The following is a 72,089-nucleotide window of genomic DNA, read 5'->3' on the forward strand; positions in this document are numbered from 1 at the left end:
TTCACTAACCTTCAAATGTGAGACAAGCAAGTTTTCTCCATTGTGACTTTTTCATGGGCTATGGAATTTGGTAGGTTAGCTCACTTCCAACTGTTGTCCACAAAGGAGAAAATGTAATGTTTCTTCTTGTAGCCCCTTCAAGATAGTATATATAGAATACCCTCTTTTAGATAGTATAATACAATTAAAATGAAACCAATTTTTTTTTTTTTTTAAATATCCCTTTAGGAAAAAAAAAGTTAGATTTTTTGTTGACATCCTTAGATATATTGGTTTATTTAATGATTTTAAATTTGAAATCACATGGAATACCATAGCAATCACAAATGGGGAACTAATGTTTCCCTCCCTTAGTCTTTTGCTGTTTACTATATTGGGCCATGTGACATGAGTGTTTTTCTTTTACTACAAAAATATTGCATAAATGGTAAAATTTTATTTTAATTGTTAATATGGCAGAATAAAAAAAAAAAAAATAAAATGAATCACACATAATTGAATCACACATCCCGAATCAAATGCCAAAACACTAACCATCCCTAGTTCCCAGCTCTCAATTCCCAAAATTCCCAGCCAAAGCTCATCTTCTTCTTCTCAAACTTAGCTCATCTTCTTCATCTCAAACTTTCCATCTCAATAAAATACATTGGCAGATGACGGATTCCTCACAATACCAACGACCCACGACATAGATCACAAAACATCCAGAATAGTACCTTTACCTCAACAAGCTGCACTTATCATCCATCGACTTCTGCCTAATTGTAAAGTGAGAGTACTCTAGAGAGAATCTAAAGCTGAATAGATTTTATGGGGCTCTTTGGCAACATGAGATGAACTCGTCAATATCGAACAACATTCACGATGCAAATAGTATATTCATTCGAGGCTGTGATAGTATCAATAGGATTTCTCCTCCTTTGAAACTAGCAATATATTTTTTTAAAAAATTAAAAATGTCAATAAAATATATTTAGTAAAAAAAATCAAATTATTAGAAAATGAAAATACCATGACAACAAAAGGACTAAAATTAGAAAAATCTCAAATTAAAAAAAAAAACAATTATTAATATAAATCTTAAGAAATTTCAATAATATAACCAACAAAAAAAATTATTATTAATATAAAACACAAAAAAAATACCAAACTTCAAATTAAATATAAATTATTAATAAAAAACAATATTTTCTGATATAAATTATTAATAAGTAAATAATAAATTAGGATTTGATTAACAAAAATCTCAAATTTAAAAAATACACACCAAATTTCAGATATCAACAACTTGAACTGGACAACAAACAATCTTTAAATTTATAAGATAATTTTATTTCTACAAACTCAATAACATGATCTTTTTTATAGAAAAAATATGATTTTACTCTACATTTAAAAAAACACACAAATACCTAGCATTTAACAAAAAAATTCGAAAAAACAATATCTAAAAATTAAATCATCTTCTAAGTTGGTTTCCAATTCTAATATAATTAAATAAATACTCTGTACCGTAGAATTTGAAAAACAAATTTCAATATGCAAGATAGAAGGAAAAAGTTAGTATATTAACAAAAGTGAAATAAACTAAACCATCGTAAATTGGTTTGCAATTATAATATATAATTAAATAAATACATAAATACTTTATATTTGTTGAAATTGAAAAAAAAAATCGATAATAGTGTATAACAAAAGTGAAAAATTTAAGCATACTTATATTTTAAAGAATTTAAGAAAATTTTACCATTCAAAAAATAAAAAATGTCAATACAAAATACTATGTATTTGCTATTTAATTCATTCAGTTGAATCATTAAATACTAGGTAGTTCACTACTAAAAAAGCGTTTACTTCCAGCAGCACCAGAGAGTCAACAACCATGAAAATGAGACACAGATAGATTGGAGGACCAACGAAATTTACCTTGAATACATTTTCTTATGAAAATTCAAATTTGCTCTGTATTTTCAAAATCTAATTAAAAATTGATATTATGTATTAATTAATTATATAATTTCGAAATCTTATTAAAAATATATAGTATGTATTAATTAACTATTTAGTGTTAAACGAATAAGATATAGTCCACAAATTAGTTTAAAACAATAATAAAGTAATAAAAGAATAACATAAATAATAATATTTTAAAATCTTCACTACAAGAAATTGGGTCTACTATGACAGTTCATTTATCCAAAATTAAAAGGAAATTAGAAAAAACTGTCATAAAAGGTTAAAATGCGCGTTTTTGGCGGGAAAAAGCGGAATTTTTCGGATTTGAAGAATTTATGACAGTTAAAAATTGTCATAAATCTATGACAAATTTTAACTGTCATTAAATATAAATCATAAAATATATTATTAATTATATATTTTCTTATCTCCTTTCTCTCTGCATCTCCACGAAAGGGCTCCAAAAACCCAATCTCAATCCTCTTCATCTCCACCTCTTCCGACTGGCCACACTTCTCATCGACAACTCGTCCTAGCTTCCCCCAAATGCCTCTTTTCATTTTTATCACATTTTGTTTTTACGTTCACGCCCCCCACCCTCCATTCGTGCATCTTGAGTTTTGGGAGATCGGCTTGCGGAAGACGCACTGTTTGAACGGTGTTTAATTGGCAAGTGCTTGAACGAGCTCGCAGTCGCTTTCACTTCTTGAGGTACTATTCTAACTTTTCTCCCAATTTTTCGCTTTCTTTTTTGGTTCCATCGCCTGAAGTTCACTACTGATCTCCTCTTTCCTCACCGACGACTCTCAGGTTTGTATTTCCTTGCCGATGATCCAAATTCATCTTTGATCTCAATTGATTTCACATTTCTTTTCTTCTTATCCAACTGACGATTCGCTAATTGACTAAATTTGTGGATTATTGCCTTGTTCGATTACTTTTTGGAGATATCTTGACGTAGAGGAGATTGTGGCCGCGACTACTATTCCGATAACTTATTGATTGAGGTATATACTTTCTGCATGACTAATGTTGATTCTTCTTCTTCTTTTCTTTTTCTTCTTCTTTTTATTTTATTTTACTATGTGTTATGAAACAGATCAATTTTCTAACTTTCTTTTTTATGGAACTTCTTCGGTCTCCCCCTCTTCTTCTTCCCTACTTCCGCTGCAGAACCCGTCATACCACCCGCTTCCAGTGATAGAGATGCCATCTCTTGTCTTGGATTATTTGATCCAGCCACCGCCTCAATCCCATTTCTGGTATCCCCTTGTCCTCCTGTTATGAATATTTGTGTACTTGTCTGTAATTAAAACAAAACCCAATTTGTTTTTCCAATCTCAATTCACCAAAGAATAAGAGGGGAGAAAATTTTGACAAATAAATAAATAAGCAATTTAAAAAGAGAAGAAATTAAGAGGTTCCATTCCATCGATGGGGGATTTAGATTTGACCTCCAAAGTGAAAATACAAATATCGAAATTGTTCTACTAAGCTCTGGTTTGTGGTTTGATGGCAGAGATATCAGAATTTAAGACCAAAAAACAGATTTTTTTTTCTTTTTCTTGTTTATTTTCTACAATTTTGTATATAACTTTCTTTTTCTTTACTTATTCTTGGAAAATCTTTTTTGCTAAGCTAATTCTGACTCTCCAAATTCCAATTTAAGATATATAAAATAATTTTTTTCAGTTTTTAATTAGACTGTTAATAATGGTTCAACTATGCTTACATAGGGCATTAAAGAGCATTTTCAGTTGTATGCCTACACATGTTATTTTAAGTTTCATCAGTTGTATCTTTATTACTTCAAAATGGTCAATTGATCACTCTTTCATAAATTCAGTTCTTAAAGTGGCATCATTGGTTTGTATCTTGTATAACTTTGTTTATTATTCATTTGATGGTAGATGATAGGAGGGATGATCCTTTGGGTCTCCTATCAAATTAATGGACCTACGAGAGGGTTGGTTTATGAAGTTACTGTTGATTATTCGTAACTATGTTTCCTATGCAATGGTTCATCATGAAGTGCTAAGAATTCAAGAAAACAAAGTGGAGTCGTTGACTTGGGAGGATTGGGAAGTTTTTAAAGGATTACCAGGTATAAAGTTTTTGTTCAATAATTAAAACTTTTTTTCACAATTATCTATCAAAATTATAGAGCAACCTGCTTAATTAAGAAATAGGAAATGACTTTGTTGATGAGTATTACTGATATACTTCCTGTGTATGAACCTTTGCTTGTGTGCTTTCTGAATAGTTGCAATCAAGTACAATTAAATTTGTTGTTATTGGCTTCTGTTGATGAAACAATATGAATAGAACCCCCATCCTCTCGAAGTGTTTTCCTCTTTTCTCCTACCCTCGAACCTTAACCTTCATCTGATTGGTTTCTTATGCGATTTTTGTTTAGAATTAAGCATCATCATCTGGTTTCATCTTTCTCAAATTTTTTTTCTTTGGGTAAAAGATCAACTTTCATTGAAAAAAAAAGGAATTTTTCCATGTCTTGGCAAAAAAGACTACAATGGGTTTAGCTTTCCCCTTGGTCTTACAGCTTCTTTAGAACAGCTAATCTCATGGAATATTATGCCCAACTTTACAACGTTTGAATGTTTACAAAACTCGTAGAATCAATTCTTTGTCCGTAGAAATATGAAAATGGAATGTATGTCCTCCAATTGTCTGATCTTTCTGATGGCATTACTAGATGATTTGTGTTATGGGTTTTATTCAATTCATGGGAAAAAACTCAGAGATCTAACCCCTTTATTAGGATGGGGGAAAACTCACTTTCTTGGGGTTAAAATAAGCAGAAAGGAGGTTAAGGGGAAACTCAATAATTTGCTGGCAAGAGGGTGTTTGATAGAATGCTACAATGATATATGAATATGTAATGTCTTCAAAACTCATTTGTTTACTTCAAGGATCTCTGTTTCTTTTAACAATTTTAGTGAAGAATCTAATAATGGAGGTAACTTATTGGTTGGGGTATGTATTTGATGTCTCTAGTAAGATCAAACTCAAACCATATGCAAGCTATTTTTCAATGCTAGATGATGAGCCTTTTGTTGTTGTTTGATGTGTTACAGTTTCAACTTGAAGTGGCTAGTAATGAATGAATGTTTCATCGATACTTTTTGTGCAAAGAAAGTTGATTTGACTCTCAAGGTTAACGATCTCTTATTTATTTTCTATCTATTGCTGTTTTGGTTTAATGCTAATCATACAATTGTTGGTTCAGTATAGTGGGCCATCAAAACATGTTCTTGCTTATGCTAACTAGTTAAGAGAAGATCCCTGATTTTTGGATATCCTAGTTCAAGTTTCTCCAACAATAGATGGCCATGCATTTTGAAAATTGATGTTGGGTTATAAGCCCTCACTTGTACAAGTAAGCAAAATAAATTTCTTTATGGTTGAGCCATTTGGAAATTATCAAGATCAAAGCTTCTTGTTGGTGCTCATTTTCAAAATCATTTTTACGACCCTTTTTAAGTTATTTGTAGCAATTTGAGGTCTTTATTGTAGCTTCTTGGACTATTTTCCCATATTTCTGTTCTTTTCTTCTGCTTTGTTCCTTTGTTAGGTTCTGTTTTCATTGTTTCTTTTTTCTTTTTATCTCTTCTTTCTTCAGATAAAACATGAAAAGTTGATACAGTACGCACTTGCCTTCGTAGTTTTTGCTTGATAATTGAGAAACAACTTCAATTGCTGTAGAAGTTAGGTTATAAGATTCATTTCTCTTCTACTTTCATTGGAGAAGTCTTTTGTTTCTTTTTCTATCTTCTAGCTCTACACATACTTTAGTACTCCAAGTAGTAATTTTTAATTTATGCTCCAGGTTGAACTCAACCAAGTGATGAGTATATTTATAATTTATTTTGTAGGTTGAACTCAACCAAACGTGCCATTTGTAGTTTCCAAGGTTGCGAGTCGTTTTTTTAAGTAAGATTAATTGTTATGTAAGTGACGTCTGTGAGTTTGCCAATTTTATTTTGAATTCTTGAATTGTTTACTTATTTTTTAGGAGAATTCTTGAATTGGTTCTCTAGTAGTTTCTCAGGATAGAAATGGTTTATTTGAGAATTCAAATCATACACTTTAGGTCGGGTATCGACTTTTCAAATGGATTTAGGTTCTTGGGAAATAACTAATGAAAGATTAACATGACTATAACAGCTTCTCTTTTGTAATAGGACTGAAAATTTGGTTTCGAGCTAGTTCTTCCTGCTCCACTGTTGCCAAATGTGGGGATGATGAAGAGAATCAAGTGGTTCCAATGTCGCCACCACCTCCAGTTTCGAGCTAGTTCTTCCTGCTCTCCATTGTTTCTTCTTCTTTGAATGATTTTAACTAGATCTTAAGAAATCTGAGGTAATGAGTAAATGTTTTCGCATTAATTATTATATTTAACTTGTCTTTAAATCTTATGAATGATAGTATACCTTTCTATGTTAATTTGTTTATGATGTATGGGGTTATAGAGATTATGATGATGAAGGAAAAATTTTCAAAATGGTTGCTTGTTGAAGATATGTCAAGCCATGGAAATAGTATTAACTTTTTAACTTTAAGATAGTCATAATTATTCTTGCAATAAGGAGTGATGTTAAATAAAATATGAGTTGCTAAATTTCAACACCTATTATAGAAAAGAATAATTTATTGCCAAGCTTAGAAGTTACTATTGTTGAAGTGTGTATGTGCTATGTTGTTGAAATGAATGTGTATTGTGTTGTTGAAGTGAATGTGCTATATTGTTGAATTGATTTTGTTTTCTTTTATTTTTTTACTAGGTTTTGCCCGAATCCATTGGAGCAGCGAAACCATATTTGTGGCAATTCATTGATGTATAGGCATTTTTGTAGGTTTGGTAGGAAAATTTCCGGTTTAAATGTACTTATTTAAATAGCTAGCTTGTTCGTAACAAACCATATATGTATCAACACTTAAAGTGATATTATAAAGTGTATGTTTCTTTATATCAAAGCGTTCACTGTTTCTTTCCATATGTGATTGTATTGGTCTGTGTAATGGTAGGGCAACATGAAAAACAGGATTCAATAAAAATATAGTGCAAGCAAAACAGTGACTAAAAACAAAATTAAGACATTTAAATGTAAAAAAAAATTGTCATAAAAAAAGTTTTAATGACAGTTAATTAATGTCATGGAAACTGAAATGATGACAGTTAATAAGTGTCATAAAAGATAAATAATGACATTTAATATCTGTCATACAATATTAACAATGATAGTTATTCGTTGTCATAAAATGTAAACAATGACAATTATCCGATGTCATAAAATATAAACAATGATAGTTATTAACTGTAATCGAAAATAAATAATGACAGTTATAATCTGTCATAAGATATTGAATTCATGACATTTATTCTATGTCATAAAAAACCACATTTGGTGACAGTTTTGGGAACTGTCATAAAATACTTTCTATGACTGCCGCATCAATGACTGCAAAAAACTGTCACGAAAGCTTTAAATGACAGCATTTAACTGTCATCGTAGGCCCTTTTTCTACTAGTGCTTATACAAAATACATATTTCCGAAACATTTTTAAAGATCGATTCGAAAACTAACAGTAAAAATATGTTAACAATTTCATGTAGAAAATAAACCTATAAAAATAATTTTTAAAACTTATTAGAAATACTTATTTCGGAAATTCAAATTTGCCCTATATTTTTTGAATCTAAACATATAACAATATTTCAAATTTGTCCTATTAATGATATAGTTTAAAATAACAACATATATCCATGGTTTAGATATGGATGTAACGCCCAACAAATTCGATATTTCTTTTTGTTTTGGCCATTGTCATCAATATTAAGTGTGGTTATGGGAATTTTTAAATTTATTGGAAGAACCTTACCATTTTGATTTTCTCGAGTAATTAAGGTTGGGAATCCTTATTTGTTTAGGATAATAAGTATTACTTTTTATTTTATTATTTTATTTTTATTGGAAATAATTAGGGAAGCCTTATTAAACTAAAGTTGGTTGTTTTTGGTGAGATTTGGGGAGAGAGAGGAGGGGTTGTTTTGGGCTTTTAAAAGGAAAAGAAAAGAGTCATTTTTCTTATAAAAAGGCCTTGGGACTCGTGCGTAAAGAGGAAGAAAAAAAAATCAAAGAAAGAAAGAGGGGAAAAGAAAAAGAAAAAGGAAAAAAATTTTTTTATTGAAACCCTAGCCGCCGCACGCCGCCGCGAACCCGAGCCGCCAAGCATCCCCCCTCTCTGTTCAGCAGCGCAGCCGAGCCTGCAGTCGAAACCGAGCCGTCGCCGAGCTTCCAGCCGCGTCGGAAGAATCGTCCAAGCCGGTCCGCGCAGCCGAGCGCCGTGTCTGCAGCCGAAACTCGCCGCGCCGCGTCGATCTGAGGAAGAGCAGCCAGCCGCGTCGCGTCGCTCCGATCCAGCGCTGAAGAGCCGCAGCCGATTCGTCAGCCAGCCGTGTCCGCAACGCCATCGCTCACACGCCCAGCCACGCCGCGCCGCTTAGATCCGATGCAGCGCAGCCGGAACGTTCGTCAGCCAGCCGTCGCGCCGACTGAAATCCAGCAGCTAAGCCTCGCGCGCCTCCAGCCGTCGAACCCGAACCCCGAACCGCTCAACGCCCGCTCGCCCGAACCCGAAACCGAACCCGCGTCCGTGCCCACACGTGCCCAGCTCTCCCCGCGTGCAAGCCGCGCCGCGCCGCCTGCACTGCAAGCCGAGCCGCGCCTCCTTGCTGTCGCGAGCCGAGCCGCACGCGCAAGATCCTTGCGCCAAGCCGAGCCGAGCCGATCCCTGTTCTCCTTCCAGCCGAGCCGCCAAGCCTAATTTGGCCCCTTCCACCTAATTTTGGTAATTAAATCAACTATTTTGGCATTATCCAGTAAGATTCAATATTTTTGGGCACTAAATGATTTAATTTGGAATTAAATTAGATTATTTCTCCTTAAGGGACGTCCTGGACCAAGTAACTGCTGCAGCGGGGGATTTCTTCAGTAGGGGCTTGAGCACTGCAACCTCTCTCTAGGGTAAGTCATTTCAAATGAGTCTTGAACCGTTAGTCGTTGGTGATCTAATTACGAATCTTGGCATATTACACAGTTAGGACCTCGTCGCTTGGAAAGCATACTGCCTCGCGGTTAGGACTCGTCAAGTAAATCTCCAGGTAAGAGATTCTACTACTAGCTCCATGCTTAGAATTATGAGACTATGTATACTCCAATTTTGCATGTTGAGGATTAGACGGTACGATGCCTGAAATCAATGTTAGTATGATGTAAATGACGATATGGTTATACTATAGCCTGTTATGTGTGGCGAGAGCTGTTATAGCTATACGACAAATGTCGAGACGGAGAGTGTAGAGATGATTTATGTGATATGTTATATGCTGATGCCATGTGTATGTATACTGCAATTAGGGTACCTGTTAGCTTAATCTGTTAGAGTCGTACCTGCATGGGTGTCCTTCGGGATCACCACCTATTGAGGACTGTGTGGTCCGACGGGACACCAGTCTAGCATGGATATAGATATGACTCGAGTGACTCGACGGGGTCCTCGCATCCCGACTGTCCTTGGTGTCCCCCGGGGCACCGAAGACCAGAGATACGTTCCTACGGGAGCGCATGTTGCACGTGTTCGGGAACGTGCCAGAGATTAGGTACCAGTTACAGGACTCTGACGGGAAGTTAACAGGCACCTAGTGGGACTAGTAGTGGGTCCCTTACTGAGTATTTTATACTCACTCTCTTCATTTTATGTTTTCAGGTAGAGGACGAGGCAAGGGCAAGGGCAAGCTGGCGAGCGAACCGAAGTGACCGTGGAGGGCCATAGGGGCTACTGCTTCCGCTTATCCTTATTTTAGACTTTCGTATTTGAGTTTGAGTACTTTTCATTACTTATCATCTTTTTATGTAGATAGGGCCCGAGTAGGACTTTAGAACGCATTACACCTTTTTGCATAACTACCTTGTTTGAATTTTCATAAATAAAAGTTCTTAAACGTTACGCGTTTTTAATAAATTTTATGACTTAAACCACTTGTTCTATATTTAGTAATGACTTCGATTCAGTATAAGGAATTGGGTCGTTACAATGGATGTGGTGATTAATATTGCTACCTTTGATGTAATTGGATGGTCTTTGAGAATGTTTGATATGCAACAACAAGGTCTATTTATTTGCAAAAACACTTTGAAAAATTCTTATCATCAAAATATTTTCAAAAGAATACATCAAGAAAACATTGGGGACTTGGAATTTGGTTTTAGTCCTATGACAAAAGATACAAATAGTTCTGAAAACATTTTCAAACAAACATGATTCAATTAATACATGATTAAAATTTTCATTACTGGCGTTGACGTAATTAGAGGTATTTTGAATGCATGTTCTTTCAACTTTTGGATTGTGCTTCAATTCCTTCCATTTGTTGGATCGAAAAGATTCGCTATATGGTTGACGAACTTATGAAACAGATATAGTCAGCTTGCTGGATTTAAAAATAGTATCCTATTTTTAATTTCAAAATAACTATGATTAAATTGAATATTATATATATATATATATATATATATATATCTTTTCTTTAGAATTTAATTCTTACTCTCAATTATTGAATACTTGTATGTATATTAACTTTTAATGTTTATTTTGCTGCTAAAAAGTCTTAAATTATAGTTTTTGTTATGAAATAAATAACCAAGAAACTAAATAAGAATAATGTAACAATACAAAGAAGAATAGAGAAGAGAGGAAGTAGATGACAATTGAATTCAATTGTGGTGTGTATTACAAAGACACCACAAACCTCTATTTATAAGACATATCATGGAATTCAATGGGATGAATGTTACAATATGAAATTGAATGAGATTATATGAAAATTGTAACCTATGTAGGTTATGAATATCTACATTTATAATATATTATTATATTTACAATACTCCCCCTTAGATATCCATATTATATAAAAATAAATGCCTCATTAAAACCTTACTAGGAAAAAACTCGATGGAAAAAAATTCTAGTGAAGGAAAAAGAGTACATTATTTTTATATGTTAATAACTGACTCATTAAAAACCTTACTAGTATTCCTATTCTTTAAGGCAATATTTCTACTCCCCCTTATGAATACATCACTTGAGTTCTCTAAGTCGTCGTATTCAAATGTTGTGCACCAGCTTTTCAAATGTTGATATGAGTAATACCTTTGTGAATAAATCTACCAAGTTGTCTTTTGAAGAAATTTGTTACACACTAATGTCACCATTTTCTTCAAGGTCATGTGTTTAGAAGAGTTTTGGTGAGATATGTTTTATTCTATCTTTTTTTATATACCCTCATTTGATTTATGTTATACATGCAATATTATCTTCAAATAATATTGTTGGTAAATTTTTACTGAAAGACAAACCACATGTTTCTCGAATATGATGAGTCATTGACCTCAACCATACACATTCTCTACTAGCTTCATGAATTGCAAGAATTTCGGCATGATTCGATGAAGTGGCCGTAATGGTTTGCTTTACAGACCGCCAAGATATAACAATTCCTCCATATGTAAACAAATAACCTGTTTGAGATCTTGCTTTGTGTGGGTCAGATAAATATCCAGCATTCGCTTAACCAATTAGATCAAACCCATATTAATTGTCCCTAGAAGATAATGAAGTATATGCTTAACTCCATTCCAATGTCTTTTTGTTGGAAAAGATCTGGTCTCGTGTTATTAGCAGGATACATTAGTGCATCTATTGCACTAAGGTATGGTACTTAGTAATTCTTCATTATCTTTTCGAGGTCGAAAGATATCATTTTTTACATCTACTGATCGAACCACCATTGGAATGTTCAATGGGTGTGCTTTGTTCATGTAGAATCTTTTTAAAATCTTTTCAGCATATGTCGATTGATGAATAAAAATTCCATCGGCTAAATGCTCGATTTGCAAACCAAGGTAAAATTTTGTTTTGCCAAGATCTTTCATTTCAAATCCCTTTTTGAGATATTCTATTGCCTTTGAAAACTCTTCAGGAGTTCCAATTATATTTAAATCATCAAGATATATAACTATAATCACAAATCCTTACTGTGATTTCTTAATAAAAACACATGGACAAATTGGATTATTTTGATAACCTTCTTTCAATAAATATTCACTTAAGCGATTGTATCACATTTGTCTTGATTGTTTCAATCCATATAATGATCTTTGTAATTTGATTGAACATAATTATCTAGAGTTTGAATTATATGATTCAGGTATCTTAAATCCTTCAGGGATTTTTCATATAGATTTCATTTTCTAAAGATCCATACAAGTATACTGTAACTACATCCATAAGATGCATATCAAGATTTTCACATACAGTTAGACTAACTAAATATCTTAATGTAATAGCATCCACCATAAGAGAATATATTTCCTCATAATCAATGTCTGGTATTTGAGAAAATCCTTATGCAACAAGTCATGTTTTATATCTAGTAACCTCATTATTTTCATTTTGTTTACGCACAAATACCCATTTAAATCCCACATGTTTTACAGCTTTAGGTGTATGAACTACAGGTCCAAAAACTTCACGTTTCGTAAGTGAGTTTAATTTTGCTCGGATGGCTTCTTTCCACTTGGGCCGATCCTTTCTATTACGACATTCGTCAATAGATTTAGGTTCATAATCTTCATTTTCATGAATGATATTATGTGCAACATTATACGCAAAAATTTTTTCCACGATTACATTAGTTCTATTTCATCTTTTTCCTACCATTGTATAGTTTATCGAGATCTTATTGTTGTCTTCATATACTTGAGTCTCTTCAACATTTTCACTATTAGTCACGTCTAGAACCTTTTCTTGAATGTTTCTATTGTCAATTAAGTCATTTCGACTATTGGTCACTTTTCTTTTTCGAGGATTTTTATCCTTTGAACCTATCGATCTACCACGCTTTTGGCACAATGCTGATTCATTAATTGTATCAACTTGCTGAGTTGGGATTTCAATTCTAGATGGAGTATTTGCAGCTAGAATATATGACTTGGTCACTTTCTTTGTATCTGTAAATGCATCTGACATTTGATTTGCTACACTTCGTAAATGAATTATCTTTTGAACTTCTAGTTCACATTGCTTTGTACGAGGATCTAAATGAGACAATAATGATACATTCCAAACAATTTCATATTCCAACTTCTTAGTTCCTCCATCTAATGTTGGAAAATTTGTCTCATTAAAATGACAATCAGTGAATTGTGCAGTAAATACATCCCCCGTCAAGGGTTCAAGATATCTATTAATTGATGGGGATTAAAATCTGACATATATTCCTAACCTTCTTTAAGGTCCCATTTTAGTACATTGTGGTGAGAAAATTGGAGCATATATTGCACAACAAAAAATTCGCAAATGATAAATATTTGACTCCTAGTTATAAGCTAATTGTACTAGGGAATACTTATGATAAGGTGCCGGTCTTATGCGTATAAATGACGTTGCATGCAGAATAACATAAACCCATATAGATAATGGAAGTTTTGCTCTCATAAGTAATGGTCTGGCAATCAATTGTAAATGATTAATAAATGATTCTACCAAACTATTTTGTGTATGAACATGAGCTACAAGATGTTCAATATTTATCCCAATTGACATGCAATAATTATTAAATGCTTGGGATTTAAATTCACTAGCATTATCAAGTCGAATGTTTTTTATTGTATAATCAGGAAACTGTGCTCTTAATTTGATTATTTGAGCAAGTAATCTTGCAAATGCAAAGTTTCGACTTGATAATAAACACACATGTGATCATCTACTTGATGCATCAATTAAAATCATGAAGTATCTAAATGGTCTACTTGGTGAATTGATGGGTCCACATATGTCACCATGAATCCGTTCCAAAAATATAAGTGACTCAACTCCCACTTTGGCTGGTGATGGCCTAATAATTAATTTTCCTTGAGAGCAAGCAATACATGACAATTCATTGGATTGAAGAATCTTCTGGTTCTTTGGTGGATGTCCATGAAAATTTTCAATAATTCTTCTCATCATTATTGACCTATGATGACCCAATCGATCATGCCAAATAGTAAACATATTTAAATTCATGAACTTCGGGTTCATGGTTGCATATGTTTCAATTACTCGTATATGAGTATAATATAATCCAGAAGAAAAGGCAAACAGTGTTTCCAATATACGCTTCTCATGTGAAACAATAAATATATTATAAAGATATTCTATATTATTTTTATTGTTAGTTTCAACATGATAACTATTTTGACGTTAGTTTCAACATGATAACTATTTTGACGTATATTTTTGAAACTCAATAAGTTTCTTTTTTACTTACTAGAGAACAAAGCATTACTAATTGTGAATTTTGTTTCTCCAGACAAAATAAGGTTTGCTTTATCAAAACCTTCAATTAAGTTTGTAGAACCTGATATTGTATTGACATTTGCTTCAAGCATTGTCAATGTAGAAAAATATTTTTTACTTTTAAGTATTGTGTGCGTAGTTGCACTATCTGCCAAACATAAGTCTTCATTATTCATCTTTGAGTCAGCCAAAATATGAAAAATGTCCATAACTCTTCATTAAAAAAAAAACGATTACAATAAGTCTCTTGGTAAAAAGAAAAAAACTAACCTTGAAATGTAAATAATGTAAATAAACTGGTAAATGTTAAATAGAGAAAACATTAAAACATAAAGCAAATATTAGTTTTGGACATTATCATAATTAAATGAAGTATTTGCTACTTGTTCATTAACATCATTTTTCTCTTCAGGAGACTCAAAGAAGTCTGTCACATTCAAATGGGTCATGTTGGATCATCTTGATAGACAAAGTTTACTTCCACATTTCTTCCCTTTTTCCTTCAATGAGGTATGATAGAGATCGACTAAGTGCTTGGATGTACAATAAGTACAAGTCCAATGACCATTCATACCACAACGGAAGCATTGATTTTCACCACTTTTAATTTTCTTATTTTGTAGAGTATTCCTTCTATGATCATCATTTGTGGTTTTCTTGAAACCTAAATGATTATTACCATGTAAAGTACAATTACTTCTTCCTCTACCACGGTCACAACCTTGACCATGACCTCGACCTCGACCGTTACTATTATTTGAAAATACAACATTCGCTTTAGGGAATGGTGTTGCTCCAGTGGTCAAGATTCATGATTTTTCATTAATAACTCATTATTTTGTTCAACCACAAGAAGACATGATATAAGTTCAGAATACTTTTTAAAACCTCTTTCTCGATATTGTTGCTGCATGCAGGAGTATTTTCAAGACGTGAAATGTTGAAAATAACATATCTTCATCAGTAACTTTTTCTCCGCATAAGAATAATTTTAAACAAATTTTAAATAATACGGAACTATAATCACTTACTGATTTAAAATCTTGCAACCTTAAGTGCATCCAATCATATCGAGCTTTAGGAAGAATCGCACTTTTTTGATGATTGCACCTTTCTTTTAAACTTTTTCATAGTTCATAGGGATCTTTTACCGTAAGATATTCAATCTTTAGTCCCTCATGAAGATGATGTCGAATGAAAATCAATGCTTTCGCCTTTTCTTGACATGAAGTCTTATTTTCTTTTTCAATCGTTTCTCCAAGATTCATGACATCCAAATGAATTTCAGCATCAAGCACCCATGATAAATAATTATCACTATTGATATCAAGAGCTAGAAATTTTAATTTGGTAAGACTTGACATGGTAAAACTATAACAAAGAACAAAGAAACTAACTTATATTAGAAATTTAATAAACATGTCAAACATGCATTCTAAGACAATTTAGAGAAATATCATACTATGCACATGATACAAAAATCAATAGGACTCATATACAATAATTCAAAACATGCATGTTAATGTACAATAATTAAAATTACAAATAAAAACTACATATACATATTATGAAAAATTAACAACAATACAGACCAAAAACGTTAATTTTACAACATACTTATACATAATATGTTAAAACAACAGACTTAGGTAAATTGATAAAAACATTTAGATCATAAAAACAATTACAAAACGTATACTAATAGAAAGTAGACAACTAAATTATAGACACAAATCATAATGAACCTATAAACTATATATAGATCTTAAAATAATTGAAATAAGAACCAAACATAAACAATCACATAAATCATAAAGAAATTAAGATAAATTAAACCATAATCTTATTATGAATTAATAATATTTTTAACAAACAATAATCATGTAAACATAATATGTAAAATTACAATATGCAATAGTTATAAAAGATTACATTCTCAAATTTTGAACTATGGATAATGTATACATAGATTATTGCATGCAATGTTCACAAATACCAAAACACAAAGAAAAAACAAACTAATATTATAACCTACCTTTTGCAAATGATAAAATTGTAGAGACTCGTGTTGATAACGTGTTATGAAATAAATAACCAATAAACTAAATAAGAACAATGCAATAACACAAAGAAGAATAGAGAAGCGAGGAAGTAGAGATCAATTGAACTCAATTGTGGTGTGTATTACAAATGCATCATACACCTCTATTTATAGAACATATCATAGTATATGTTACATTATGGAATTTAATGGAATGAATATTATAATATGGAATTCAATTAGAGTTATATGAAAATTGTAACCTATATAGGTTATGGATATCTACATTTATAATATACCATTATATTCTACGATAGTTTTTAATTTTTATTTGACTACTAGGAAATGTATACGCCTTTTAACTTATCTTTTGCTCCCAAGTATAACAATTTTTTAAAGACCCAGGTGAACTTTACTAACTCAATATCAATAAATATGTTATCACCACACTCTCCCCCAACTCTATTTCTAGAAACTCAAATTCAAAATTGTCTAATCTATTTTTAAAATTCAAATCAACATGGTTTTAAAGATCAAGAAGCTTTAACATCAATTGTATATATTCTAAAATTGTTCCCTATCATAATTAGCTGTTTGTTTAATTTAATTGGTTTAATATAAATCTATCATTGTCCTTGTTTTCCAAAGTTCTTTTCCCCTTTTTGTTTCTTCTCTTCATCGTGGATGGCGGCGTCGGTTCTCTTCACAAGTCACTACGGGCCAATGTTTGAATGAGATCACCAGTATTTTTTTTAAAAAAAAAAAACTCAACAATTTTCCACTTTATTTCATAAAATGAGTATATTGCGGAAAAATCAAATTTTGCTTGAATTAATCAAGGATCATTACTACAAGAGAAGAAATGAATTAAAACAATTATGCAAGTGATGATTACCCCTCAAAAGAAAATTCAACTGAAAAAAAGCAAAATTTACACAAAAGTTCTTGCAAAAAAAAGGTTAAATCCCTCCAAAGAAAATTCAACCCAATTCTCCCCTATCTCAAGTGATGATTAACCCTCAATAGAGGATCAAAATTCTGCTTGAATTTTTTGGAGAAGAAAAATGATAGAATGGAAAGGGAAGAATTTGAAAAAAAAAAAGAAATTTAAAGAGAATTTGGGTGAATATTGGAGTTGAATTCACCATTATTTAAAAGAAAATTAAGATATTTATAAGGAAAAATAAAAATAACCACTTTAGGGACTCGAAATTGTGATCTAGACACGAGCATGAAATTAGACGAAAAAAAGGTGAATTTCGAAAAGTTACTAATTATTTACGAAATTGTCGCCTTGTCGTGTGTGCTGCTGCTCTTAAATTCTCAAACAAGGTGAATTTCAGAAAGCCACCGATTATTTACGAAATTTTCACCTTGTCATGTGTTGTTTTTAAATTCTCAAACAATTAGTACAAGATTCAAAAGCTTTAATTTATTAGAAAGGAACAAGAACTTACTTCTTTAAACACACAATTATAATTATTCACAAAATGAATAGAAAATTGATCTTTTCTTATGAATTGAAAAGGTTTGACAATCATCAAATTCAAATTAAAGGTTAGAATCATATAAGAAATTAAACGCAAGATTCTTAGAAGGCAATTTTGCAATCAATTTTTGACTTCATCTTCAAAACAAATAATGGTAAATTGTATTGAATCAATTATAGACACGCGGAAGGAAATTTTTGAATTGATAATCTACAATTATTTTGCGGTGGGTAAGTTCGTGATATTTACAAAAATCCCATTTGGGAAAATGGTGAGGAATTCATTTCACAAGGTTGGTGGAACCTGCGACGTGGGACTCGAAAATGTAGAAATAAACTGCGGCTTCGAACTCATGGCCTTAAAGTTGTGTGCGGATGGATGGACAAAACGTGGCAGCAGACGACGAGATCTTTCGAAATTTCTTCCATTTAGTTACCATTTTGCCCTTAGAACTTCATTTTGCTCGTCTTCGTTCGTTCGAACTCCGTTTAAGGTGGATTTTGTTGCGTTGGGTTGATAATGGAGCCTAGTTTCATAATCTGCATTAAAATATAAAGAAAAGGAATATATGCATGATATAGTAAAGAGATAAGCTATATAAAATTAAGTCAAGTTTTACCCAAACAATATACCCTCCACTTAAGTTTTGTTCGTCCTGAGCAAAGTAATAACTACTTTTATCAGTCATTCAAGCAGCAAGCATGAGATGCATACAAAAACTTAATGGAAAAAATCACTCAATCATGCAAGTAAATATTGATGCTAGACTTGCACGTCAACCGAGCTACAAACTCAATACCTTAACAATAAATCCAAGTCAAGACTAAACATCATTCAAATTTGTCTGGCAATCGATTGAGGTTAAGTTTTAACTAGCTCGGTTGGTGAAATCATGTTTAGATAAACTCGAAGTCGAGCTACTTCGACGCCTAGACGTGCTCCGAAAGGATTAAAAGTATCCTAGGTTTGCTTTCACTTCAATGTGGAGAGAGAAGGATCTCTCCTTAAATCTAAGCCCTCAGTCAAGACTTGAAACTAGGTAAAGAACTCTAAGATTAAGTAGTAACTTAAGACAAAGGGAAGACTTTCTCCGTATGGGTTTATACCTCACTAACATTGGACAACCCTAACTGATCATAGAGAAATTTTCTATCATTTGGCATACTAAATATATTCTCGTCTTTTATGAGCTTTTCTTTTTCTTTTTCTTTTTTTATCATCTCCTAATTATCCTCACCTTTTATGCTTGCTTTTGCTTAGCCACTCTTTTGTTTGGATTCTAATTTATGGTAGCAAGCATTTTGCTTTGCATCGGGTGGACTATCATAATCTATGGTTCTCTACTTAGTTTCTAGCTCGACCATCCCTTCGAGGTTACAACAAGCGAATTTAAATACCAACCCTTTTCTAAAGGATTCTAGGTTCGTTATGGTTTGACAAGAATTTTTCTAATTCATGGTTCGACTAGACAAAAATGTTAAGACAACTCAATGTAAAAAAAAAAAGAGAGAGAAAACAACTCTAATTCTATTTGAAGTCAATCTAGGTTAGATATGGAAAAAGTGTATCATCGACACGTCATAATGAGCAACCTAGAAAGCTAGCAAGAAGCATCCATGCAAAGTAATAATCATGCACTCAAACATTCATTGCACTCACACTATTACAATCAAACATTCAAAGCTCAGAATCATGGTGTGGCCAAGAAAGGGTATTCAAGTAAAAAGCACATATTCTCAACATAGTATCACAAATATATCCACAAACCCGAGCTCAGCTCAATGGTTGATAGTCATGCTTTTTAAGCAAGATCTAAGTAAGCTAAGGTATAATGCTCTTTATCCTAACAAGAATTTTTTTTCTTAAAATTAGGGCAAAATTTGAAATCTCCCAAGTTTAGACTAATCATCCAAGCTAATACCCACCCCCACTTAAAAATTTGTTTTATCCTCAACGTTTTGAGAAAACAAAGTTAAGGGAGAGAGAAATAAGGGGGAATAGTGTACTTTCTTGGATGGATCGACATCCTTGACTTTGGTTTAAAGCTTGCATGCTCAAAACAATTTTTTCTTCATTGACATTTTTTGAACTTGAAGTTTATTCTTAGATATCTCCTGTAAAAGAAAATCAAAGTAAACCTCTCTTAGATTTATTGAAAACTAAATCTAAAGACTAGAAAGCAAGAAATGAATTTAAAAGACTGGAAAGTAAATAAAATTTGTCGCCCGACTGCTCTGGAAAGTACAAATTTTTAAGATCGGTTGCTCGACCATCTTTTCTTGATCTCAAGAGTAGGTAGGATGATGAAGTGACATCTTGAACACTTGAGATGTAGGTTCCCCTTCAATGAAGATTTTGAGACGATGCCCATTTACCTTTAAAACTTTTATGTTTTTTCACTAACAATCTCAAGTGCACCAAAGTTAGAGGCATTAGACACAACAAAGGGATCAATCCATTTAAATTTCAACTTGCCCATCTTAAATGACAAAGAGTAACTGAAAAGAAGAACTTTATCTCCTACTTTGAACTCTTTCTTAAGAATCTTGCTATCATGATACATTTTTGTCTTTTCCTCATAGATTTTAGAATTTTTGAAATAATCTAATCTAAGTTCTTCTAACTCACTAAGTTCTAGAAGTCTATTTTCACCAGCCTTTTCAAGAGATAGATTACGCATCTTAACTGCCTAAAAAGTTTTATGCTCTAGTTTTACAAGAAGATTGACATGCTTTTCCAAAAACAAGTTTGAAAGGGGATGTACCTATTGGAGTTTTGTAGGCGGTCCTATATGTCCATAGAGCATCATTAAGCCTAGTGCTCCAATCTTTTCTTTTTGGATTGATAGTTTTTTGAAGGATAGATTTTTCTCTTTATTTGAAATCTGGTCTTGTCCATTTGTTTATGAATGGTATAGAGTAGAAATTCGGTGTTGAACTACTCCATATTTTTTCTTGAGTGCCTCAATGGTCGGTTGCAAAAGTGTGAGGCTTGATCACTAATGATGGCTTTGAGAATTCCAAACCTAGAGAAGATGTTAGCTATCAAGAAAGAAGGCACTAGGAAACATAGTCAACTACTAGAAGTATGTAGAGATTTCCAAAAAGTAGAAGGAAAAGGCCCCATGAAATTAATTCTCCAAATATCAAAACTTCACATGGGAGAATGAGTTTCAAGGGCATTTCATTTCTTTTGGAAATGAATCCAAAATTTTACTACATGATTTACAATATGCATAAGAGTTAGCAAATAATATTTTTCGGTAAAATCCAAAATCTAAAATCTTCCTAACAGTACGTATAGGATCAAAGTGTCCTCCACATGCTCTATCATGACAAAAAGACAATATAGATTCACGCTAATTTTTTAGCTACACAGCTTCTAACTATTTGGTCTAAGCTTATTTTGCATAAATAAGGAGATTCCCAAACATAGTACTTAGACTCACTTTTCAATTTACATTTTTTATTGTAAGAGAAATGGGTTGGAAGGTTACCGGTGATAGGGTAATTTAATATGTCGGCATACCATAGAACGTGCAAGTCTAACTTGAAAAGGTATTCATAAAAAAAAGTCCTCTCGTACCAAATTGTCCTCTTACTTTTGGATGATCCTACTCAAATGGTCGGCTACGGGGTTATCAAGGTCTTTCCTATCCTTGATGGTGACATTGAACTCTTGAAGTAGAAGAATCCATCTCATTATCCTTGGTTTGGTTTCTTTCTTGTTTGCCAGATACTTGATAGCTACATGATCAGAGTAAACAGTTATTTTAGATCCTATTGATGTAGCTACAAAACTTATCAAGAGCAAAAATTATAGAAAGAAACTATTTTTCAGTTGTTGAATAGTTAGCTTGAGTTGAATTTAAAGTCCTAGATCCATAGTAAATTGCATGAAGTTTCTTATCAACTATTTGCCCTAAAATTTCACCTAATGTATAGTCACTTGCATCACACATGATTTCAAATGGCAAATTCTAATTGTGTGATTACAAAATAGGGGTTGAAGTTAAATTTTCTTTCAGAGTGTTAAATACAACTTTACATTTATCATCAATTATGAAAGGGATATCTTTTTGAAGCAAAGTAGTCAAAAGCAAAGCTGTTTTTGAAAAATCTTTTATAAAACGTCTATAGAATCTTTTAAAAATATTTTATAAGTGTTGAGATGTGTATGTTATCCTTTATTATGACCCCATCAAACATAAACTTTAACCTAAAACTTGTTAACGTGTTTTCGTAGGTTATCTGCTTGATTTTAAAAACTACATTTGTCATAATCCTAAAAAAAAAAAAAATCATTATCTCTTACCATGTCATTTTTCACGAAATTGTTTTTCCTTTCTCTTCCTCTATTTGTTCCTCTCCTTCACCTACCACTCTTCAACGGTTATTTCACTCCTCTTCTTCCTCTCTCTTGTCAACTTTTATGTCTTCTACTTCGTCTCCTAACACTTTCGCTCTTGTCTTTAAACCTACTACCATTGACCTTAATATGTAGGGCTCATCCATTGATGATACCTGTGAGCTGCTACCTCTCCATCATCATCTCCTTGAAGTTCTCTCATACTGCTTCTTCACCAATTACAAATCCATCATAACCATCCTTGTCCAACCTTACCCACCATGGTTTCCCTAACGGAAGGATACCCACCCATCATCATACGTACCTTGCAAACCCAGGAAAAATATGACATCTTCAAACCTTGACTTTTAAATTTCAATGTCGCTGTGCCATTATCGCAACTGATTCTGTATCATATATACTGAAGCCTCTAAACTTTTTCATTGGTGCTCTACTATGATCAAAGAATTTAAAGCTCTACAAGAGAAAGGCACATGGACCCTTGTCCCTTGAACTTCTACTACAAATGTAGTTACCTACAAGTATAATTCTGATGGTTCTATTACTCACTATAAGACTCATCTTGTAGCTTAATGTTATAATTAGATCAAAGGTTTTGATTTTTTTGAAATGTTCAGTCCATTTGTTAAACAGCCTGCAATTTGAATCATTCTTACACTTGTTGCTCAACACTTTGGTCCTTGCATGAAATGGATGTAAAAACGTCTTTATTCATGGTCATCTAAATGAATATGTATACATGACTTAATTGATTCATTTTGTTGATAAATCACGTCCTCACCATGTTTGTTATCTTTGCAAAGGTCTTTATAGACTCAAGCAAGTGCCTCGAACTTGGAATGATCTCTTTACTTCATATTTACTTACCTTGGGGTTTATAATGTCTTCTTCTGATAGCTCCTTATTTGTTCGCTCTACTAGTTTGTTCCTCGCTTATCTCCTTTTTCATTTCAACGATATGTTATTGCTGGTTCAAATTTGATTTATGGTCAACAACTAAAACAACGACTTGGCTTTGACTTTCTGATTTCTTACTTGGTCAATCTCAATTATTTTTTTGGTCTCAAAGTTCATCCTTGTCCTAGTGGTATATCTTTGTTAATCGGGCTAAATATCTCGCTGACTTACTCAAGTCTTCTGGCATGTTTGTTGGTAAACCCTGTCTCATCCCTGTATATACTATTGTTAATTACTCTTCATGCTTCTGCACCATCGTTCTCTGATGTTACTCTTTACTACCAATTGGTAGGCCCATTTCAGTACCTTATCTTTACTTGCCTGACGTCGTCTTTGCAGTTAATTGGGTCAGTCAGTTTATGCAGCAGCCTACTTATGTTCATTATACAGTTAAGTGTATTTTTTGTTATCTATGTGGTACGCCCAACCTTGTCATCTTGTTCAAATCTGGTAACTTATCTCTACAAGCTTATTACAGCATCGATTGGTTGGGGATTCTTTTGGATTATTGCTCCCACTACTAGTTATATTGTTTTCCCTTGGTCTTCTACTATTTCTTGGTCTGCCGAAAAACAGACTACTATTTCTTGTTCATCTACAAAGGCTAAGTATCGTGCTAGCTAACACTACCTCTGAACTTTATGGGATTATTCAGCTGTTATGTGATCTTCGTTTTTTTTCTTCTCGATCCTTTAATACTATGGTGCGATAATGTCCCTACTATCTCCCTCGTCAGTAACCATGAATTTCATGCTTGGACCAAACACTTTGAAATTGATTATCATTTTATTCATGAAAAGGTTCTTTGAAAAGATCTCTCTCATCGCTCGTTTCATTTCTACTCAAGACCAGATTGTGGATTTATTCACTAAACCTCTCTCTTCTCCCCTATTTAACTCTTGTTGCAGCAAACTTAGCTTATGACTTTTCATCTATCTGAGTTTGGGGATGTATTAAATCCACTTATTTTTTTCTAAGATTCTCCGGTATTTTATTTCCTGATATTAAGGAAATATGTTTATTCTTTTTTATTGTACTAGTTGCTTTCACCCTCCTATAAAAATGTTCTTAAACATGAAATAATCAAGCAAAATCTAGTTTGAAATAAACTTTTGAATCTAATTTCTTAAGTTTTATTAAAGTTCAGTCTATCCTTTAACTCCCAAATTTACTTCAATAAAGTAACACATAAACAAAGTTGTCTTTTTTTTTTCCAATGTATTTAGTGGCACAAGCATTCGAAAAAAAACTTCAAACTTCAAAAACTAAAGTTAAAATGAAATCTTTCAAAGTGCAGGTAAAAATATAATTGGAAGAGACCTTACATTTTAAAGGTGTTTTTTTATAATTGAACAAGAAAAGCTGAAAGTTTAAGGAGACATTTCTAAATATAGCAAAATAAATCAAAATAATTACAAAACGTTGCAAATTTTAAGATTCTATTAATAATAGACATTAATAAATATTGATAAAAATTAATAGACATCTATTAGTATATATCAATTTAGAGGTGACAATCAGTTCGGTTTTGGAACCAACCCAAAAACTAAATCAAACCAATCGATTTTACATACAAGGATTTCAAACCAATGTACAATAAAGAACAAAAGCAATGTATTGGTTTTATTTGGTTCAGTTAATTATCGGTGTTTGACATTTTATCAGCTTCAAAATTTTTATTCTTACTCTCCACTTTGTTTTGAATGAGTCCTTTTCTCTAACTTTAAACTAAAATTATGTCTATATTCTTTTTATTAAATTGCAATTTGACATTTTTACATTTTTTTGTTCCGCATTTTTCTAAATAAAAACATGCATGCAACATAATTATCTTTTTTCTAAACAAAAGATATACGTGCACCCTAATAATTCAATATTAAAAAGTAACGAATGAAAATTTTAGTTTTAAAAGTATATTTATATCATTTGTTTGGTTTGATTTTCATTGATTTTTCCAATCAAAATCCGATCTAAACCAATACTTTTTGGTTTTCTCCAAATACAAATAAATAAGTTCAATTTGATACAAAAAGCCAAACCAAACCAAACCAATGGACTGTTGTTTTAGATTGGGTTGATGTTTATGTTATCTAGTTATTTGTATCACCTCTAATATCAATGTCGTTGCATTTTTATTCTTTTTTTTTTTATTCCCAAGATTTAAACAAATTTTCCTTACCAATTTTTTTAACTTCTTTTTTTTTCCTTGCATTGAGGAATTCTTAACTACATTTTGATAGGCAATTAAAAAAGATCTTAATTCAGGTTAATAATGAACGAATTGTATTCAATTTCTTAATTAGGCAACTCATTATTTAAATGTCGTAAATGCAATTAAAGAAACTCAAAATCAATCAAATTATTGTACTATGACCAACCATAATAATCACTTCAAATTTAAGCAAACATTAAATAATAATAAATAAATAAATAAATTAGATTAAAAAAAAAGATCCTGTAACTAAATACCTTAAATTCATTTTTAGAAAAAACCAAACCAATGGTTGTTTGAGGTCATAGTATTGAACTTTTACCAATACGACAATATTTCCGCATTCCAATGGATTCGATATCAATTTGACAGATGAATCGATATTTCTATTATATCGTAGAAAAATCTCTAAAATTAAAAAAAAAAGAAAAAAACACCAAAATGTCACTAATATAAATATAATATAGATAATATATGTACGTAATTAATTATTTAAAAATAATAAAATATTTATTTATCAATTTAAACTTAAGTTTCGAATCTTTTATTTTTATATTTGTTCTTATGAAAATATGTAGTTTTAGAATTAAGGTCTCGACATTTTTACAATGGAAAATGATTGTTATTTTCGAAAAAGAATCCAATAATTGAAGAACCCACCAATAGTTCGATGTTGTTTTGACTTTTATTGTGCTCATAGTTTTCAGAGTCAAAATCTGCCAAACAATAAAATGAATCCAATTTTGAAAAGATAAATAATAAATAAATAAGGACAGAAACATTTGTGTCCGGTCGTAATCGTTGGTTCGAAGCAAAATCACATGCAACGTCTTCCTTCACACCTCACCCTTTCTCTTTTTGCTTCCCACTTAGCACGTGCCAACCATTTCTTCTTTCAAATTAAAGCCTTATTCTTTTCTTTCTTTCTTTCTTTCTTTTTTTTTTTTTTTTAAATCTACATCTTTATTTTCTCACTTTCTTCCTTGTATTAAACAAAATCAATTTATTGAATTTAGCTTGTGTTTACCTCACTAAAAATATAATAAACCATAACAATCAAGGTTAGAAGATACATCATGCTTACAAAATTATTTAGCTAAATATGATCAAAAGCGTTCTAGTTTACATTTGCGATTGAAATCCAACATAATTGATCTATCGATGGAATCTCGTTATCGATTGAGATCCATTATAATTGATTCTATATGTGCTAAGTGGAAGAATCGATCGTTAGTTAAGATGATCATTAGTGTTTTTGTGCAGTAAATTATGCTTGAATGAATGTGTTATAAGAGGGTTTTTAAGATGTGGTGTTAAACTTGAGTACTTAAAAAATGATTTTGGCTTTGAAGTTTAGGTTCTACCTTTTTTTAAATAAAAAGAAAAATGAAATAATGCTTCTACAATGAAGTGCTTAATTGTAAAATGATATTGAAGGAGAAAGATAATTGGGTAGAGTAAAAATGTTGCATCTTTCATTGCACACAATTATTAAATGTAAATAGTAGTAGTTAGTTACAACTACTTTCTTGTATTATGTTACTTTCCCTTTAATTCCTCTCTAGTTATGGATGAGGAATATAATATGATGTAGTCTTTAATGAATTGTAGTGAATAAATATACTAAATTCTTTTATATTCATAGAATTAAATCTATATTTGTACACTTATTATAGTATGACTAATTTTGAAATGGCAAGCTTTTGATTTCTCTAATATCTTTATATCATCTAAATACAAAGTTTGCTTCCTTAGTCAAAACTCAAAAAAGTAAAGCAAAAGCCAAAATTTTCATTTCTCTATCACAAAATCGATATAAGTTTCAAACAATTCTACTTTTTCTTTCCATAAATTTACAAAAGAAAAAGAAAAAAAAAAAAAAAGGAGGGCTCAATCTATACTCAACAAAAGCACAAATATACAAATGCAAGAACCTCCATGCATATACACATGTATCATGTATGTAAAAAGCAAAACCAGAAACCAATTCTTTTTTTCTTTTTCTTCTTTTGCCCTCTTTTTATTACTTTTCTTTAATTTATTTGATGAGTAATGAATAACTTTTCAAAATTTTTTTATGACAATGGTTAATCATACGACTGCGAAAGCCATGGATGTGCGAGGGCTTCCTTTGCAGTTGGTCGTCTTTCTGGATTGATCTCAAGCAAGCTTGTAAGGAAATCAATGAACCCCGGGTCGAAAACTTGCAGATGATCCTCCAAGGAAGACTCTTCAGGGATGATAAATTCCATTTGATCAGTTTCCTGCAATGGATGAAACAATTTTCTTTGGATGAAACAAAACATTATGGCTCAACATTTCCCAAGGGAATCTGAAACCAACCTCATTTATATAAAACAGATCATATTCTTTAGTGAAGTATTTGTGTGTCTCCTGTCCTTTAAGGAGCATCTCCAGGTCGATGGGACCGAAAAATCCAATCATGCGTGCAAGGATCATTACAACTGCGTCGTTCGGAAACAATACCTGAGAAAGCACGTAGCAGATAAGTAAATAAAATGTATTAAATTGATTGGTTTTGCTCGAAATGGAGTTTTATCCAGATATGAGAAAGAAAAGCTTACTTCTCCGGACCATAGCTCAGCTAATATACAACCGAGGGACCACAAATCAATCTTTGGATCGTATGGGAGACCAAGCATTACTTCGGGAGCTCTATATGATCGTGACTGAACGTATAGGCACAAGTTATCTGATTGAAAGCAACTGCTTCCAAGGTCAATAACCTTAATCTCACACCGTTTGTAACTTTTAATAAGAATGTTTTCTGGCTTTAGATCACAGTGAATGATTCCTAAATGATGCAAGAACTCCAATGCCTCCAAACATTGGCGTGTAATAACCTGTCGAGAGAAAATCGGTAGATTTTAGTTCTAAGTTTTTAACTCGAGAAAGCACAGTGTTGTTCTAGCCTTAAATGAACATACCTGCAACCTACAGAATGTAAAATAATCATCTCCACCAGATTCTTGATTGAACTTTTGAAATTCATACAAGTTTGCTCGAAGTAGCTCGCAAACAATGAAGAGATGTTCCTGTCAAATTATAATTACATGAATGAGTGAGCATGGTTAAAAAATACACAAAGTTCGTATAAAGGGAAGGAATAGCTTGCATAGACGTTAGAAGAACTAAACCAACTCGAATTTGCCAAGCGAGCATGAGGGCAACAGATGAAACAGACCTGATGATAAAAGTAGTCATAAAGCCGTAAAATGTGGCACTGATCTGCAGGGTCATGTTTGTTGACAAGCTTTAGAAGTTTGATTTCATCTAAGCTCTGATCAAAAAACTCTTTGTCATTTTTAATGATCTTTAGGCAAACGTCTACTCCCGTATGAAGATCGTGTGCTCGAACAACTCTACTAAAAGCAGCCGATCCTAGATATTCGGTTACATAGTATCTGCCTGCAAGGACTGTATTTAGCACAATAGGCAAATCCTTGCTCTCTTCAAATCCAGTCCTGTAGATTGCATAATACATGAGAACAACTCATTGCAACATATCAACCTGCAACACACAAGCTTTAAATATCTATCAAAGCAGAGAGTAGAAAGTGAAGACTTTTGCGACAAATCTCACTTCACTTGAATTAAACTTCTATCACCATTTTAAAATGTAAGAGCAATCAACTGCCTACTCATTTAAACATTCTTTCTCAACATATGGGAAAATTTCTACAAAAATGTAGCCAACCTGTTCTTTCTATGTATAATTCGCAGATCAAAGACTTCAAATTCATCATCGTTAGTATAATACATCGGGAGCTCGTTGTCAGCAGCAACACCATCTCCTGGTTCGGATTCATTGGTTTCCTCCTCTACTTCTCCATGACTATCAACTTTAAACCCGTCGGCTGCATTAAGTATATAACTTTTCTCAAGGATCTTATTTTGGGAGTCATTGTGATCTTCAAATCCTTGGATGAAGTTAGAAGTTGAATATATATCAGTTGAAGAATCACTTTGAGGAACCAAATCACAGTTAGCAGCAATGTCCTTAACTACTTTCAACTCGAAATCATTTGAATCCATTTCATTAAAACTGGGATTCAGATAATTACAATCTGCAGACTTCTTGTTATAAAACTCTTCATTAGCAACACAGCATTTACAAAAAGGAACAGAACCCTCAGAGAGCCCCACAAAGCTTCCTTTAAGTTGATTAAATCTATCGACACTGTAAGGATGGTCTGCAACCTCGATCAAACTTTCATCACTCGAGGGAGCTGAATGACAAAGAATGGACTTTGCCGGAGCTGACAAACTACTAAATTGCTCGTCTCTCTCGGTAGTCATTATAAACTTATCCTCACTTGGACAGCCAAAGAAATCCTGACCCTCAAAAGAAGGTGTCATGAAATTCACATCCTCTTTCTCATCATACCAAAGCAGATCATTCTGCAAATCAAATTCATGGTAATCACGCGCCGTATCGAACTGAGAGGCAATATCTGAAGAAGAATCTGAAGGAATGCCATAAGGATTGATGAATTCTGCAACAGTAAAGGGTTTCTGAGAAATCTATACCCAAACAGAACACAAAGATTCCAATCGCAACATAAGATCATGGGGTTTCGTATTTTGACAATGAAAGCAAAGAATCAAGAACACTAAGAAATTATTCTCTCTCACCCCATCAGTTCAAACCCCATTTCTCAAAACTTGGATCAAACAACAGAGAAAAGCAAAGCAAGAATACTGTTTCTACTTTCTACTTCCAACTCAATACTAAGACAACTTGAAGAAACTATTCAGAATTTCTTAAACAAGCAAAGAATCTTATAATTAAGCTCATGAGCATCCGTCAAAACTTGAAATCTGAACCAATTCGATTAAAACCATTACCCGAGGAGCAAACATCAGAAGTAGAAGATCTCAAGCTAACAAACTCATCATCAGAGGAAACAGAGATCGATCCAGAACGATCATCGCCGTCAGTAAGAGCCGCCAACTTCCGGGAAGTAGACGGAATTCTGACCGGAGGTGGAGCAGGAACCATAGGAAAGAAGAATTTCTCAAAATCAAAAGAACCCAACTCGGATTTTTCAACCACATCCCTTCTGAGAGCTGACTCTGCTTCTGAAAACCCATTTTTCTTCAGAAAATCGAGCACTGCTTCCACGTCTGAACTCGCCATGGAAGAACAAGCTCAAAATTGGAGAGAAATTGATGGTGGGGGTATGAGAGAGACGACTGAAAATGGTAATTCAGAAGATTTGGATTAGTAAAAGTGGAAAAATTTTTGGGTCGACTCGGAGTTTGCATGCTGGAGAGAAATCTCTCTCTCTCTCTCTCTCTCTTTTCTTTTTCTTTTTACAATGTTCTGTGAAATTGAAGCGATCAAAGAGGCGATGCTGATTTACAGAGTACCAACTTTGAAAAGTGATTAGCCTTGGGTTTTTAAGGGGTTTTGATTGTTGGGTCCATATTCATTCTTTATCGTACGATTCTCCAGGTGGCTAAATAATAACCTTACACGTGTATGATTGTTCTTTTTTTTTTTTTTAGCAACAAGATTTAGTAGTCGTTGGGGACCGAATTTATTTTAACTTTTCCATTCCCTTTTTCTTCTTTTTTCTTTTTATTCTTCATCTTTAAATTATATATATATATATATATATATATATATATATATTTCTAGTATTTTATATTTACTTTAATAGAAGCTTCTTTTTCTCAACGTCTTTCAAAATTTTCTCACTTTTTATCATTTGAGTTCAAAAAAAAAAAAAATTTCTTCTCGTTCTTTTCTCTGGTTGTTTTATCGAGGGTGAAACTGAGATAATCGAATTCCTATGTAATGCCTCAAATCAAGGATTTAGGGTTCGAATTCCCGACATTCTCATGCGATCTGACAATATTAGTACTCACAAACCAACATAAGTGATACTTTGTCTATACTCCTATGATCGAACCACCGCACCTTATTAGTGTATATGTAGTAACTCCTAATTATTTTAAGTCTTTCTTAACCTCACTTTCATGACCTCAGGATCTCTTTCAAATGTGATATCGTTTATTTCATGCCCCCTCCTAAACTCGAGGAGTTACATCCTAACTTTAAAATTAGTAAATACTATATCACTTGCTGTGACTTACATTTTTAAGGGTATGTTTGGATTGATTTGAAAAAAAATGTTTTTTTCAATTTATTGTGAATGGTTGTTAAACATTCAAATTTCTTCCAATTTTTTTAAAATTAAACATTTGAAAATGTATTCCAAAACACCTAAAATTCAGTATTGATAATATTCAACATGTTCAACAATATTTACTTACCTCTACTAAAAGAAAGTTTAAATCGTTGATTTTAAGTCGAGTTTAAATCGTTGATTTTAAGTCGAGTTTAAATCGTTGATTTTAAGTCGAATGTCTAGTCCAATCAATAATACAAATTTACGATAGTTAGGTTATAGGTATTTTAGCTTTATAAATGGTGTTCAATGTAATGGAAAACGAACAATAATGATGGGAATATAATTTGACCCGCATAGTATTAATGCAACCAATAATACTAATCATACTATAATATTCATATTTTCATCTTAAATATTATATTTCTTTAATAAAAATAATTAATACATATTGATTTCTTTTAGTTCGACCACATGTGGAAGTTTAAATTTCTTCTTCTTCTTTTTTTTTTTTTTTGTTTATTGTGGTTTTTTTTCAACAAAAACTATTTTAATTAATAATTACAACATAATCATATAGATCTAAAAATTAAAGTCCTCTTATTTACATTGAAAAAAAAGAAAAGTTAAATGAATGAATAAAGACAGCAACTATATGCTGCTTTTACCAAATGAAAATGAAATTAGAACTGATTCAATAATATTCTCCAACACTATTTTTCTTTTATCACTTTTCTAAAACCATCAACTCAATTGTCATTTTAAATCACCTTTAAAGTTAATTAAATTATTTTCTAATGAGATCTTAAATTTCATGTGAAAATACCGGATTATCAAACAAGTAATTGAATCAAAACATACACATATGGGTTAGGTATTAGATTGGACTTTTGTTTTGAAACTAAATATTTGATGGGTATAAATATTTATTAATTTATTTAGAAACGTGGAGAAATGAATAGTAATTAAAATGATAATTAATGTCTTTGTAAAAAATAATGGATAATAAATGGAGAAATAATAATAGAGAGGGATAATTTTGAAATGCAGGTGGAACCGAATTTTTGGGGGGTGGGTGTGACGAAGCAATTACACCAACCGCAGACCCATTGTGGTTCTTCTTCTGTAATTTCTTTCTCCATCTGTTTATGTGCTGAGGATTAATTATTTGGTTCTTTTCCTCCTTTCTCTTTTCTTCTTTCTGTCTTACATTAATTATTGGCTACGAGGGTCCTTTTCTTTACATGAATTTTGGGGCACCCTGCATTATTGTCAAAAGGAAAAAGTAAAAGTCCCAATCGTCCTCCTAGAGATATATAATCGACCCAAACATTACCTCTATTTCTCTCGTACGCTACCATTTTGATATTCTATTACACACATTCTCCGCAATGTGTAAGCTCCTACTATGTGTTAGCTGATGAGTCACATTTATGTTAATGCCTCTACGTCACGTGTATGAAAAACTACATTCTTAGTCATATTCAATATTTTACTTTCGTATTTGGACGCGTGACTCAACACTATACAGTAAAAGTTGTTTTAGGTCAATTTATCTACCTCCGAAAAATACTAATTTATCAAGATTCACACGTTAAATCGTAAAATTGATTTAACTAAAATTTAAACTCAATCACTTGAAGATTCATACCACTTATGTATAGTAAAATTATTTAATATATATGAAATTAAAGAATAAATGAAATCATTCTAAATAAATAATTAACTACGTAGAAATTAAAAATAGGAATAAATGAAATGATTGTAAATAAATCTTTTATATACATAAGAACCAACCAGACAAAGAATCAAGTAAGTGTAATTTTATTATCAATTATCTTTGGTTAAGAGTTGTGGTTGTATATTTATTTGGCCTTGTTGGAATATTTTTTTTACAAAAGAAAAATAATCTTTTAGTCATTATATAATTAGATCACAGGGTTTGACTATCACTTTAGTCATTATAATTTAATAATAATCTGATTATTGAGTAGGGGTTAACTCCAAAAAGATTATTGCTATGTACATACAATTATAAAACCATCTTTTTCAAGTTACATTAACAAATTAGTATTCAACATAAATTAATGGACCTTCAACAACTTTTGGATTATTCTGTATACCATTTAATTTTATTTTTCTTACTATTTTTAAAATTAGAAAAAACAATAAAAACAAACAAGTGGCCATGGCAAGAATATTCAAGTTGTAAACTTAGCTTGGAGGCATCTTTAAATATTACATATAATTCATATTTTATAATACCATATTCATCTTTTGATAGGATTTTGATTATAAAAGATTTGGAACTCTCCATTCTTTCTTCTCTCAAAGGAATATTATTAAACTAAAATATCATAGAGTAGGTACTGATGCTTCTTGAGAGATATTATAAGAATATACAATAAAATATCAATAATTAAGATATTTTTTTCTTCTATCAAAGTTTTAACATAATTTTTTAAAGAAATATCATTGTCTCGTATCAAAATAGTTTAAGAAAGCAAGTACTTATAAGCAGCTTGAACATTCGTATAGCTTCAAGTATTATTACATTTTGTATTATTTTTCTTGTTGGTTTCAAGTTGTCTCAAAAATCACTTTAACCTAAGTATAACACTCCTAGTTTGAGAGTTTGGAAAAGAAATGTGAGTAAATTTTAAAAATTTGAGAGAGTACTCTTGCATTTGGGAACAAAAGAGACGTATTCTTTGCGATTATAACCATTTTCCACGTAGTATATTGTTTTCACGATTGTGTTTTATCTATTATTTTTCTGCCTATTATTAAGATAATTAACAGTGGAAAGTTTTGTGTAACACCTATGCCAATAATGTTGGCTTTCACATTACATATAGTATTTCAATAATATTGAATTTAATGAGAAGTAAAGAAAATGAATTTAATGAGATGTATAACGTTTGGAACAGAATGTATTAAAGTCAATGTTTGTAAATTAAAATGCACGATACCTTTATTAATTATTTTAGACAATGAATAGTATTGAATTTAATGGAAAAATAATGCATGGTTGACGATGATTTTTGAAAACATGTAGTTCAAACATCATGTTATTATTTTTTAAAAAAAATTATTAATATTGGATTAATATATATTTATATTATATTTCATCTTGAAATTTTAGATTATTTTTTTTTTAGTACAATTTGTATTTAGATAGATATAAAGTCGTTTTTATACCTTCCATAACTTCAAAGCTCTAAAGTTCAATAAATTTGACTTGTAGGATGGAATCATGAATGTATATTCTTGTTTGATACTTTTTGCTCCACTATGTTTATTTATTTGAATAATCCACATATTATATTCTCTAATTTTGATATTATTTTTTAGAATAAAATCTAATTTTAACATTTTTATCCCTGAATTTAATTTGAAAAAATATTTTAAATGGTCCTCGAAGCTATTGAACTTTTAGATGATGACCGAAAAAATAGTTTTCAAAAAAACTGAATCTATATTACTATATAAAAAAAAGCCATAATAAAAAAAATACTTTTTTAAACAAGTTTTTCCTTCTTAATTACATTTATATCCTTTTTCTAATTTGAAATAAATAAATAAATGATTTTTAATTAAATATATTAAACTTAAAACTTATTACGTAAATATATTTTTTAAAAAGCCTCCTCAAGCTCTCCTTAGCATAATCGCGTAACATATAATTGAATAATTAGATTAATATGTAGAATTTAATTATTTACTGTTATAGATTGAACTTTAATTGAAATAAAAAACTGATTAATAATTAATTGAGTCCAAACTTAATATATAAACACAAAGTTATTTGATGGCTCTCACATTTTGTGTGAGGCCTTGATTGCGTTCCTCCTCACGAGATAAGAGTTCACGCGGCAAAAGTAGCCTATGTGATGAGATATTTACGCAAGGAAGGCTACGCAATGGACTGTTATGCGTTTTGAGTTTTACTTCATCGGAAGGTAGTGACATCATCCTCATGTAAGTAAGCTGGTGATTGATTTGACTTTGCTACCCAATTCAAATTTAGGATAAGGAAGTGGTAGTGACACGTGACATTTTGAAATTGGACCATTCTTACCGTCAGACATAAGTCATTATTTCTGCATGGAAAATGTCACCGGAAGGCTTATAAATTGGTGAAGTCCAACTATTTTGAAGCTACTTTTACCCTGAGCTTAACTTAAGAAAGGATTGAGAGAACTTGAAGATTTTCAAAGAGCTTGAATTCGAAAAGGAGTTTCAATAAAATATTTTTGAATCAGCTAAGGAGCTAGGCGAAGAAGCTAGTTGATTGTAATTGTGAGTGGTTCTTCTTTAAAATGTTTAAAAAACAAAAAAGATTTCCAATGTGTTTACATCCTTAAAGATATTTCCATTGAAACCTCGAGATATATGATTTCTATTATGTTTTCCAAATGCATGTGATTTATAAATGAATAAAACTTTATATGAGTTGAAATAATGAAATGATGATTTCTTGTTACCCTATGCGATAAGAATGTCTCGTACTTGCTGTGTGATCTGTATGGGATGTCTTATCCTTGCTTTGTAATTACCTAAGATATGATACTCTGTTGTTGTTGTATGATCTGGAATAGAATACCATATACTTGTTGTGAGATCTGGTAAGAAATGACTTTTTCTTGTTGTATGATCTAGTATTGGAAGACGCGTTATGCATACTAGAATTGACGAAACTTGCTAAATGCGTTGAGACTACTCTGCATAGTTGCAACTTGGCAAAAGAGTGTGGTAAATGCTTGAGTTGTGGAAATGTGTTGATAAAAGATCCCACTTCGCTAGACATTTTCCTTTAATCTTTCAAATCTTTTGTTTTATTCCCCCTCCCCCAGATAGTGAAGGACATCTAGCGTCGAATTTGCAGTCTTGATTGCCTACTATGTCATCTATGTGAACGCATCATTTTGGTAGTTACCACAGTTAACTCGCATAGCATGTAGAAGTTAGGCAAGAAGAGTCCAATTGTCATTTTGAGTTGTGTATAGTTTGTATGAAGGGAACTTTGTACCAGGTATCAAATGTATTCTGTTACTTAAAATATCAATGAAGTAGTCTTCTTATTTCATTTGAGTTCATATTCCATTTTTAAGTTCGTTGGCTGTATTTAGTCTGCTTACTAAGCGTTCTACATGTATCTCGCGGAGAAGCTCACATAGAATGTCTAGGCGGTCACATCGTCGTCATTTAGTCGAATAAAGTGGCATTTGGGATGGGGAGTAACATTATGTGTCAATTCTCACTTTTCAAAGATTGAAGATCGAAAGTTGAAGATTGCTCAAGATGAAGGTGAAGACTGAAATTGTTCATAAAAAAAATTATTTGTTAATTTCTATTTTCTGTGTGTTCATTATAATTTCTACCTTTTTAATAATTCAATAGTTCATAATATTTTTTGACCATTCAAGGTACACAACTTCACTTTCTTAAACTTTTAGTTGAGGTACATTATTTTGATTTAATTTTTTTTTTCATTTTCTATAATAGGATGACAAAAGTTGTAGTTAATAAAGTTCAAATTTTTTTTAGGGAGGTCGTGGATAAAAGTTACAATCGTTCACAAATTTATGCCACAACAAATCAAAAACAAAAATAGAGACCTCTTTTCATTCGAAATTTATAGTTATTACATTTATTATAATGTGTTTGAAATTGTATTCAAATATAATGTTCAAAATAACATTATGTTGAGAAAATTATTGGACGAAAATGTAAGAAGGGAAGAACAGTTTTATTTTATTCCAAAATTCCAATAAATCTAAGTTCTGCCCATGACGTTAATATATAAATTAATCGATATTTGTGAACAATTAGTTTTAAAAAAATTTAAGGAATGTTATGAAATTATATCAATTTGGATTATTGGAGTTTTTTTTTTTTTTTAAATTTTATAATTTTTTTAGAGTAATGTTAAATTAGAATTAAGGATGAAGAGAGAGTGAGATTAAGATGCAGAGAAAGGTCACATGGGAAGTGAGAACCCACCTTACTTTCATGTGGAGTTTCCACACTAACATGAAACACCAACAATCTTCATTATAACCTTACTTTGAGCATTGATTTGACTCTATACCCCATGTGGTCTCTTAATCATACTATATAACTCCCTCACCTTTTTCTTTTCTTCTTTCTTTTAGTTCTTTCCTATTATTGCTATTTTTTTTTTTAGAAAAATTAATTAATTAATGAATTGCACCTCCAACTTTGTTATCTATTTCTACTACTTCTTTCAAAACTGCTATTAAAATCAAAATACATTAAAATTTTAGATAAGCATTGAGATTTGAAATAAACGTAGCAATGATGGGTCAATGTGTAGTTCCTGTTTTATTCTACACCATAACCAAACTATTCAAAGTATCAACTTTTTGTCTAATATTTTAATTATTTTTATATCTAAAACTAGTTTTGAAACATCTACAAAACGTATAGTTAAAATTCAAAATTTTAGCATATATATGAGCATTTTAAAAAAAAATCGTAAATATAGCAAAGTCTATCAATAATATAAATCTATTATTTTTTGTGCTATTTATAATTTTTCTTTTAATGTTTGATATTTAGAATGGAATGGGTATGTTGCAATTACTTTTTGACTACAAAATTTAGGGTCGGAGATTATGCTATTATTATTATTATTTTTTTTTTTTTTTGTATTTGTTTCGAAAAGGAAAATAAAAAACGAAAGCCCAAATATTAGAGTTGGGAAAGACTCATGTCAAGCTTGGGCTGGGCTCTATGATATACCCTTTTAACTTTTAAGTAAGGTTTCTTGTATAGTCCAAATCTTTGTTAGTCTCTATGACCCAAAGGACATGAACAATTTCAACTCATATTTTATATTTTATATATATATATTGTCAAAAGAGATCATAACTTTGTGTGTTAGTAACCAAATAAAATGTATATAATTAATTAAAATGCAAAATCATTGGAGTCAAAAATGCATTTTGTCTATCACGGTCGACTATCCTTTTAAGCTATATAATTGACGATATTTGAATTTTCCATTCCCGGAACCAAGGGAAAAGAAATGTGTTCTAATGAATTCTAACCAACTCCCACATGAGGCGACTGAACTGAAATTTTTTTAGAACCGATCTATCAAATTGCTCTTGGATCTGCATTGATTAGAGATTTTTCTGAAGACGGAATGGAAGCCGGAGAAGCAAGAAGGTCAGTATGTTTTTGTGTAAATTTATTATAGATTGGAGCTTTTGCTGCGTCTTGGATCTTGTTCCTGTTAACTCATACAATTATGAGAAATTTCTGCAACATTGAATATAATTTTGATATGCGAATTTCACAGGAAAATATCTAACCCTAGAATCGGAGGATTTTTCAACCAAAGTTATTATTTGATTCCTTTTTTTGTCTTTTTGTTTTTGTCTCACTTTACTACTTCGAAAGTTGTAAAGCAAAGTTCGATTTATGTTCAAAATGCTATGTTGAAGTGGCCAAAGACTTTTGAAAAACGAGAGGAAGAAATCGCTGTTAAGAATTGTTGTCTGAATTCAAAGTGTAAGTATATGTCTAAATCAGGGAAGGTAATGGAGTAAGAACCAGGTTCTTCCACTAAGCACAACACACATAGATTTACTATTTATGGTAAAATCCAAAGATCAAGACAAAGTAATCCACTCAGACACCCACCAACCCCACCTCAATATCCCCTTCTTGTTTCCCTTTTCAATTTTATTATTTTTCTTTCTAAAAGAAATTTTCCCTTCCATAATTTCAACATCTTTATAATTTCTTCTTTACGTGGAAAAGAAAACTTTTTCCACAGTCCAGGGATCGCTTCCTGTGCTTGGACAGAGTCATACGCATCTCCTACTCAGGAATAGCCATCCCCACATACCATAATCACATAATTGAAATTCCTGTTTCTTTTTTGGGGGGGCGGATATTATTGAGTATTTTGCTAGACTCTTTTTTTTTTTTTTTTTTTTTTTTTTGTAGTGATTGAAGCATTATAAAGCATATGGGTCATTGGTGGGCCAAAAAAGCAGGCTACCAGCATATTTCTGTACTAATTTAGAAAAGAAGATACTAGTGGGAAGAGGTTCTTCCACTGTTCTGTGTAGAGATTAGGCTAGGCTTTGGTGCGGTTAATCAACTCTACCCTAAATTATTTGCTTTGTGGAATATACTTTATTACTTCACTTTTTGTTATTTCTGACCCCTTTTTTAAGTGGGGGAGTTTATTTTGTTCAAATTATTTACAACTATAGTAACTAAAAGAAAAACATATCTTATGCAGGTTTGGGTAGTAGTGATGCTTAAGATCTGGTTTGATTGTGATTTAAATATATATGGTCTTGATTGAATAGAAAAATATGTGTTTGAGTCGAACATTGAATTCTTTTAGAATCTATCTCAATTATTATGACGAGTTTAGAAAACATTTAGATTTGCTTTCTGTGTTCTTTGTTTAGTTTTGTCTGGATTGTTTTATTGAACGAACTTGATAAAATAAAATAACTTGTGTCCAAATAAGATATTAGGATTAAATTTAAATGCTAAAAATTAACTAGTTTTGATTTGCGATATATAACAATGAATCAAAGGGGTCCTTTGGGCCTCCAGTAAACTGACATTGTCATTTATTTTTAAAAGTGGCGTGGAGTTGCAATGCCTTTTGCCTTAGACAAGGTTTGACTATGCTTCACACTTGATGGCGCAACTGCTAGTTAATCCTATGAACACCCATCTTTGTATCTTAGGTTACGTCTTTTTATTTAAATGCTATGGCCAAGGTTGTTGATGCCAATTTACCTATGCTAATTTCCATGCCACACATCATTGTCCTTTTATTTTGAGTTTTTATGCTCAAGTAATTTTGAGTTGTGACTATGGTGTAGTGACTATCACCACTTTTGGAATTTGTATGTGTTAGTAATACATAATTAAATTTGCCTTCAACCACTGGTTTAAACTTTTGGTGAATTGGTGGTTTAATATGGTATCAGACCAGGTGGTCTAGGGAGGTCATATGTGTTAGGAGGTCATGTGTTCAACCCCCTTGTTGTTTTCTCCCTAATTAAAAGTTGGACCTTTTAAATATTTCGAGCCCACAAATGAGGGGAGTATTAGTGATATATAATTAAATTTGTCTTCAATCAATAGCTTAAATGCTACTAAAGGGTGGAACTAGCATGTAATCTTTACCAAAAACTACCACGCTTGGTTTTCCCCGAGCAATATTGTTTTGATGGGTAGATTGTAGCTTGGTCATTATTGCCTAGTGGGCTATTCTGTTCAAAAGTTCATGAAATTTGTAGTCGTTGGTGTCATGTCAGAAATAGAACATCCATTTATAGCAAAGATGGATTTTCCAACTATGACAACCTTGCTGCTAACGCATTACGAATCAAAACAATTACTACGATACCAAAGAAATTCTGCAAGTGTCAAAAAAATATAAAGGGAAATGAAAGAGTGCAGTCATATCCACCACCCTTTATGCGACAAGCACGTTAAATCATGGTGCTGGGATTGCATAATTTCAGATGACACGGGGTTGAATATATTTGTGGCCACTTTGACCAAAATTCATAATTAACGGAAAATTGTGACAAAACCTATTGAACAAATTTGGATAAATTAATTTATGGACCATGTTTATCTAATAAAGTAGGGAACAATTCGTATATCAATTCAATTTTTTTCCTTATTGGTGTATACCTACGCTGTAGAATGTTTTATACTTATCCTAACACGGTTCTGTAGAACTACTTCTAGGAACTTCCATTTCACAATGCTTATTCGCCGGGTCTCTTGATTGATGTCTTTGTTCCATTTTCCATAAATTCATAAATCATTAATTTATAAACTTCTGAACGTGCACTTCAATAGGAAAGGCGTTTTTCACTATTACATTTTTCTTAATAATATTTCTTTCTTTTTGGTTCATTCAGGCATCGGGACCTATTCTTCTGCACGACCATTGTTTTTTATGAATGTTTTTCCCGCTGAGGCTAAAACAGCTTGCTCGTTGGACACATTTGAACTTTTGTTTCTCTTAGAATTAACCTTAGTACATGGAAATGCACATAGAAAGGTATGATCAGCACTAACCATACTGTTCAACTATTGCCAATAAATTGAGAGGAACTATTATTCTGCTATTTCGAGTATCATTTATAGGAAACTAAGGATCATGGAGAAATGAAAGTGTGATAAGCACGAACAATTGCCCTTCCCATTTGTTAATGGTCCATTTACTACCAGATATACATCTTGTATTACTTTCTAGCTGTCTTTTTAATTGACCAATTAGACGTTTAGTAGTTGGCAATCTGATTGAACAACATAACTAATTGGAAATTGGCCACTTGCAATTTTAATGAGAAAGCAGATACGTATGAGAGTGAGGGAATAAAATATTTGTGCATTAGTGGACGAAAGTCAAATCCCATCACTCTTTATTGGAAAAAGCTTATTCAGTAATGATGTTATGTAGTTTTCAACTGCAAAAGTGAGAGTAAGGTTGAATATCTTCCCAAAATATTATAAAATTCTATCATCCTTTTCTCTTAATTTTGTTTCTTGAGTGGAAATTTATTGAAAGGGAATTTCTGCAGTGTTTCTGGTCCCCTAAAGAAGCAACTAATCCCTCTTTTAATTGGGACTTTATTTTCCTCGTTTTATTGTCTAGCTCTTGCAGTTTCTGGTTGAAAATATTATTTATTCAAAGGGTTAAAAGAAATTTTATTTTTTACAGGACGGATTGAGGTCTAGAATTTCTGATGTTCTTTTGCCTAAGATCTAATTGATAGAACATCGGGGATATACCTTTAACGAACATATGAAAGATTATAAACCCATTTTCTTTTAAATCTATTCTTGTTTGTTTTTTTATAGTAGAGAAAACAGTTAGAAGATCAACACAAACAGCTACCGTGTGTAAAAGCTAACTGCTCCATATATATGGTAATGAAGTTGAAGTTCGATATTAGACAATTCATCCAAATGTGTTTGTTGGATTTTCTCCAATCTTTTCAACTTTCTTTCTTTCGTAATATATTTATTTATTCATTTATTTTCACAGCCCCACTCGATCTCCTTTAACATGGCATTATTGAATATTGCCATGAATGACAGCTACTGCTGCAGATCTGCATAGTCCCCCCCTCCCCCTCCCCCTCCCCACCACTTTTCAGCCTCAAACTTCTTTTGAGCACTTCATTCAGTCCTTTCAACTCCACTACTGTTGTCTGATGCTTAAAGTATATGGTTTCACGAGGGGGAATTCATAGCTTTCTTTCTGAGATATAGCTCAAAGAGAATTAAATAAGGAAAACCTTCAGGTTAAACCTACCTGATCAACCTTTTCATTTCTTTTCTTGTGAATGGGCGGTGAGAAAATGACCAAACTTTCAAGTGAATTAACATATTGTCAGGAACAAGAATCCAGAACAGATTGTGTAGGTATTTGTATTGTGAGACTTTACAAAGGCTATATATATTTGTCTCTTTCTGTTTATCTTACTTATATGCTTAAATTTATGGTATTGAAGATCTCGTTTGGATTTCTTTTTCCTCCTTTTTGTGGGTGTGCGGTACTTGGTAGACCTGGTTTTTCTGTTCGAGTATTAACAACTCAACGTTCGATAGGCATGAATCAAATTATTCCCTTGATGAAGCGTGTGAAATAAAATGAAACATGCTCCCTTGTTGGGTCAAGCAAACAAAAACGTTTGTTATTCCCGTGCCCTGTTTTGTCCAAAATAGAATAACAGGATTTACTACTTGGGTCTACTTAAACTTTAGTAAAACTGAGTAAGTATTAGTTGTTTCAGTTTCAATTGCTTAGGCAGTTGTACTTAAAATTCAATCAGACTAACCTTAATTATTGACACCTGATAATTATGCACATAGATACAAGGTAGAAGCAAAGCAGAAAAGATATGAGAAAAAAGGAAGGGAAAAAGAAAAAGAAAACAACGTGTAGCTAAAAGCCAAATGCTTTTTTGCAGAAAATAATGCAAAGTCTTGTGGATCCTCTATTCCTAGAATCTCTCTTTTTCCCATCTCTATCGCAGACTGATTACTCCCACACACACTTTCTTTCTCTCCAATTGCTTTAGTGGGAGCAGAGAACCTATGAATTTATATTTGGTTAGCTTCTATGCAGAATAAATGGACACTGCTGCAAAAGTGGAAAATACGTTATACCCTTTGTTATTGCAAAAATTATATGCTTAGGATTTTTCCCCCCTTTATGGGATGAGATTCTGTAGACTGAGAGTTTGATGATGAGTTGTTGGAAGAGAGATAATTGTTTTGATTGGCCCTACATCTTTAATAACTCAAACATCAGTAGCCAAAAAGATGCATGTGGACTGCCTGAGATTGGCTATTACTTTGTATTTGAAGTGTGAACTATAATCAATTCTTTTCCATAGATTTGAGCAGATATCATCAATTAATGGGATAAGGATCCGTCCTTTTTTGCTTATTTTTGGTTAAAGGGAGCTTGATTTATGTGTTTTGAGAATTTAGGCATAGTGGTTTGTGTGCAGATACACATGCGTCAGTATTTTACAAAAGCTTAAAATTACGCTTCATAAAACTGTCAAAATTTAATAATATTTAAATGATTGTTCCTTATAGTTATCAGTTTTTGAAGTAATTGGTGTTTATGCTTTCTTCTTCGTACGGTTGATATGATACATATGATACTAGTATAGTTCAATAGATACAAACATCAATTATCATTCTAAAAGTTGATGGTTTGGTTATTCACTTCCAACGAAATCGAAATGAGAAGAAAGAAAAGTTAAATATTACGATTCCCTTACAACTTTTTCTGTATTGCACACTAGAATTCTATCCATCTTAGAGGAGACCACATGTTCCAATGAAAAACTTATTACATTGATTATGTTTTTTGGTCTTCATTTTCCTTCTCTTTCATCTAAAGATTTGCTTTCTGTAAAAGTTGAGAGACAGAGGGCTAACTTCTTCCTTGCCCTAATTTTCGTGACTGTATAGTGTCTAAATTTTTTTTTGTCTGCTTTAATTTTTAAATTGTACGAACATCTTGAAGGAGACTGTTTGTGTTAGAGGTTTACAACGCATAGGCAAATATTGTTTTTCATACCTCATGACATTGCTTTATATATGTGTGTGTATTTGGAGAGGAAAAATAAATGAAGAATTTGAGTGGTTGAGTCGACTCTATATAATAACATATATATTTATATATTAAAAGATTAAGGTGAGCAAAGATGGAGAGAGAGAGGAGGGGGATTGGTCATTGGGAGTTTGGCTGAAAAAGGTTAGATCTAAGAAGAGGTTGTTTGGTACATTGAGGGGAACTGAAAAGGTTTTGGAAAAGTGATAAAAGCACAGGAAAGGAAAGCAGGTAGGAACAAAAAAAAACACATCAAATCAAACACCTTTATAAATTTAACCCCTCCCTCCTTTCCTTTCCTTTCCTTTCTCACATTATCATCCCCACATGTTACTCTTTCGCTCAGAAAGCAAAGAGTAAATTCCTTCATTACAGTGTATTAGAATACCGTAAATAAATAAAGGGAGTTAGAAGGTAAAATTTAGGTGATAGAATATCTAAGTCGGCCTTTATTATGGATCACTTTTAAGACGAGTAGGACGGGAGAAAAAGAAAGAAAAAGAAGGGAGAGGGGGGGGGGGGGGGGGGGTCCATATTCCAAAAGAGGAGGTTTCAAAATGAGTTAAACCCTATGTTGCATATGAATGGAATGTGTATGGTGGTGGTTGGAACTGAGAGTGTTACTTTCTGAATTGTGTCACTTTCAAGCTTTTTTTGAATAATAATTTTGTGTGGAGTGAAAAGGAATATGAATATGATATGATATGAAATGATATGAAGGAAGAAGGAAAGAAGAAAGGGAAGGGTTTTACTTTAGTTTTTAGTTTAAGTTTAACTTTATAGTGTGTTGTGTATGTGGGTTGGGGAGTGGGCATAAACAGCATCATGGAATACCGAGTTGGGTACAAGTTGGTTGGTGAGTCAACTCAATGAAGAAGCACCCAAAATAGTAAACATCAAAAGTGAAAAAAAAATTATAAAGAGTGTAGGCAGACACTGAGTGTGACTCACCAATGTTGTGTGTCCTCTTGGCCCCCACCCCTTAGTTGGTGGATACATTACATTACACCATCTTTCCTTTCATCTCTCTCTCTCTCTCTCCTAACACTATTTCTATGATTGAGAATCACCACCATCTCTCATCTCTCTTTGATATTTTTGGCCTCACCCTAATTCTATTAACCCTATGTTTTACTTTAATATTATTATACAAATCTTAGATCTCGTTTGATAATTATTTGGGGTCGTTTGGATTCCTTACTTCAGTTTGAGTAGAGTGAACTATTATTATCTACTTCATGTTATAATAACTAGTGTTTTTTTACTATTATTATAACTTACAATTAACTATAGTATTATATTATACTCTTTCCCATGTATTCTTTCTTTCCATGGTTTTATTTGTATGATCGAGAATCATGTCACCATCTTCCCTCTTGATTATCTTGGCCTAGCCCTAATGTTGTTAACCCTATGTTTAATTTTAATGTCACTACGCATGTTTGAAAGTGATATAATGATTAAGAAAAAAAGATATTTAAGTACAATAAACTTTGTACAATTAATTTTTATGGAAGCATATTGATGTTTGGTTTCAAGCATTTAAAATGGAAAAAATAGTCTTAAACATTGGGGCAAATTTGGTATTTTAACAAAGGAATAAAATGAGGTCAATCACTTCATAACTAATTATTGAAAAATCAATTTAAATTGAGTTTAGATTTTTCTACGATCAATTTCAACATTTTTAAATATCAATATTTGAAAGAAAATTGATTTTTGGTCCTATCAAGATCATTGTTAATCGTATACTTGGATTTTCTTTGATATATATATATATATTGTGCTTAGGTTTTCCATTTTTTAAACTAAGCCAATAAATATTGTTTATAGCATAAATTTATTTGTTTAGTTATCGACTACTTAAAGAGTTTAAAATATAAGTTAAAAAGAAAATGTAAATCTGATTTTTTGTTTTTAAATATTAAACTTACAAACATTACTTCAATTGGTAAGTTTCTTTATTTGGTCTTCACTTTCTATTGATATTTCAAAAATCAAATTAAATAAAATTTTCAAAAAACTATTGAAAGATTGAGCGGAAACACTCGAGACAAAAATTAAATTGGCGTCAATTTTAGGATTGTAGTTGTTAAATTTTTGTTTTTCTATAAAAAGTTAGTCTAAGAACTAAAATATTTTGAGAGAAAAAAAAAAAAAAAAAACAAAACAAACAAACATAATTGACCTTTATAATTAGGATCAAAACTTACATATGGTTAGCAGCATGCTTTTTTCTTTTTTAGGATTTTATTAAAAGGAAGTTCACTCTAAACTAATTGTGAGAACATACTAAATATTATATACATATATGTGGATTAATGTTATCGTGTATTTGGATTACATTTTCAAATGTTTAATTTAAAAACTAAATTATTCAAAAAAAATTAATATGTTTAGAAACTATTCAAAACTATTTTTTAAAATGTATTTTAAATAATTTTTCACAATAACAAATTTAAATAAAAATAGGAAAACATTTTTTTCTTAATTCAATTTAAATGGATTCATTATCTATTTGTAATTAGGATAAGAGACGTTGTAGCTTCAACTTTAAATCACAATCAAAACAGAAGAAAGAAAACTAATAGGAAACTTGATTGAAAAGAAAAGCAAGAAATTAAAGTTCTACTTAAACAAATAAAATTAAGTCTATAATCTCTTTTCGTCTCGATTTGATATCTATTTTTTACCTCTATTTTAAGGGGCGGGGTTAAAATTTAAAAACTTAAAATATAATTTTTAAAGTTATTTTATTATTCTTTTCAAAAACCAAAAAGAGAAAAAAAAAAAAAAAAACCACAGTAATTAGACTGACCCTAAAAGTTTTAAGGTTAATCACAAAAATCATATCTAAAGTAGGACTGTAATGATAATGATATACTTAGACTATTAAACTCACGTATAATTATATAAATAGTATTTGATTATATAAGTTTGAATATTAAATTGCTATCTTATTTTGGTCCAACCATTTCAATTATCGTCGGTTTAAATGGTCTAATTTTAACAATTTTAGGGGGTGACCTACAACTTTGAATGTCAGTGTCGTCAAATGAACATCTTGATTGTCAACGAACAGTAGTTATTGTTAATGATCGATCATCCAATGTAGTTGGACTCTCATGTCGATCAGAATGAATCATCCTTTCCACGGAGGTAAATCTTTGTTTGCTAGGCAAGTATAATAAACGATCATAGTAATGGTTAATGACCAAAAGCCATGACCCTTGGCAACCGATTGTTATGATGGCCGGTGACCAACTAATTGCCTTAATCATTGGTGATTGTTGACTGTTTTTGCCATTGTTAGACGACTGTCTTCACCAAGGCTTCCTACACTGATGTTTTCCATGAATTTTAATAGTAAACACTATTCAAGCCATGGATTAGCTTTTCTTTCTAATTCAATCTAGAAAATTCGTTGGCCAACTTTGAACTTCGAACACCACCCTCAGTGACCATTGTTGGCTAACCACTAGGTGTCATTTCTGACAACTCCTATGGCAACTTCCAACCACCAACTTTACGTGACTATCGCCAACCTTGAAAAATTAATAAAAATGAATTTTTGAAAACTCTTAAAACACATTTTCTCATTTTTCTACTTATTTTCTTACGGAGTTTTTTTAATATCTTTTTTCTTTGTTTAAAATTAATCTTTACTTTATTTTAGGAGATTTTATTTTTCTTATTTTACTTTTTCTAATTTTTCATAGGTGAAAATTGATGATGATCTTTTAAGTATAAGTCAAATATTAATATATTGGTAATATAGTAAAAATTGTAAATATATATTGCATATACAATGGTTTATCGTTAGTTTAATAATATTTTTCATTTTTTTCGTTGGTCAACTTAATTAGAAGACTTGAAACTTATTTGATTTACTTAAGAAAAAAAAAACATTTTTAAACTCGTTTTTATTTAAATCCTTTTGACAAAAGTGGTTTGAAATACATTTCATGCATATCACAGGAAGATAACCATAACTATGACTAAAAGTAACTTCAATTGATTCTCGCCTTTGCTTGACCCTTTTAATGTTGCTTAATTGAAACTTTTGCAAACCCCATCCAATTATATTTTGTGAATGATTCGTAATATTCCTAATTAGACCAAATATGTTAATGTATCTATAATCAAAGTTATTGTTGATGAATGTTAAAATTTCTTACTTTTACATTATTGTCATGAAAATTAATAGCGTTAGAAATTGAATTAGAGGTACCGAATATAAAAAAAAATATTAATTAAAAAATTTGATACATTATAAATTTAAGATATACAACTAAAAAAATTAAACAAATTAGCTAAATCTAGAAATTTAGTTCAAACGCATGGATCGGAAATTCAGATTTTCAAATCCAGCGTCTAAAACACGGGCATCAGAAATCTTTAATTTTGAGGAATTTGATTCTAAACCTGGGCACGAAACTCTCGATTAAAATGATCGGGTACTTTGAAGAGGTAATTTTTGGGAGTTGGGGAAGGTATTAAAACAAAAGAAGAAAAAGAAAGAAAAGAAGTGTTTGTTAAAAGGGAAATAGTAATAGAATTAAAGAGAATATGAATTTGAAAAAGAAAGAAGGAAGATAGAAAATAAAAGTGAAAGAGAGTGAAAGATCTTTGGCCTAAGATATGTAGAATCTATGCCATCCTCGACCCCTCTCCTCTATACAGTTCTTTGTTGTAAAAAATGCCTTTCTCAATATCCCAATGGCCCACACTTATTTGGCTGGGTCCCACATTTCACCACCATTGTCATTCCTCTTGCCACGTCATCCCCCCCTTTTTATATATATACAAATATTTATATTTGGAATTCTCTCTTATTCTTACAATTTCATTCTCATTTTCTTTTCCTTTTCCTCGATTTTCTGATTTATAAAAACACACTCAAAACACTGAGAGTGAGTGAGAAAGAGCCTTTTTCTTTCTTTTTTCAAATCAAAACAAAAAAAAAAAAGAAAAAAGAAAAGAAAAGAAATTTGTATATTATTATTGTTAAAAAGAAAAAAATATTAATAAATAATAATAAAAAAAGAAATTAATCTGATATCTTAATTTTGTATGCTCGGCGGTGATGCCAACGGCGGTAAGTTCAGCTCGGCAATGTTTAGCACCAGATGCAGCTCACGCGCTCGACGAGGCGGTGGCAGTAGCACGCCGCCGTGGACATGCTCAAACGACGTCCCTTCACGCCATATCCGCTCTTCTCTCTCTCCCTTCCTCCGCCCTACGCGACGCCTGTGCACGCGCCCGTAAAACCACCGCCTATTCTCCTCGTCTTCAATTCAAAGCACTCGAGCTCTGTCTCAGCGTCTCTCTCGACAGAGTCCCTTCCACTCAAATCTCCGACGACCCTCCCGTTTCCAACTCCCTCATGGCTGCCATTAAGCGCTCTCAGGCCAACCAGCGCCGCCAGCCCGAGAATTTCCATTTGTATCACCAGCTATCTCACCAATCCTCCATTGCTTGCGTCAAAGTCGAGCTCCAGCATTTCCTTCTCTCCATACTCGACGATCCTGTCGTCAGTCGGGTTTTTGGTGAAGCCGGATTCCGGAGCTCCGAAATTAAGCTTGCGATTATTCGCCCTTTTCCTCAGCTTCTTCGTTATACTTCTCGTACTAGAGGCCCCCCTTTGTTCCTCTGTAATTTGATGGATTGTTCCGATTCTAATCGCCGGGGTTTCTTGTTTCCCCTTTCTGAATTTCGCGATGGGGATAACGACGACAACAATCGCAGAATTGGAGAGGTTTTGGGGAGAAACAGGGGAAGGAATCCCCTGCTTGTTGGAGTATCTGCTTACGTTGCGCTCAAGGGTTTCACTGACGCTATTGAGAAACGAAACGAGAATTTCTTACCAGAGGAACTTGCTGGTGTTAGAACTGTTTGTCTTGAGAACGATTTCTCTAGGTTTTTATCTGAGAATTCCGAAATGGGGTCTTTGAATATGAGATTTGTGGAAGTTGTACAGATGGTGGAGCAATCCCCGGAGCCTGGATTGATAGTGAATTTCGGAGATTTGAAGGCATTTGTTGGCGAAAATTTTACTGATGATCGAGCAAGCCATATTGTTGGCCAATTGAAAAAGTTGGTCGACGTTCATGGTGATAAAGTTTGGCTGATCGGCGCCGCTTCAAGCTATGAAACTTATTTGAGATTTGTAACGAAATTTCCTTCGATTGAGAAGGATTGGGATTTGAATCTTTTGCCCATCACTTCTCTTAGACCTGAATCATATCCCAGGTCCAGGTTAGTCTCCAAATCTTCTTGGAACTTGATTTAAACTTTTTCATAAAGACCTTGTTCATGAATTTTAAGGACTTAAAAGTCAATACTGGAGGTAGTTCAAATATAATATCGTCTGTAGGGATAAGAACAGTTGTTTCATGGTTGGATCAGTCTCCTTTTCTCTTTATGTTGTAATCTGCCATACACATATGGAAATTCTTGCCTTTTCATAGTGAGATTTAATTATTTACAAATTCATATGTTTTGTTGTGTAGTTTTCTGTTGTTTAGGGTTTTTAGAGGAGCATCCCTTAAATTTGATTAAAACAAGATTGCTGATGGCATGTAAAAAGTTGTCTCATATCTCTTAAGAGGATTTTTTTCTTTTTTAATTAGAAGTTTTGGTATGAAGTGAACCCAACTTTACAGATCACCCTACAATACTCGAAGTCTGGTGACACTTATAAAAAACAATCCTCGTAGAAATCTGGTGATATCTCTCTTTTCTTCCTCCTAAGATATCATAGATATATTGTTAATATGAATGTGAATTTAAATAAATACTGATGATGAAGATTCAACTTACTTAAGAGGTGTTAACTAGTTAATTAAAGTACTTCAGATATCGATGTTTTCTTCCTGAGGAGAAGCCAACTTTTATCTTTTTTTTTTAAATCCATTTTCTGTTTCAGTTTACTTATTGTATCTTTGGATCTTATAAATTATCCTATTGATCACTACAGTTTGATGGGATCATTTGTACCTCTTGGTGGATTCTTTTCCACACCTTCTGATGCAACTATCCCTTTGAATGGTTCATACCAACATCCTTCTCGCTGTCTCCAATGTGACAAAAGCTGTGAAGAAGAAGTAATTGCTGCTTCAAAGGGTGTTTTTACTCCCCCGCTTTCCGAGCAGTACCAATCTAGCCTGCCTTCTTGGATGCAAATGACTGAACTTAGCAGCTTCGATGCATTTGATGCAAAGGTGAGTGTTTGCTTTCAAATTCAGTTCTCAATTTATAAAGGAGTTCAGTATTCCGATGCTATGGCAGTGCTTTTCATGTTCTAAGATATGTTTGTTTTAGATAGAAGCTATATACTTATCTATTTCTATACTGTTTATTTCACTCTTCATGGTGCTTTGGTAATTGAGGATTTTTATAACAATCCATTGTGAGGACTGATATGTAGTTTAGTTTAGAGAATCCTGTACATTTCTTGTGTAAAAGCTAGTTCATACGTCTTCAGTGCAGACCAGAGATGATGGACTGGTACTGAGTGCCAAAATTGCAGGGTTCCAAAAGAAATGGGACAATATATGTCAGCGTCTTCATCACGGTCCACCATTAAAAGAAGCACCCATGTTTCCAACGGTTGTTGGCTTCCAAGTCACTGAAGATAAAAGGGAAGATGCTGCTGTCATCCACTGCAGCCCCAGTGCCTGTGCTTCATCTCACAAGGATTCATCCACAGATTTGAACTCCAGAAATTTCATGGATTTGCCTAAGGTTTCTCTCTTGAGATCAAATACTTTTCCTTTATCTGGCAAGGGGAGTAACGAGAATTTCCTGTCCAAACTTCAGGAAGGAATGCCTAAAACTGAAGATCTGGAGTTAAGGAGTCGCAACTCTCCTTTCAGCTTGTCCATTTCCAGCATTGATGATGAAAATCGAACATCTTCCCCATCTGCGGGTTCTGTCACAACAGATTTAGGATTGGGGATAGTTTCTTTGCCTACCAGTTATAAGCTGAAGAAACCATTAAATCCTAATAGCGCAGACTTTCCATCTGACTTGTCAGGCTGCTGTTCAACAAATGTTGATTTGGTCAACGGTAAAGTTTGTAATGGCTTCACTCCATCTTCATCCTGTTCCAGCCATCCTGAACAAAGAGGACAGATGAATGCTATGGATATCAAAACACTCTTTCGATTGCTCAAGGAAAGAGTTTTCTGGCAAGATCAGGCTGTGAGTATCATTAGTCAAACAATATCCCAACGCCAACGCCATGGATCTAATTTGAGGGGGGACATATGGTTCAACTTTGTTGGTCCTGATAAGTTTGGTAAAAAAAGAGTTGGTATTGCACTTTCTGAGATAATGTATGGCAATAAGGATCAGTTCATATGTGTTGATTTAAGTTCCCAAGATGGGATGGTCAATCCCGATACTCCACGAATTAAAAGTTACAGTGCAGAATTCCGAGGGAAAACTGTTCTCGATTTTGTTGCTGCTGAGTTGAGGAAGCAACCCTTATCCATTGTTATGCTTGAAAATGTCGACAAAGCTGAACTTCTTGATCAAAACAGATTGTCACAAGCTATTCAAACTGGTAAACTTTCAGATCTGCAAGGAAGAGAAGTTAGCATTAAAAATGCGATATTCATGACAACCACAACATCTTTGATTACAGAACATCAAATAACTTTCCCCACCAAGCAAATGGTCAAGTATTCTGAAGAAAGACTCTTGAAAGCAAAATGTTGGCCATTGCGCATAGAAGTTGCTTCAAGCTTTGGAGATCAAACAAACCGAAGCAAGACGGTCTCTGATACCGAGAGAAAGAGCATTCCTAACCCCTTCTTTATGAGCAAAAGGAAGCTCAACGTCATAGATAAATCTTCAGACCACCATGAAAAATCTGAAATAGTGAAACGGAGTAATAAGACGCCAACGTCAAACAAATTCCTGGATTTGAATCGGCCTGCAGAAGAAAATCCCCAGCATGACATTGATGGTGATTGCACTGATAATGATTCCACTTCTGAGATCTCCAAAACATGGTTACAAGAATTTTGTAACCACATTGATCAAGTAGTAATTTTCAAGCCATTTGATTTTGATGGTCTTGCTGAGAAAATTCAAAAGGACGTTAAGAAGATATTCCACAGTGTGTTTGGCTCAGAATACATGCTTGAAATTGACTCAATGGTCATGGAACAATTGCTTGCAGCTGCTTATATTTCATATGGGAACAAAGATGTTGATGATTGGATGGAACAAGTTCTAAGCAGAAAATTCTTAGAAGTAAAAAGAATACACATACTCTCTTCTTATTCCATTATCAAACTTACTACATGTGATCAGGAGCTTTCATTGGAGGAAAAAACAGCAGAAGTATGTCTTCCTCAGAGAATCATTTTCGATCCAAAGTCATGTTCTAGCTAAGATGTAAAATGTAGTATCATGTAATCTAGTAAAACCTTGCTTAGCCTGTAAATCCCATAATTTTGTTGGGTTTTCTTTTTCCAGGGTATGTTATGTAAGATATGATATGTAGTTGCGTGATGAAGTTCAACAAGTTATTAGCCATTCACCATTGTTTTTGCTTGCATTTTTTCCCTAGTTTGATGTTCGGATTTCAATGGATTCCACAACGATTAGCATTGCATGTACCATTAACTAGAGATTGAATCTGTTTATTGTTTTCCTCTTTCGAGTTTTAGTTAGTTTCAACGTTGATATTAGGCACGTTGTTGTGCTCGATAAAATCATTAACCTTAGAGAATATAATTATTTGAGGGTTAATATAATTATTCGAGGTGAGAAGTAAATGGATTTCAATTAATACCATATCAGCACACAATACAATCAATTAAAACTACTGCTCATGTTCTTTTCGGGAGCTAAGAGACATGTACATCAAATATATCAAAATAGTAAGGGTAAAAACAGGTTGGGTTGGGTTAGGTTGGATTGAGATACATTCTCAACCCAACCTATATTTTTGGGTTGGTTGGGTTGGCAAGATGAATAACCCAAATTAATTTTTCAGTCCAACCCAATCCAACCCGTAAAATATGAGTTGGGTTGTTGAGTTGTATTGTTTTTTTTTTTTTTCATTTCTAATGTTTGTAAAGTTTAAAATTGTTGTACCTGTTCAATATTCATAAATCCAAAATTTCAAACATATATAAATTGAAAGAACCACACGGTCGTGTAAATATGATCTAAATGATCACTTACTAAGTCAACACAATCGTTTAGCATGGTCAACACAATCTTTTAGATTTGAATACCTTTTTCAAAAAGAATTATACGATCGTGTGGATATGATGTAAACGATCGTTTACTATAGCCAACACGATAATTTATCGTGGTCAACATAATCTTTTAGATTTGAAGCATTTTTTTCATCGTTAAAAAGAACTACACGATCATGTTGATACTACCTACACGATCATGTATTTTTCCTAATTTATAAATATACACATATATTATTAATTTGGGTTGGGTTGGATTGAACCATTTTTCAACGCCCATCCCAAGAAAAAAACCAAAACTTTCAACCTAACCCAACCCACATTTTAAACTAATCCAAACCATGAGTTGGATAGTTCGGGTTGTTGGATTATTCAGGTTATTCTTGCACCTTTATGAATCAGTAGGTTTTCTTAATTCTAATTGATTGGACATTCTCACTTTTATGTTTTGAAAATGACTCGGACTTTCATATTGCTTCACATGAGATATTGAGTTCTTCAATGTCCAACGATGTTATCTTGGATACATATAGTTATCTATTATTCAGTAAAGTTATACTTACAATGGCAGTTATACACTTTACTTCGAAGAAATAGAAAAATTACATAATTTATATTATTCATGTACTTTATTGAGACTTCACGACTAATGTGCTAGTGGGTTACATTCAACACTCTAATCCCTCACATTAAATGAACTGTATCCAATATTCTAGACATTATGGTCAAGTATGAAATTTAGGACAACTCTATAAACAAAACGGTTTTTGAATCAAATGGTAATGTTCAATAAAATCATCTTTGGTCGGTTGCTAAATGTTCACATGGTATACAATGATCAGTTGTTCCACCACTTCTTATTTGGAATTTTGGGAAAGAATGTTACATTCACACCAAAGGAATTTAACTTGCTAATTGGTTTGTGATCGGCTGATGTAACGATTCAAAGAGACACATGTGGTGAGAGACTACAGGAGCTCATACTTGAACCAAGGCTCCGGAAGGAGAAAGAGAAAACATGTTCGGAGGTAGAGAAAATCTTCAAACAATTCAGTTTTACAAATGACAGAGACGTTGTGAAGGTTGCACTTGCGTTATTCATTGAGGTTGTAATAGGATGAAAAGAACAAGAAAACTCAATTTGATGTGGAAATGTTAGTAATTGTCGACGACCAAGAGGTGCTTAGGAATTATGATTGGTTGTCTGTCTTTTTTAATCGTTTGTTGTGTAGTATGAAATCTATTATACGAGGAAAGAAGGATACATACGAATTGAGAAATGCAGATAATCCCAAATTAAAGTAGTTCAATACTACAACATTAAGGGGTCGTTTGGGGGAAGGGTAGAGTTATGGGGGATAAGGATTATGATAATCCTAGAGTTATGATAAAACTAGTGTTATGATAATATTTGTTTGGGAGAAGGGTTATTATCCGTAGTGTTGTAATAATATGTGTTTGGGAGAATGATTATGAATAATAGTGTTATGATAGTATGTGTTTGAGGAAATGATTATAATAGGTAGTGTTATGATAATACTTGTTTGGGGGATGAATTATGATTGTAGTGTTATGATAATACTTGTTTGGAGGAAGGATTATGGTACTAGTGTTGTGTTAAATTTTTTAATTTGAAAATAAACAATATTAATATATATAATTATAATAAATCATAATAATTTTTGTAAATATGATTTTAATTATTTTTCCTATAGACCCCGTTCATTTCATAAAGTCAAATTTTAAATCGTTATGTTGCGCCTTGTTTCTTACTTTTTGTCCTTGTGTCGTTCACACGTATAGTCTTACCCCATTAAAGCAATGCAAATAGAAATTTGAATACGACATGCACGGAGGAGTTGGATTACTTCAAATATGGTTCACATAACAACATAATTACGAAACACATGACAAGGTAGAAAAATAGTAAACATAGCAGATACACAATAAAACTAACAAGATAAACAAAGGAACGTGGTTAAGCACTCATGGATTTTCTTGGAGAATCATCATACAGTAGTCAAACTTCAGCTCATCAGGTACAACAAGGAATGCTTTCATGTCATCAATATTATGCATCAAGACATGCATACAGCGACACCTGTCGATTTTAGTAAGTTTGGGGACGACCTATAATTGTTGAACAACCTCCTGTCGTGTCGCGCTTGCATCTTGATTCCTTAAGATCGACCATTCTGCAATGCAGTTGAGCTGGTCATTGGCACACTCTATGGCATTTGAAATTATGTCTGCGGTCTCTACAGGCTAGTCACGGTCTCTTCCTCTTTGACCCACTTGAAGCATTCCTACTGTCACCTGACCGCTCAGGTCGACTGCCCATAAATTCACCAAGCAACATGTTTAGTCCTTGACTAAACATAATAGGGATCTCCATATCATTGCCATCGCCAATGGCAAATCCCTCGTACCTGAAATGGACATTCTACCCCACATCCGTAAATATCTCTAAGCGCCCTCCCGTCACACGGTCTCTCCCAAAGACATAGGAAAGGTCGTCGTAATGGAGAAAGGATCTGTTTAGTAGGTCCTTCATAGCAGGATGACTCTGTTGAAGTGTTAAAGTGGATGGAGTTAGTTTATCTTTGATTATAAAAGAGTAATGCAAAAGACAAGAAATAGCGTACTTTCATCCAATTATCGAATACATCCTTTTCGACAATGATGCACTTCAATTCATCGTTGTAGCCAAAACCACTGTAGGGCGGGCCGCGCATCTCGGATATAGCACGAAACATTTTCTTCATTGTTTTTATACGACTATCGATAGTCATGGCCTAGATGTTATGACCTGGTATCTTCTGAGCCATCATTCTTGCAAGCTAACTATGGTACCCGGGTCTAAAAATTTTGTTGTCGGACTTCCAACCACCGCTGTTGACCAACTTCACTAGACATTCCATGAGGGTTGCGTTCTCCTCTTTTGTCCACAAGTGCTTGGGACCCTTAAAGAACTTGCTATACTAAAAAAAACACAATCATATTAGTCAACAGAGTAAAGCTACGAAGAAGGCACATAATATAAAAGAGTGTGCTTCAAGTGAATTTCCAGTGTATCATTCATATTAATGGTCAAGAAATACATTGATATAACAAACACTGAATTACTCTAACAAACATATTTTGAAGGCTTTAACGCGACCAGTAAGGGAAACGTAAACAACGAACTACTAATTCATCTAATCGTGCTACTGATTACGTAACTCCCAATCACTGAACATTTCTTCGGCTAGCTCGTCCTTCCAGGCACTTCATTCGTTTGATGTCTCAATGTAGTGTATATCATCTTCTTCCATTTTCGCGTAAGTTGAATCACCCTCATCTACATCAGGTGCTATGCCGACGTTTGTCATCTCTCTATTGATGAGTTTGTGAAGTAGACAACATGCAAGTATCGTTCACATTGGACTTGTATAGGGTAGTATGACTTTTCTCAAAGGATTACCCAGACCCTTCAACAGACCAAAAGCTTATTTAATTACATTTCGTGCAAAAGAATGTTTCATGTTGAAGAACTTTTTCGTTGTTGACGGTGGATTTTTCGCTCCACGCCACTCTTGAAGGTTGTATCTTTGCCCTCTGTATGGAGCTTGGAAACCTTCAACATCAAGGTACTCGACATTGCATAGGTAGTAAAATCCTATGATGACATCACACGCTTTAAATGACGATGCTTAGGCACAATAAAATTTTGTTGACAAAAAAATTGGACTTACATACCCTTCGGCACCTTCAAGTCGTTCGGTCTTGAAATAGCATCTTGAAGGATGCAAGAGTCGGCAGCGGATCCTTCCCAGCCGGCTAGTACGAAAACAAAATTGCCTTTGGTATCACAGACTCCAAAGACGTTTGTGACAACATCACCCTTTCGTGTTCTATATCGCGACCTCTCATGTGCTGGAACGTTCCCCTTGATATATGTGTTGTCTAATGCACCAAGGCAATTATGCATTGTATAAAGACTAGGGAATTAGCAAGTTTCACCTCTTCACGTTTGAGTATGTAGTTTGAATTAAAAAAAATGATCCTCAAACCACCTCCAACGTAGATCTTTGCACTCGTTTGTAACTGGTTGTGATTTTTTCAATAACTCGTCCCATAAGACTGCCAACAATACTATGTTGAAGTCCTGTGAAACTGTTTCACTGGATCGCACGAACTCTCGTTGAATCTCTCGATTCTTCACGTCATGCGCCAGTACGTGGAGGAACATTGTGACCATCTCCTCAACATCAACAATTTCCAGGGACACTAATCCAAAGAAGGTTCTAAGTATGTGGCATAGAATGGGGAAACATTTTTGGTCCATTCTTGTACTTTGCCGACATACTAGGTCAGACTTATAGATCATGCAGAAGTATGCTAATTGCCTAATTCTAATGCTAGTCTCATAAGGTACATGGGTTATCCTCTTGGTATCGTTATGTAACCACTCCAACATTAGTAGTAACTGATGTTGGGATGTCAGGAACGTGGTAAGTATGGAAGCTAATTCATATTCATCCATTACAACTTCTATATTGATATCCTGTTGAAAGAAATGGTCCTTTAAGCTTGGAACAATTTTTTTTTTAAAAAAAGCAAAGACATCTCATTACAACACAGGAACGAGAGTACATGAATCATGATTTTTTGTTAACAAGTATTAAGTGTGACGGAAATAGCAGCGATACTATTGAAGTTGTTAGGTTTCTTAAATACGCATTATACGACTATGAATTTCTAATGCTTCAAAAACTTATGTCGCATGTGTAATAGTATCATTTATTTATCTGTTGTTTTCTTTCAAAAGTCAATGATATTTTGAGATGCATTTTATACCAAAAAAATGTATGGTACTTTCGCATAAGTAATCCATATTTTGTAGAAAACACTAGTATATGTAGTATGCCTCTAAACATTTTTTATCCTATAATTGTAGTAAAAATTGAGTAAAAAAACTTGGTTTTATACGGTTTTGCAAATTAAAATAAAATTTGTTACATTGCTAAATAAAGAGAATGATTTTCTTTTGTTCAGAAGCTTAATTTTGGAAAATGAAACATTTGTTTTTTTTGTTAAATTTCAAATGATAGTCTTGGTTTTTGGTATGGTAGTTTTTTTATGATCATTTCGTGATTTGTATTTTTCCCAATACGAAATTGGAAGTTGGGAAAAGGATATGAAATTTTATTTTCATAAATTGAAGTGAGTGGAAAATACAATGATTGTTTATAACTACTTTGAATTTCCTATGTGCATGTTTTAATATATTTATGTTTGTGAAATAATTTATTCCTAAGGTACATGAACATGTGAATGAAGTGCGATTTAGATATTTGAAAAAATTAAAATAAAAATATGGTACATCTAAGGAGTGCAGCATAGGTGTTGAAAAAGAATCCAGTAGGGGTCAAAGGATGTGAAGACTGTGTTATGATATTACACGAAAGAGAGTTAAACAATGACATACATTGAACGAATTAGCCATGAGAGGGACTCAAGAGAGGGGTGACATTGACGCTCCATTCAAGTTTTATACATGATAATGTTTGGTTTTACAACACAGAGAGTATGGAAATACCAAATACATACAAAACACACAAAATTATTCTTAACAACTTAGAGAACAAAAAATTATTCATAAGATTATTCATAACAACACAAAAAGGGGCTTCATAAGAACACAGAAAATGATTCATACAAAAGTATTTCATAACAACACAGATAATTTGCAAATAAGCAAAGATAAATGCATAAAAAAAATTCAGAAAGGGATCACATCATCGACTTTAATGAAATTTTACAAACCAGATAGAAGATCGACCATCTTGCTGTGCTCCACCATTACCCCTTCGGGCTCATGTGTAGCAAATATTCTTTGAGGGCTAGGTCAGTGTAGGTTATTTGCATCGAAGGCCATTTAGGTCCAAATGAAAACCAGGAACATGGACGTTGAAGTGACAAGGGCACGTTAGAGCGACAAGGGGGAAGTCGAACCGACGTCAAAAAAGCAAAACCATGCAACAAATGCGAGAGAGGGAGGAGAATAGTTTCGGGGGCTACGTGTTTCTCACAACCATTCAATGAAACTTTTTAAATTGAAACCCTAAAATCTTTTGGAGGTAGCGACGAAACTTAGCCATCAACGAAAGGGCTTTTGGTTTTCAAGATCTGAGAAACCGAAAAGGAAAAGAAGTTCGGAGATGAAGATATAGAAAACGATAGTCGATTGAGAGAGAAAAATTTAGAGAAAACATTGATATATACTTTTTTCTAAGAAGAAGAGGACAACAGAAAAGAAAGGACGACAAAGATAAGGGAAGATGATGATTTGACCATGGAGTACCGGAGGGATTGAGACGAGTTACGACCAACCAAAATGAGGGTCATGGAGAAGAGTAACAGGGGACTGAATGATGGCTTAAGAGGGATTATGGTAAGAGTTATGGGGTAAGGGGGATTAGGTACCTACTCCCCCTCTTATCTTTACCCTTGCCGCAAACAAGGAGTGGACCGCCCACTCCTAACCCCCCTTAATCCCTCCCCCAAACATACTCTAAGGGTTATGTACTTGTTTTTCAAGAGAATTTTAATTATAGTCAAATGTAAGTTAAATGCGAATAAAATATGTTTATCTTTTAATACACTTTGCTACGATCATGTGGGTTTGGGCTCATGAAATATTGTAAAGGTTAAGCAAGTTCATAGCTACGAAAGCAAGCAAGCGAGCAGTCCCCCAATACTAAGGTGGACTTGTGCACTAGCTCCTTCATCTTACAGAATGTTGGATAGAAACGTATTTCAAGCAAAGAAAGCAAGTAAATTGTTCGATAAATAAACAATTGTTTAACTATGATAAACGACTATCTACCATTAATAAATGATTGTGCAACATAAAGTAGAAATCATATGATGGAATGGTTGGAATTGTCCGATTTCACTATTAGTACATATTAATGAGTCAACCGTATCAGTTTCTTTCGGTGTCATTGATATGTACTTTGACATTTTGGATGCTTCAATGCTTTCTAAAAAAAAATTAAGATCATTGTCATCAATTATATAAGTTGGACTGGTTGGCACATTTAGATCATAATAGCATAATATGAATACCGAACATATCTGAATCGATGTTCAGTCTTTGGTGCAAACTACTCACAAATTTTGAATTAGTAATATAATTCTTGACCTTCGATCCTTTCGTCTGACCTACACATAGTTTTTGAACGATTGGTCACATTCCTCACTTAATTGTACAAATATGTGATAAATAACCATTGATATTACGTGCTCTTTCAACCTTACACTGAGCGGTCGAGAAGCACATAGTTTTTGAAGGATTGATCTTATTCACCGTCAAATTGTACAAATATGTGATGCATGGCGCCATTGATATTATGCAGTCTTTCAATCCTCGGGAAAAAGTTTAGTTTACTAAACGGTTTAGATTAGAATGCATGATCATATAATAAAATCTACATGATCATTTAGATTTTATTACTGAATGTGTGATACTAGAAGAGGAAAAAAAACTCCAAACACAAAAACTTACAGTTTGATAATTCGGTTTTGAAGACTGATTTGAGTAAGTATAAAAGCGGTGGAAAAAAAGAATTTTTACCATCTGAAATTCCAAGAGAACGATTGGAGAAGAACAAGGAAGAGTAGATAATGAGAATGAAATTCAATGTCTGAGAGCAAATTTCCTTGGCCTATTGTACATATAATCCAAGATCATTTAATGTTGTTGGTAAAATGTTTGTTGAGAGTAAACTTTTTGGTGGAATATTTGATAAGTGTCTGTTGTGTTTGTTAGATGCAAAGCTATAGGTTCTTCTAGGATCCTTGCAAAAAATCACAAAGAAAGCTAACTTAGATCAAACCTAGAATGTATGGTGGTCAGTCTTAGATAAACAACATACTCCAGAACTAGCTTGATTCAAAACTAATCCAATGAATTGATTTTTACATCGAATTTATGGAAATATTTGAAAAGATAATATGACACCAAAATGGTTCAATAAGCACAAACTTTTTAATATTTATATTCTCAATTCTTAAGAGCACTACAAGCCATTTTATAGGCTAGAAGGTAGCAACATTGATGTGCTCATTTGACATGGTTTGACATCACATTTTTCCAAACAGTGCACAATCGATAGTAGGGGTATAAACGGGTTGAGATCAATCCAACCCGTATTTTTAGGTTGGTTGGGTTGACAATTTAAATAACCCAAATTAAGTTTCCAACCCAACCCAACCTGAAAAATATGGGTTGGGTTGGGTTGTCGGGTTGTATTTTTTTTTTTTTTGTTACTAAATTATAGTGTTTGTAAAGTTCAAAATTGTTCATTTTCTAAAAAATAGTTCAAAATTGTACATTCAAAATTTAAAAAATCCATTAATTCAAAGTTTTAAATATACATATAAATATTATATATATATATATTATATTAATTCGAGTTGGGTTCGGTTGACCCAAAATTTTCAACTCTCCAACCTAACCCGAAAAAAAATCAAAATTTCAACCTAACCCAACCCACATTTTAAATGTACCCAACTCAACCCATATAATATAGGTTGCATAATCTGGGTTCGGATTATTCTTACACCCATAATTGACAGCATCTTCTTTACAAAATCTACACATTTTTTTGTCCTTCATGCCATCTTTTAAACTATTGAATTTTTCTTGAGTCATTTTTAATCCATTCCCATATTGACTCATTGAACTAACATTATATATAATTTTTGGCTAAAAAATATTTGTCGCTTGATATTAAATTTGCTAGCTTTTGAAGGTATAGTGTGAAAATCTCTTGAATCTTTTTTGCCTTACTAGCTTCTTCCAATTACTTCTTTAGGTACATGCAAATGTTCTATAGTTAAATTTACATCAATGTTGATGATGGATGCATTGAAGACGTTTTGCTTGAAGAGATCAGAGACAAAAAAGCAAAATGGTTTGTCATGGAATTGAATACTAGGGAGTAAAAATGGCATTTTACATTGCAAAAAGGTCACTGGTTGATAAATATATAGGAATGGGTCAGAGAAAAGTTTTTGCTTTTTGTTAGTTTGTGAAATTTTCCTACTATCTAGCATCAAACAATGAACCAACCATCCTATTTGAATTTTAGAGTTAGTATCAAGATACACAACGAACCTTCCACCACTGGTACAACAGTTAACAAATTCCAAGTTCCATAATCCCCATGGCCTTCATCTCCCCTCCATTTCAGGATCAAGATCGATCGATGATCATATTACAGACTTGAATTCAACAAAACACTCTTAATTTCCTAATCTTGGAAAGAGAATATTAGCCGAAACATTCTTTTATATACCCCTCAACCCTAATCCACATGGTCACTGTTTACGACCATTGTAGGAATTCATGATGCTATATTCTAACTATATTGAATTTCTAACTTCTCTCTGAAAAACAATCAAACTGGACATGGCCAATCTCGATGAATAAGTACACATAAAACATCTTGGAATAATTAATTAATGTTTCAATTGGAAGTTACTGATAATAATAATCATTATTTTGATGATTATAAAATTCGTAACTGTTTTATATGGTTATAATTATATATTTAATTCATTAACCGCTAAAGATAAGAAAACATTTTTTATAATTATTTTCCTAAAAAACTTTGATTTCTTCTTTGAGCAAGGTTCCATTTCTTACTCTCACAAATGCATGCTTGAGTTAGAAAGTTGTATATTAACTTTGGGGAGCAATTGACATATGTGATTTGGCATCAAGGTCACTCGAGATTTTGTTTTCAAGGCAGTGATTCGACACATGATGAATATTTGTAAATCTCTTTGTTTCCACTTAATTAAAAAAAAAAACACCTTGTTTGCAACCCAGATTATTACGCCCCAAACCCACGTCGTCTGTAACCCACCACCTTAAAATCCCTTTGTTCAGATCTGCTTTCGCCGCCACCCACATTGATATCAGCTTCGTCCGTCGCCGTCGCCGCGAAACTCACCGACGACGTCATCTGCTTCTCTGCCGCTCCAATCTATCTTCCTCCAAGCCACGTCGTCGTTACAGAACCACCCACCATCGAACCCTTTTCTCTACCGCCGAAGCCCCAGCTTCAGCCGAACTCCGCTTCCCCAATCGTCTTCTATCTCTCTTCACGTCTCAGCTGTCGCACGCAGCCGCGTCTCCCAACCGGCCATTCCTCCTCGCGTTGTATCTTACACCTAGATCGAGTGGAGCCGACGTCTCCTTCGCCATCGTTGGAGTTCGTCGTGTCACCGTGTGGTTGTTTCAACCCCCGCTCCTCGTCTGAAAACCATGTCTCTCACAACCCCAGAAACCCACGTCCGCCGCTTGCTACCCACAATTCGCCCTCCACATCCACCGCAAACCCCTCAACTCATGTCCCCAATCCGAAACCCACAATCACCCAGAAACCCACGCCTTCAGATCTGCCATTCCTTTGCAAACCACGTTTGCCGTTGGTTCCGTTGCAGCCTCCGTCCGCTATTTCTGTCGTCGATCGCCGCCCCTAGCCCACTGCAGCCACCGTCGCGAGAAACCCTTCCTTCAACCACTGTATTTAAACACCATTCAATGACCCACGTTTACTGATCGTCGCAAGTCTCCCGCCGTCCTAGTCCTATCCATCGCCATAATACCCATGTTTGCCACCGCCGCCTTCAGATCTGCAACTCTGTCGCATCCGTCTACCGTCAGTGAAACCCGTCCGCCGTCAGCGAAACCCGTCCACCGTCAGCGAAACCCGTCTTCCGTCCCTGAAATCAATCTATCGACCATCTGCATGAGCTCCGTCCATTCTCTGTTCGTGTGAAAATAGTAAAACCCCCTTTCTCAGCCGCTCTCGGGTCTCCATGAAATCCAGTCTCTTGTTCTACTCTCCGCTGCCCCGTTCTCCGGTCTCCGTTTTCTTTAAGACGAAGCTCTCTGTCCTTCATTTTTTTGTTCAGCCCCGTGATTCAGTTCGTAAATTACTTCAAAAAAATCTTTATTCTGTTTTCTTTCAAATCAGTAGTTATTGAATTCTGTTAAGATCTCTCCGACCCAGAAGGTCGGTATGTTCTTCGTAGGTTCTGCTATAGATCTCTATACGAGGATCTATGTCTCCATCCCAGAAGTTCTTCCTTTTGTTCTTCGTGGGATCTGTCTCCATCCCAGAAGTTCTTCGTTTTGTTCTTTGTGGGATCTGTCTCCAGCCTAGAAGTTCCTTGTGTTTTTGTTCTTCGTGCGTTCCTGATATCCTACATATCCTAGATTAGTAAGTTTTCTTAGCAAACTCAAGTTTGTGAAACTTGAGTTTGAGGGAGGGTATTGACATAATTAGAATATTTTTGGGAAATATTATTCTTAGGAAATATTATATTATTCTTGTATATTCTTTCCTTTAGTGTGTTTTAATATGGTTATATATAGGGTTGTAATGTGTGATTATTGTCAATGAATCATCAATGAAATACTAATATTCCATATAATCTAACAAGGTGGTGTCAGGAAAATTCGAACCTAATCGCCGGAAAAGCACTTGAGTAATGTGTTCGAAAGGGTTCATTTTATGGCTGGATCTCAAAAGCGAGTTGATGAATTGAAGTCCACATTTACGATCTTCTCAACTGAGTTGATGAATTTGGATTCACGTGAGTAATGTGTCCAAATATTTTGATAAGCTACTAATACTTAGGGCTAAATTTTAGGAGTAAGAATTTAATTGAATGGTTAATGGTAATTTATTTTTAAAGTTATTTAATTGAATGGTTAATGGTAATTTATTTATTAAAGTTATTTAATTGAATGGTTAATGGTAATTTATTTATTAAAGTTATTTCTAAAATTAGAAAATCTTATGGAGTTGTGAAATGATTGTTGAATGAAATAATTATCTTCTTGAAGTATTTGAGGTCTTAGATGAATCTAGCAGATCATCTAACCAAAAACGAAACAAGGAGAGTAATTCTAGGATTTTTAACAAGTATGGGACTCCAACATTTGATGGTTCATAACCCTTTTTGGGTAGTCTATTGCGGTAGACTTGATGGATCCATAGCCATGTGTTGGTAATCGACCTTAAATGAATTTGATGGATGAAACTAAAATCTTTGAAAGTTCCATAACCCTTCTTTCGGTGGTCTTGGTATGGACTTGATGGATAACTGTAAATTCTTCCTAGCTTCCGTTTTGAGTGGTTTGTCTTAGATAGACTTGATGAAGTTTGTCTTGGTATGGACTAGATGTGAAGTCTTCATTCTCTATTTTAAGTGGTCTATTGTGATATGCTTGATGAATCAATAAACGTGATTGTGAAGGTGTGGTCGCCTTCTATGAAAAAGTTTAAGGATCTTTTTCTAGAGCTTTTACTTTGACCCGAGGTTCTATGTGTATGACCTTAAATATGATAGTTTTGAGTGGTCTATTGTGATAGACTTTATTATGAAATCAATGAAAATTTAAGAAGTAGACGTGCTGTAGGGGTCTCAACTATAGTTATCGAAAGATTAAAAGGTAATTTAGTTTTTTTCAATTAGATTATCACTCCACCTCACTGTGCATCAATTCAAATCGAAAGATATTGATGTTTAAGTTTATACTAAAGATATTGCAGTTTAAATTTATACTTATTTCTTTGCTCAGAGAAAATATTTTATTACTATTTAACTAGAATGTAATGATAGTCATTCGTGGGGATTGTTGAGAATGACTATCATTGTACTGATTTATAATTAATGTTTCAATTGGAAATTAATAATTACTATTATTATTATATTATTATTTTTATGGTTATAAAATTTGTAACCGTTTTATGGTTATAATGATATATTAGTTCATTAACTGATATAGATTAAAAAAACTTTTTTTTTTGTTATTTTCCAAAAAAACTTTGATTTCTTCTCTAAGCAAGATTTTCTTTGATTCCATTTCTTTCTTTCGTGAGTGCACGCTTGAGTTGGGAAGTTGTGTTAACCTTGGAGAGCAATTCGCATATGCGATTTAGCACCGAGGTCGAGTCGAATTTTGCTTTTAAAGTAGTGGTTTGACACAGTACAACAATGATCAATATTTATAATTCCAACAGAACATATATAGGTATAGGTATAGATTATTACCACTTTTATATGAAGCATACATACATATTGAGGTTTTTCGTTGGGAGAATCCATTTTTTGGTGGCATTAATGCAGAATGACCCGATATTAAAAAACGAATGAAAACAAAATTGATGTCACATAACACTATTGCATTAGAGATGACTCTTCTCCCATCACAAAATAATCGGATCCCTAATTTGATATTCATTAATCAATCGTGATTTTCTTATATTAACAAGTGGTCAAAAAGTGATAAAAATAAAAAATCATGTCGGAGCTTCAACTATTTTATGATATCTCAAATATCCAAACATAACATTGGTTTATTGGTGGTGGAGTGCTCTATGACAAAAGCATAAGGTTAGTTTTCATTAATTCTGTGTAGGATTGGACTAGATTATTGGATCATTTTGCATTAATGACGCTAGGATTGGATCTAATCAATAATCTATAATCTCATGATATAGAATCATAGAGAAAATTTCACAAACTAACCCAGAAAGCAAAATCTTTTCTATGAGGACCAATTCTAATAAACTTATTCATCAGTGACCCTTTAAAATGTCATTTTTACTCTTTAGTAGTATTGAATGGAACGTCACTTTATTGTATTCCAAAAAAACCGAGAGAATATAAGTTTTTACAAATTATTTTTCTTCCAAGATTGTGTTCATAATAAAATTAAAGGAAATAGATGATATTTTAATAAAAACTTCGATATCTCTTAATAAAAGTTGAACGATCGTTTAATAAAAGATGGAAGGTTGCTTAATAAAAGTAGAGAGATGGTTTAATAAAATGTGGAAGATCGCTTAATAAGAGTTGAATAATAGTTCAATAAAAGTTGGGAGATCATTTAACAAAGTTAAAAAGATCCTTCAATAAACGTTGAGAGATTGGTTAATAAATGTTGGTAGATCGTTGAATAAAAGTTATAATGAATATTGGGAGATCATTTAATAAATATTGAGAGATCATTTAATAAATGTTAGAAAGTTCAATAAAAATTGGACAAAGATTGTAATGCCCCAACAATTTGGAACTTAATTTATCGTCTTAAGTGTAATTATGGGAACATTGGAAGTAATTGAGGAACTTGATTATTTTGACTTTGCGTTTAATTAAGATTTAGAGTTATATAATTACCTTGTTTTGGATAATAAAATTGGTAGAGTTATTTGTGGAAAATAATGATAATTTGGTTGAGGAGAGAGAGAATTGATTTTTGTTAAAGGTAATGGTGAGATATTATTTGAAAAAAAAAAAGAAAGAGAAAGAGAAGGGATTGATGTGATTGGTTGAAATTGAAAGATGGAGATTTTGATGGGTTTAATGGAAGAGAGAGAGTGAGATTTTTGGGGAAGAGAAAAGATAATAATGATGATAAAGAATCATTATTATTGCATGAAATAGCACTATTCATCTTCCTCTTAAACCAAACCAAAAAGAAAAAAAAAACAAAAACCCTAGATCTAAAGCGTCGCCGCCCCTCCCTTCTTCGCCAGTCATCGTCGTCGACCGTTTGTCACATATCATCCGAGTCGATCGCCACCTAGCCGAGCCGATTTGCCTGTCCTTGAGCCGTCAGCCTGCTCCGGTCCTTGCACCTATTTTGGTAAGTTAATTAGGTCCTTGGCACACCCAGCAAGGACTTAAGATTTTGAATTGAAATAATTTATTTGGATTAAACTGATTTATTTCTCATAAGGAACATCTTGGACCAATTGATTTTGGAGCGTTGGATTTCTTCAGTAAGAGCTCAAGCGTTGCAACCTCGACCTAGGGTAAGTCATCTCAACTACATTTTTGGGTCTTGGGTCGTTTGGTGAATTAATCATGAAAATTGGCGTTATTAAACATTTAGGACCTCGCTGCTTGGAAAGCGCATTTTTCTTGCTGTTAGGACTCGTCGAGCAAATCTCCAAGTAAGAGATTTCGACTACTAGTTCTACGACTAGAATCATGAGACCGCATGCATTCCTAGTTATGCACGTTGAGGACTAGACTGTATAACGATATGTTAATTAATGAGGGCATGATGTGACTGATGCTGTGATTTTGATATGATGGCATGGTTAATGTGATGACGTGGCTGGTTATGGCTTTATGTTTCGATATTGTGATGAGATGTGATATGATGATTAGATTGATATGATTACGTGATGATGCTATATATATGGATGCTATGGTTAGGGTACCTGTTAGCTTAGCCTATTAGAGTCGTACCTGCATGGGTGTCCTTCAGGATCACCACCTATTTAGGACTGCGTAGTCCGACGAGACCACCAGTCTGGCATGGATATAGATATGATTCGAGTGATTCGACGGGATCCTCGCAGCCTGATTGTCTTAGTGCTTCCTCCGGGTTCGCTACAGACCAGTATGTCCTAGGTGCTCCCTCGGGACAGCGAAGACCAGATTCTGTTCCTACGGGAGCGCATGTTGCACGTGTTCGTGAACGTGCCAGTTATTGGGTACCATTTTTAGGACTCTAATAGGAAGTTAACAAGCACCTAGTGGGACTAGTAGTGGATCCCTTACTGAGTATTTTATACTCACTATTTCCATGTCACATTTTTCAGGTAGAGGCAGGGATACGGGTAAGGGCAAGTTGGCGGGCGACCAGAAGTGACCATGGCGAGCCATAGGGATTTCTGCTTCCGCTTTACACCCCGTTTTAACTTTTAGTACTTGACTTTTTATTATTCTTTATTTACTATTTCGTTTCTTTAAAAGTAGATAGGGCCCGAGTAGGATTTTAATATTTGTTTACATTTTGCACACTACCCTGAATCGGTTTTTGAATAAATAAAATTTTGAGGTTTTGTTCGTTTTAGCCAACTTTATAACTTTAGTTATGTTATTTACATTTAGTAATGACTTCGACTTAGTATAAGGAGTTGGGTCGTTACAAAGATCTTTTAATAAAGGCTTATGGATCCTTTAATAAAATTTGGGAGATCATTTAATAAATAAATTTTTGATAAATAAATCTTTATTAATCGGATTTCCCAACTCTTATTAAGCGATCTCCTATCTTTTATTAAATGCTGGTTCAACTTTTCTCTCATCTTTTACTATGTGATCTAGTTTTTATTTAAATATTGTCTATTTCTTATTATTATGAACAAGATCTTGGACGAAAAATAATTCGAAAAAACTTACACTCTCAATTTTTTGGAATATTGATCCTAAAGTGACCTTCCATTTAGTACTAAAGAGTAAATGATATTTCACTTTGTTGGGAATGACTATCATTGTTATTATTATTTTGGTGGATACAAATATTGTAGCTATTTTATGGTAATAATATTATGTTTTAATACGTTAACCTTTATAGATCTAAAATTAAATTTAGATATATAGTCATTATCCTTTTTATATATTTATTTGAAAAGAAAAAGTTGTGGAGTGGTTCTTCTTTTCCAAAAAAAGAAAAAAAACTTTGATTTCTTCCCTGAGTGAGATTTTCTTTGATTCCATTCCTTACTTTTGCATAAGTGCTGGGATATTGTCCTAACCTTGGGGAGTAATTGAAAAATGCGATTTAGCACCAAGGTCGTATCAAAATCATTTTCAACATCCTTTTCCAACTTATTTGTACCTGTCTTCGTGCTCGTGCTGGCTCTTGAAGGGAGGATGCTCAACTTCTTTTTTAACTTGTTCTTTTGTTTGGTTTTATCTGCTTGTCCCCGGGCTGTGGGATTTTACCTATTTTTCTGTTACGTTAAATTTTCCCTATTTGGTGGGACTGTTTTGAGTTTGTTGTCTTTTTGTGACATTGATGTACTTTTTGTCTGTGCTTGGTGTCTATTTTTGTTTTGTGAGCATTTTATGCTCTGTTGCCTTGACCTCAAGCTGTGAGGTCTTCCTTGTCGTTGTATAATAATATTATCTTTTTTTTAAAAAAAAATCATTTTCAACATTTATTTTTTCAAAAATTTGAAAAGAAAATCATTTTCAAATGTTGATCAATTCTGGAAAAATTAGGGTCAACAAC

The 72,089-nt window shown here is 33.0% G+C and overlaps 3 protein-coding genes and 3 long non-coding RNA genes across 17 annotated transcripts; 4 read left to right on the top strand and 2 right to left on the bottom strand.

Annotated features, from left to right (window-relative positions):
* The first annotated feature begins 2,370 nt into the window (after positions 1-2,370).
* LOC103487081 (uncharacterized) lies at positions 2,371-6,944 on the top strand. Of its 10 annotated transcripts, XR_007819315.1 has the most exons (9): positions 2,403-2,667; positions 2,904-2,963; positions 3,130-3,218; positions 3,867-4,060; positions 5,052-5,130; positions 5,597-5,686; positions 5,850-5,924; positions 6,159-6,336; positions 6,759-6,944. It is a non-coding gene; the product is annotated as an uncharacterized LOC103487081 (long non-coding RNA). The 10 variants fall into 10 exon arrangements; XR_007819319.1 differs by lacking the exon at positions 5,597-5,686 and having other exon boundaries at positions 6,142-6,336; XR_007819312.1 differs by lacking the exon at positions 5,597-5,686.
* A 20,272-nt stretch (positions 6,945-27,216) lies between these two features.
* On the bottom strand, positions 27,217-30,826 carry LOC103485576 (serine/threonine-protein kinase ppk15). 2 transcript variants are annotated; one of them, XM_008443246.3, is made up of 7 exons: positions 30,315-30,826; positions 29,164-29,962; positions 28,651-28,930; positions 28,394-28,501; positions 28,031-28,309; positions 27,789-27,932; positions 27,217-27,709 (listed from the first exon to the last, which is right to left on the bottom strand). In XM_008443246.3, exons 1-7 carry the CDS (start codon positions 30,604-30,606, stop codon positions 27,533-27,535), a joined length of 2,079 nt encoding a protein of 692 aa, XP_008441468.2. In that variant the 5' UTR covers positions 30,607-30,826; the 3' UTR covers positions 27,217-27,532. The 2 variants fall into 2 exon arrangements, with proteins under 2 accessions (XP_008441468.2, XP_016899464.2); XM_017043975.2 differs by lacking the exon at positions 30,315-30,826 and having other exon boundaries at positions 28,651-28,977; positions 29,164-29,311.
* A 4,965-nt stretch (positions 30,827-35,791) lies between these two features.
* Positions 35,792-36,692, top strand: LOC127148371 (uncharacterized). Its single transcript, XR_007819322.1, has 2 exons — positions 35,792-35,905; positions 36,266-36,692. It is a non-coding gene; the product is annotated as an uncharacterized LOC127148371 (long non-coding RNA).
* A 1,812-nt stretch (positions 36,693-38,504) lies between these two features.
* On the top strand, positions 38,505-41,874 carry LOC103485577 (uncharacterized). The gene is made up of 2 exons (XR_536871.3): positions 38,505-38,800; positions 41,545-41,874. It is a non-coding gene; the product is annotated as an uncharacterized LOC103485577 (long non-coding RNA).
* Positions 41,875-49,382: 7,508 nt separating this feature from the next.
* LOC103485578 (protein SMAX1-LIKE 7) lies at positions 49,383-54,321 on the top strand. Of its 2 annotated transcripts, XM_008443248.3 has the most exons (4): positions 49,610-51,023; positions 51,745-51,988; positions 52,257-52,511; positions 52,587-54,321. In XM_008443248.3, exons 1-4 carry the CDS (start codon positions 49,852-49,854, stop codon positions 54,168-54,170), a joined length of 3,255 nt encoding a protein of 1,084 aa, XP_008441470.1. In that variant the 5' UTR covers positions 49,610-49,851; the 3' UTR covers positions 54,171-54,321. The 2 variants fall into 2 exon arrangements, with proteins under 2 accessions (XP_008441469.1, XP_008441470.1); XM_008443247.3 differs by having other exon boundaries at positions 49,383-51,023; positions 52,257-54,321.
* Positions 54,322-57,254: 2,933 nt separating this feature from the next.
* Positions 57,255-58,955, bottom strand: LOC107990502 (uncharacterized). The gene is made up of 4 exons (XM_017043914.1): positions 58,724-58,955; positions 58,486-58,643; positions 57,839-57,966; positions 57,255-57,414 (listed from the first exon to the last, which is right to left on the bottom strand). The coding sequence occupies exons 1-4, from the start codon at positions 58,953-58,955 to the stop codon at positions 57,255-57,257; spliced, it is 678 nt and encodes a 225-aa protein (XP_016899403.1).
* Between the last annotated feature and the right edge of the window lie 13,134 nt (positions 58,956-72,089).

The sequence above is a fragment of the Cucumis melo genome, chromosome 3, assembly GCF_025177605.1.
Source record: "Cucumis melo cultivar AY chromosome 3, USDA_Cmelo_AY_1.0, whole genome shotgun sequence".
NCBI lineage: Eukaryota > Viridiplantae > Streptophyta > Magnoliopsida > Cucurbitales > Cucurbitaceae > Cucumis > Cucumis melo.

Coding starts and splice junctions, on each gene's coding strand:
- LOC103485576 (XM_008443246.3), bottom strand. CDS start 30,606: ATGGCGAGTTCAGACGTGGAAGCAGTGCTCGATTTTCTGAAGAAAAAT. Junction 28,310..28,393: donor TTACATTCTGTAGGTTGCAG/GTATGTTCATTT, acceptor TTCTCTCGACAG/GTTATTACACGCCAATGTTT. Junction 27,710..27,788: donor ATCTGTTTTATATAAATGAG/GTTGGTTTCAGA, acceptor CATCCATTGCAG/GAAACTGATCAAATGGAATT.
- LOC103485578 (XM_008443247.3), top strand. CDS start 49,852: ATGCCAACGGCGGTAAGTTCAGCTCGGCAATGTTTAGCACCAGATGCA. Junction 51,024..51,744: donor GAATCATATCCCAGGTCCAG/GTTAGTCTCCAA, acceptor TGATCACTACAG/TTTGATGGGATCATTTGTAC. Junction 51,989..52,256: donor TCGATGCATTTGATGCAAAG/GTGAGTGTTTGC, acceptor TCTTCAGTGCAG/ACCAGAGATGATGGACTGGT.
- LOC107990502 (XM_017043914.1), bottom strand. CDS start 58,955: ATGCATAATTGCCTTGGTGCATTAGACAACACATATATCAAGGGGAAC. Junction 58,644..58,723: donor CGACTTGAAGGTGCCGAAGG/GTATGTAAGTCC, acceptor ATGTCATCATAG/GATTTTACTACCTATGCAAT. Junction 57,967..58,485: donor AACATTCTTTTGCACGAAAT/GTAATTAAATAA, acceptor TGTTTTTTTTAG/TATAGCAAGTTCTTTAAGGG.